Below are 72,089 nucleotides of genomic sequence, written 5' to 3'. Positions count from 1 at the left end.
GAGGGGAAAACACCTCAGTCAGTCTGGTCAAACTTAAAGACCCTTCCAAGGATCAGAGAGGCTCTCAGGTTATCTTTGTTCTCTCCAGATAATAATTTGTTGTTTGCTCTGATTTTTATTTTCCTGCTGTCTCAGAGAAATAATCAGATACTTTCACTGGAGACAAATGTTAGCTAACTACTTGTTTAATATTCACAACATTTGTTGCTGTTCTCTCTTCCTCTGTTGCACTGTTCTACGTGGAGGGAAGGAACAAAAAGAGAGTTAAACCTACAGTTCTCAGTCTGGAGGACGGGGACATACCCAAATGCCCTCTCAAGAAAATAGTCTGAGAACAAGTAATCCTAGAAAATAAAGACACTGTCATCCAACTTCCACGCAATTCCCAGAGAGGTCCCCAGATTCCTACTGGAGTGATGAGGCCAGATACAAGGTACAAGCTTAGTTCTACCATTAAACTGGTATAGTCATATGTCTTATTCACACATAGTCAGAATGGACCTCTGACGAATGCAGGAGTAACTTTTTAAATAAAAATATCAGACAGAAACTGAGCTCCCAGTAATTACAGTTAAAGCAATATTGAATACTATATAATATTTAGTATTTAAAACATTTGTCCAGGGAGCTGAAGACATGGATTACATTCCCTCCCCAGCTTCAGAAATTCAGATGCACACCTCTTCATCATGAAAAACTGAAATGCACTTCACAGAGAATGACCTGTTTTAGTTTAGTGTCGTATGCTCAAGTTTCATCATACGGAATGTTAAATTACAGAAAGGAATTAAATTGTTCTTGCTACAGAGAAAAGTGCAGAGACCTGTATGTTCTGTGGGTAAGATGACTTTTTCATGTGCCTCCATTTTTAAATGTTACTTCGTTAATGCCTTTGTCTCCAAGACAGACGTTCATGTTGTTTACTTTTAGCCTTCTAAAAATTGCCTGTGCTCCGTAGGCAGAGGGGCTGGAATTTCCAGAGAATAATTAATCTGCCTAATGATTCTGTAGGTGCCTATTTCTTCCTTTTGACTACATAGTTTCTACACCTTGCTTAGGCTGGCCATGCAAGGATGAGATTCACTGGCTTAAACAAAAGTGTGTACTGCCACCTCTGACTCCAGAAGTTTTGCAGAAATTTGCACACAGCTGAAAGATATTACACAGGTTGCAAGAGAAATTGCAGAGAGAGCTTGAGCCTGATATTCCACTTGATTCTAGATGTCCAGCTGGGTGACTTAGACCAATATCTAGTTTCTAGACAGCTAAAGACAGATGAGTCAAATCCCACTCGAAAGATCTAAATCAGTTTCCCAACATCATTCCAATAGTAAGCTAATTTTACCCAGCTGCAAACAGAATCATCAAGGCAAGAGGTCTAAAGAAAAACTGTCTTGTCTTCCAAGAACAGTGTTTAATGAAGATTTACTTCAAAGTGCTAAGTTCAAAGACATCATACTGTTCCAGCTTACCACATTGGTTTTGTAGCCTGACTTGCCCTTCAATGCTTGTCATTCATAGAGGAAACAGACAGGACTATACTCTTAACTTACCATGTGGTATGTGCTGGACCAATCTAAAATTACAAGCATTGCAAACAGCTGTGCAGAAATGCAGGTTAGTTAGACACATTGACTTTCTGGTTTTGACTTATATAATGGTGTTTATAACATTTCCAGATGTATGCTTCATATGAGGAGTAGTGTTCATTTTGTGGCGACACTGTTTAGTTATCTAAAACAATAATCAATTGATTTCCTAGGAATAACTGTGGCACTAAAAGAGCTTCTGTTACGTAAGATCTGCTACCAAACCTCAACTGGAAATGCAGAGATAACTAAAACCAGCCAGAATTAATTCTACAAGTTTCGAATGTAATACTGAATATGAAACTGCTTTCTTTCAATGTGATCGCTTCAGCCTCTTATCCATGCTGACTATTCATACTCTGACCTTTAGCCATGTGCTTTACTTTTCCTTTTAATAAGAAATTGATGAATCCATCTACTTGTTGTTGGATTTGTTGCCCATCAATTCTGAGCAGTAAATTTCATTGCCTAGCCACAAAAAATTCAAATAATAAGATGTGTCACATATTTCTTTAAAACTAAGGCATATTTATTCCAGGTATCCTTTAAAAGCCCAGTCGATAAAATTGCAGTACATAGCATATCTATAGTTTGTAACGTAGAAGGAAAACAACCTCCCACAGATACATAACATTATAAAAGTACAAAGCAATAAACATTAAAAATTATTTAAAAAAATAGTGAAATATTAGTGTGCTGCTAAGTAACAGCTAATAATAAGTAAAATAAAAGATGACTGCATTAATAGAAATCACATTTTTAAATGTCAGAGTTTTCTATTAAATTAATGCATAGCTATATCCTTCAGTCTTTCCTCATCTAAGGACTCACGAACTCTGAGTGGGAGTGCACCTTAATTAAGACTAAACAATACTGCCCTAATATTTGAGAATTATCGCAGACAAATCACATAGACATAATTGGTCTTCATGAGGCAAGAGGATGGGGCATTCAAAGTCCTTATCAGAACTGTTTTTCTGCAGTTCTCTGAATTCAGATATTAAAAAGACCAGGTTTTGCCAATTAACTGGAAATACAGTGATTTCCAATATTCTGATATGAATCTACTGTTAGGCAAGAGTTTTTCTAAGGGAGACTCAAGAGTCTGTACACATTCATTTTCCAATAGATAGTGGGTTTGCACAAGAGCTGTGGCAACATAAAGATATATTCAGTCTTATATAAAACTGGAAACTGGGAGTGTGTCACAGTCTTTTGTCATGTATGCATTTCAGACATCCTCATCACATTTATATGAGCTAGAAATGAGATACTGAAGAGAAAATTTTCTTTAACTTTTTTTTTCTTTTATCCTAAGCTTCTTTAGTTTAAGTTGCCTCTTAAAGACAGTGAATTTTGAGTATATCGTTAAGAAGGAAGCAAACAAAATGTGCAATTATGTACCCCAAATTGACTTGTGATGGCAAATTTAAAGAGCATGAGTCTTCTGGTGACAAATTTGTTTGAATATTTTATCTGGTATTCCAGCATTCAGTTTCACTGGTAGAGATCACCAGTGAGACATTAAAGATTATTATGTAGACTACCTTGACATGAGATGCTCCTGCAATAAAGCATATTTAAGAGGAATAAGGCTGGTTTAGAATCCAATTGAGGTACTTTAGAAATGTGCCCTCTGGCAAGCATCATCAGGCCTCAGGTAACTCAGGCCCCCAAATGTATCAGGATCTCCTTTGTAAACACATTGTTAGCATGTTCATCATACTTGTGAATTTACAACGAATTGAGTAAAGCTGTAGAGCCTGTGCTTGTTCTCAGCAGTAGACTTAACAATCAATGAAATACATTAGAAAAAGAATAACACCCCTTTCCACTGGCTAGTGAAGCTGCAGCAGGATACTGGGCAGTAGCCTGGCTGAAGGATCACAAAGCAGAGCCATGCACAGAAATGCATTTACCAAAATGTTCCCTTTGTCTTGAGTATGGAGTTAAATGCTTTGCAGAAGGGAGTAGGGAGAGCATTTAACTGGCCAAAACCTCACCTTTTCATACCGACATGCCTATGTTAGGTGACTGAATTAGTTGCCCATAGCTTCAAATCTTTCCCTATACTTCAGATATTTGTGTCATCTTTGATCTGTCTTGCAAGTACTTATGGTAATAATTGTAAAATCTCACACAAAAAGAAATAACTTCTTTACATTTCCACCCCTTATTCTTCTTCATTCACATCTGTCATCCTCAGTCTCTTAGCCTTTAGGATATCACTATCTATCTCTGCACTTCTTAGGACACTTTTTGGCTGATGCATTAAGCTCCCTGACCAGAGGGGTAAAGTTTAATTTTGCTGCTTAAAACAAAGATTGTCTTCATGAGATGTAGTTTGTCTCAGAGACAGAAAGAAACCATGGTTCATTTTCACAGAGGGGGGACCATGACAATGGCAATGTCTTTAGGGAAGGTGAAAGTGTCTGGCTTTTGGCTCTTCCAGTTCATGCCACTAGTTATTACTGCTGGCTTGATTAAACAGGTCATAAAACACATCCTTGTCTGTGACAGGCAGGCAAGATAAAAGTCTTACAGACAGGTTCATTCACTTACATTTGTTATGAACTTCTGTTTTTCGATCTTTGGCAATTACACAAAGGTTTAGTTAATTAAACAAAAAGAGAAAACTACAGGTTAACACTTTTCATTTCTTTTTCATTTGTCTCAAAAATCCCCACAATAGTTTTTACATTCAAATCAAGTTTCTTAACAGACATATGGTCATAACTGAGAAATAATTCTAGTCAGTGAAGCCCTAAGCTAAGCCCAAAATAATGTGATCATTTATAAATCATTGTCACTTGAATGTTTTCTCAATATGGCTTAATTATAATTCAACACAATGTTAAGCTTCTGCAAAAAGACCTCTATTAAAAGGTACTTCCTGGGAAAAGTGGGAAATTGAGAGCTATCAGCTAGCATTGCACTTTATTATTCATGTATAATTCTTCTGCACCACTGAACATCTGCTAATAAATTTGATTCAAGTTTCCATGATAGCTTTTACCCTCATCATTCAATCTCTGCGTGAGCTTTGTATCTGATGAGAATTGATGTTATTTACTTATCACTGAGAATTCTTATCATATTAACAATTTAGCCCATAAAGTCATCAGATAGATTAAAGAAGTTTATAAAGAACTCCTGTCCCCAATCTAAGAATAAAATTACGATCTTGATTTAGAAGTGAATTTCTGTAGATTCCCTGAAAGCTAACTGACAGATGGTCACCTTGGCAGTACACTGCAGTAGTGCAACCGAACATTTATTAAGAGTTTTTGATGCAGAAGGTGATCAAGAGCATCAGAAGCTATTACTTCTAACTCTAAGTTTTGTCAGTCTTCTTTTCCTTTGTGCCTCTACATTTATAGATAAGCTTAAATCCAGATCAAATATAAAAGTTCATTTGAACAACTACAGATCTGTCATACTGATTTGGTATATGATTTTATTCCATGTGATATAGTTATTTTCCATGTGCTTAGACCACAGAATTGAGGGTTCAGGTTTCCTAAGTCCATTCTGAGATCTCCCACTAAATCACTGTCTGGCCTTTACAACATCACTAAGATCAAGCTTAAAAGAAACACTTAACAATGTTTCTATTTAGGTCAAACATTTGTTTGTGCCAAGCTTGAAACACCCATAGTAGGTGAATGCTCTTAATACGCCTGGCCTTAATTTCCATTTACATCTCTTCCACTACCTTTATAAATGCAATAAAACTACCTTATTTTGTACAGTTATGGGACATAACACTTTTGAATCTCTCAGAAATACTTAGTAGGAAGGTATGATTATAAAATCAGATTTCCAGGATTACTGACAATAAAAGGGACTATCACTAAACCAGAAATAGTGAACTGACAGCACATGCTAAGTTTGTCACCAAATATTCGTGATACAGAACATCAGCATACATAGGAAAGGACAGGCAGTGGCAACTGAGTTCTGCTTGCCCAAAAGTGCATCAGGAACAGTTAGGCAGGGGTGTTACAGGCTTAGCTGAAGTGATATTATACCAGCCAGTGACTCACCCAGAAGGGAAATCCCCAACCAAGAAGAAATCCCCTTTGCAGCTTCTCTTTCCTTTCCCAAGGAAAACAAAATTGCACAGAAATGCAAACAGACCTTTCCCTTCCTGCTGATCAATTTATTTTGTGGATTCTGTAGCTTTCATTGTGAGATGCCATCCAATAACCTTCAATAAAATGATCATGTAACATTGCTATGGCTACAGTCTTTACTGTGTCATGAAGCAGGGAAGGTTAATTATTGGCCTGTACCATTGTCACAGATTTTCTTATCTGAAGTAGCGTTGGAAAGCTAATGCATGAATTGCAGTATGATTTAGCATATTTCAGAGTTTAAGTTTCTCTTTATTAATTTTCAGCTGCTCAGGCTTTTTTTTGCAAACCTCTTTTATTCTATTTTTAGATTATTTTGCAAAACTGGTCATTTTGAAACACACACACACACAAATGTCCATTGCATTGGTGATGATTCTATCCCCATTGTTTCTGAGGCAGGGCATTTAGTCATCATCATGTCCAGTATACATGTCTACATATGTTGTTCTTTTTTTTCTTAAGAGCATGTTGCAATAGTTATTTTCTCATATCCCTCCTTGAGATTACATTGCTACAGCAATATTATTAAGTTCATTTGATTGGATGACTTGACCTTTAAACTGTTCTACTCTTCCAAAATTACTACAAGGAGAAAAGTTCTGCAATCATTTGAGATTTTATTCACTTCTGCTGATTTTCTATTTAATTCTATATTTGAGATCAAAGTACATTCTACTTAATAATAACTAACCAGAGCAGAAATTAGGATTAGAGAGTCTACCCATTTACTTCTGAATCTATTTGTACTTCACAGTGTCCACAGCAACCCCACTGATCCTAGAATCAGATTTTACATACAGATTGTAGGCACCATATGACATTTTCTGTAATGTGAATATTGTTGTTGATATGGCATAAGAGGTCTGGATATGGTCTTTTTATGAACTTTCTCCATCTGTCATTCAAACGAACTGTTTTAATTTTTAGTACCATACTGTGCCTTTTTGGTGCATAAATACTTCACACTGGTTTGATAACCCGTAAATTAAGAATTAATCAATCAGCCTACATTCAATGTTGGCTCCATTAGTTTTTATAATTAGAGGATGTCTACAGTGTTTACTCACCCAAAATATTTTTTTTTCAAGATCTGGGGCAATTTGTAAGATTTCATATTGGACTTCATCAAATGAAAATGCATCTAGAACGGAAGAACTCTAGTGGGCTTGGTTTCCTATTGCTTTACTCCTGTAGGCAATTACATTTATGCAAAGCACAAAAATTACTAAATCAGAATGTTGTATTCTATATCCAGGTTGGACTCGGGTACATTTTTATCTATGCAAAGTAATGAGCATTCAGATTTTTTCTTCTTTTCTTGGTAAACTTAAAAGAACAAAGTGAGAAGACTGGTTTTCTTAACAGTAACTTTGTAACATCTTTAAACCGAGCAATGAATTCAGTTTATTGCAAAATGAAATTCTACTGCATCATGTCAAAACAGAGGAAAGGCTGAGAGTCAACACTTACATCCCTATGAAAGATTTTCACATAGTTTCAATCAGAAGGTTTTTATCCAAGATTTCCATGATGATATTCACAGCCAGTTTCTGGCCATTTTGCACAATTTCAGGGGCAGAGAGCATTGAAATGCTGGAAACTGTTATATAATTTGTCCTGGTTAGTGCAAGGAATTAAACATTTTCTAGAACAAACTTTTTTTTTTTTTTTTTTCTCAAATACAGACAGTGTTTTATTTAAATTTGTCAAAATTGACAATTAAAGACTTATGAGGAAACAGTCCCTTTTATTTACACATCTGGCACTGTGGAAATCACTTACTTGTAACTACAAGCAATTATGAATAAAATGCAATTTAGGAAATTTCGTAGCAGTAATGATAATGAAACAGTGAAATAGATTGTTTGGGGACATTGTAGATCATCCACCGCTGGAGGTCTTTAAGAATAGGTTATACAAACATCTGTCTGGAATATCATAGCACAGACACATCTTTTGCAGGGAAGTAAAATCACAACACAGTGCCTTTGCTTAAGGTCACAGCCTGCTGCAACACAATGATCATAAGCAAAAATAGAAGTTGCAGTTCTGCTCTACAAAATGGGATCAGCTGTATAGAATCTTTACCAATCTCTGACAATATAACCATAAGCAAAAATTTTTCTCTGACATGCACAGTGGTTAAGCAGTAACAGTGGCTCCATGGGTACCCACTAAATGTAGAGTGAAGTTTTTTTTGCAACATGCTGAAATTCTTGATCTGCACAGGGTTATGGGGAGGCACAGTACTGCTGCTCTCAGGTAACAAAAGAAGACAGTTTTGCTTTTACTTCTCTGCCCCCTCTTTGAAGAGCAGCCTAACTTGCTGCTCTGACAGGCAAACTGAATACTGCTTCCAGGTTTTAGTCCTTAAAGTCTAAAATATGCAAGAGCACATTATCACAGCAGCATTCCAGCAAAGTATTCCTATGAATAATTAAAATGAAGCCACAGTTGTCAGAAACACAAGCAAAGTAGGTGTTAACTAATACCTATGCCTTTTCTGTTCACCTACTGTAGTATTCTCCAGTTTGACAAATGACCATGGGTTCCTGATTCTCCACTCCCAGGCTCACTCCAGAAGATCCAGCTGGGGCAGAGCAATGCACTAGGGACAGAAGGATTGTCCCACAGCAGCATCATGTGCAGAAGTAACACTCACCCTTTAGGCAAGACATTCTAACCCTGACAGCACTACTCAGTAGCAAATAGAGGCCATGAGTGCTTTCTGAAAAGCTGAGCACAGTGCTAGTGTGCAGTAAGGGACACGTCCTTTGGCAGGTGCAGACCACATCCATTGGTTTCCTTTTGAGGTCAAGCCAAATCTTCTGGGTATTTTTCCTGCTCAGTGCAAGCTTAAAGAAGGCAACTCAGGGTGAGTAAATTAGTTTCTGGGCAAGGAGGTGTCCCTCTGTACTGCCAGCAGAAGGTGCCTAAGAGGAGCTCATTCTCATTAAGCCAGAAGTGCTGTGTGATTTTGGATTCTATAATCGTCACTGCTTCACAGTTCTGCTTCTGTACCTCCGTGCCTTTCCTCAGCCATCTTGTATTCATGTAGGCACACGGAGCACCGCATTAATAGGATAATGCAAGTTAAAATTCACTTTTCATTTAAAGTTGGGCAGTTGTAACTGATCATTATTGCCCACCAAAGACCATAACAAATATTCGCACCACCGCAAGTGGGAATGCCTGTTACATAGCCACAGGCAGCAAGGGGAGAAGGAACAAAAATGTTTTCCTTCTTGAATCCATTCCAAAACTTCCAGTTATCATCCCTTATGCCACATATATCTGCTTTTTGTATGCTTTTTAGTCACTAATGAAATTGCCTCAGTCACATGCCTGTAATTCAGACTCATATCAGACCAAGAAGCTTAATTCTTCTCATGAACCAGTGAATCTGAGTTCCACTGAAATTTCACTGGTCATCACAGCAGTGAAAATGATGGGAAAGCAGAAGCTCTGTCCTAAACTGCTAATTTATTTACTGTGAACAGACTTTAAGGCTTGTATTATTTATAGATACATACATGCAAAATATCCTCTTCCTGTTTATTTTGGGGAAAATTGAGTTCATGTTGATATTTGCTTTTTCAAATATAATCTGCCACTGCATTCAACAAATAATAGAAGGGATATAATTCAGGACTTTTTTTTTCTTATTTAACATGAAGAAGATAATTCTCTTTGACTGCTGCTTTGCAAGCATTTTCCCTAATCCTGCTTGATACACTTGATTTAATTGAGAAAAGTCACTCTAAAAGAATGTAAATTTTATTGCATGCTTTTGTTTTTTAAAAAAAAAAAGTAATGTAATTAAGACTAATCAAAGCAAAGGAAAAACAAACAAAAGCAACAACAACAACAAAACAAACAAACACAAAAGCAAAACAAGCAAAAAGCTCTTGAATGCCCAGGCAGAACAAAGGCATGTGCATGTCTACAATAAATATTACTGCAGTCAACATACAAGTAGGTGACCTGTAGACGATCTAATTTTATAAAATTGCATTATGCTGGTTTGAGTGGGGTAGCATTTAGAGAAAGAGGGAAGGAAGGGAGGAAGGAATGTAACAGCTTGGATGGATGATGGCAGAGAGGAGGATGTGGTCTACCTTGACTTCAGTAAAGCCTTTGACACAGTCTCCCACAGCATCCTCACAGCTAAGTTGAGGAGGTGTGGTCTAGACAACAGAGTAGTGAGGTGGGTTGCAAACTGGCTTAAGGAGAGAAGCCAGAGAGTGGTAGTCAATGGTGAGGAGTCTAGTTGGAGGCCAGTATCTAGTGGAGTGCCTCAGGGGTCAGTACTGGGGCCAATATTATTCAATATATTCATTAATGATTTGGACGAGGGAATAGAGTGTACTATCAGCAAGTTTGCTGATGACACCAAGCTGGGAGGAGTGGCTGACATGCCAGAAGGCTGTGCTGCCATCCAGCGGGACCTGGACAGGCTGGAGAGTTGGGCGGGGAATAACCCAATGAAATTTAACAAGGGAAAGTGTAGAGTCCTGCATCTGGGCAGGAACAACCCCAGGTTCCAGTATAGGTTGGGAAATTACATATTAGAGAGCAGTGTAGGGGAAAGGGACCTGGGGGTCCTGGTGGACAACAGGATGACCATGAGCCAGCACTGTGCCCTTGTGGTCAGGAAGGCCAATGGCATCCTTGGGTGTATTAGAAGGGGGGTGGTTAGTAGATCGAGAGAGGTCCTCCTTCCCCTCTACTCTGCCCTGGTGAGACCCCATCTGGAATATTGTGTCCAGTTCTGGGCCCCTCAGTTCAAGAAGGACAGGGAACTGCTGGAGAGGGTCCAGCAAAGGGCAACGAAGATGATTAAGGGAGTGGAGCACCTCCCTTATAAAGAAAGGCTGAGGGAGCTGGGTCTCTTTAGTTTGGAGAAGAGGAGACTAAGGGGGGACCTTATTAATGTTTATAAATATATAAAGGGTGAGTGCCATGAGGATGGAGCCAGGCTCTTCTCGGTGGCAAACAATGATAGGACAAGGGGTAATGGGATCAAGCTGGAACACAAGAGGTTCCACTTAAATTTGAGAAAGAACTTCTTCTCAGTGAGGGTGACAGAGCACTGAAACAGGCTGCCCAGGGAGGTTGTGGAGTCTCCTTCTCTGGAGACATTCAAAACCTGCCTGGACATGTTCCTGTGTGACCTCACTTAGGTGCTCCTGCTCCAGCAGGGGGATTGGACTAAATGATCTTTTGAGGTCCCTTCCAATCCCAAACATACTGTGATACTGTGAAGGAAGGGAGGAAGGAAGGGAGGAAGGGAGGGGGGAAAGGAGGGAGGAAGGAAGGGAGGAAGGAAGGGAGGAAGGGAGGGATGAAGGGAGGAAGGGAGGGAGGAAGGGAGGAAGGGAGGAAGGGAGGGAGCAAGGAAGGAAGGAAGCAAGGAAGGAAGGAAGGAGGTGTTCTAACTACCAAAGGATTATAGTGTGAACTGTGGGGTTGTCATATGCAGGGGCATGACTTGGACTCGAGGATCCTTGTGAGTCCCTTCCAACTCAGGACATTCTATGATTCTTTCAATATTCATAACAAAATAATTTTACACCAGTTTAATCTTGATCATTTTTCAAGATTTCTAGCTAAAATGGGTCATGGGCTTCGTGGAACATCACTGAAGCGAATGTAAAAAATCTGCTGAAATCTATTTCTGTATCATCAATGCTACAAATAAAAAAAAAAAATCAGCTTTATTTTTAAATGTTCACTGAAATTATAGTACAAACAGGAAAAAATCTCAGAGGAATCAACGGGGGTCATTCTGTTGCCTGTGCTGTCCACTGGCAATGGATCAAGCCTCTAAACTCGAAGCACTGGCAGCTCTCTCTTTGACTTTACTCATCAACAAAGTTACGTCTTTCGAATCCTCAGAGGTAATGCCAACAGTGATTGCTGCTGTGCTGTCACCCGTAGAGGCCAGTAGCTCTTCTTGGACAGAGAAGAAAGAACTCCTGCTTAGATTAGATTAAAGTTACGATGTAAAGGAATTGGTATGAACAGCTTCAAGATACACAAACCTTTATGTGCCTTTGTAAACTACAGGACATTTGAATGGCATTAGATAGTTGAATAGTGAGCCAGAACACAGACCGATTTTCTTTTTGTGAAAACACCTAAGAAAAGGCTTTTCCCATCAAAACAGAGCCATAAGAAACGATGCAGAGTCCTTTTTATGTCATCTGTATACAAGGTATTTCCTCCCATCTTCAATCTGATATGAAAAGGAAATGTGACCATTCTGTGAGCACAAAGTAAAGATGCTAACATGATTTCTCTCAGTTAGAAAACATCCTTTCATTAACTAAGGCCAAGAGTCTAGGCAGCAAAACCTCTCTGAAATCCAAGGTACAGTTGTCTTCAAGGGACTGCAGGAAAATAATAGCATGAAACAAATTTTCTGACCTGAAGTAGGCCTAATGACAGAAAACAAGGAAGCTCCTTTAACCATCTGATGGTGTTTTCTCTTGTAATTAGTCTCTAAAGCCATGTCAGGTTATTGCTATAAATGGTAATTATGCACAAGGGTAGGTGGAAGGAATATTTTAACTATGTTTGAAAGAAGAATCAGTGAGCTTTTCAAATTCAAAACTCTTTTTTTATTTAAATACCATTTCTAAGAATACAATGTTATATTAAAAAATCAATTATTTTTAATAGCAAGACTCCAACAGTAAACATGCTTTGCTGATCCAGGTAGAGCAAGACTTGAGGTCCCAGAGCATGAAAATCTTTCCTACCTTTTTATTTTTTGTTACCATTACATCTTTATTAAGGACAAGTTCTTAGTCCTTGCTACACCTAAGCAGGCCATGAAAGGGTTAAGAAAATGGCAGTGTTTCTATAATATGCACATATTACAGTCCATGTCAGGTTTGACACCTTTTCATGCCTTAGGACGTATTATACAGCAGGTATCCAACAAAAGGGAAAATATATATCCCCAGAGAGAAATATGCCCCTGGTCATTTTGCTAAGTTGGTTGTTGACAGCAGCAACAGAGACCAAGATCACATCAAATGATCATTTTCAGTAACATTTCAGTGTGCATGATGACTGGTTCTCTGCCTGGACTCTGCCTGATTGCATATACAGGGTCAGGTAGTCACCATATGTTCTGCTAACAAAGACTGTGCCATCACTCAGGCAAATTACGAAAGCAAAGAGAAACTGGAGCTTTCAGAGAAGAATCATCATCAACACATTCTCCTAAAGAAAAAGGAAAACATTTCCTCATTTTCCTGCATTTATTTACTTCTCTCCTGCTTTTAGTCAAGATTTCTGTCCCTTGAAGGAAATTATTTCTTAAATTGTTCTTTTTTTTTTTTTTCAAATGCTAGTAGAATGTGGGGACTTTTTAACAATTAAAAGCTATTATTTCACTTAGCCACATTCTATTTGCTGTATTCTAATTAGAGTGGCAGTTTTGAGAAGTCTTGACAGGCAAGACAGAGAGACAGCTTCCCCATCTATAAACTGCATTTAATTATTTGTCTTTACAAAATATCATAAGCTTCAGTAAAACATCACATTTTGCGCTTTCCTAGATTGCTGAGTGATTCAGCTGTGCTGTCATGTGGTCCAAAGTGTGGTGGCTATGAAGCAGCATTAATAACAGGATGAGTGCCACCATTTTTATTATTTCTCCCCTTTGTCATGCCAGAAAGACTTGCCTGATGCAATGCAATGTAAAGTTTGCTTCCAGTCATCTTGTTCTTATTACTGGTGAATAGCTTCTTACTATATAAGTGGCCCATTGAAATTACTTGCTTACTTACATACAGTGTGAATTAAGAAGGCATAAATAGATATTTCTTAGTCTTGATAACACAATACAATGCCCTTTGTTTGTATTTACGTGGTAAGGATTGAATTTTCAGAATCGAACTTACATCACTTAACTTGAAACTTCCACAACACAAACTCCTGCACATGAAATACTGACCCTGGACTCCTTGCATAAAGGGAAATATGTGTTCCAGGGCACAATATATGTGAAATATTGTAGACCGCTCATTTAGGATTAAATGAACTGCCCCTCAGGAACACCACCTTCTCTTAATTGGCTGGAAGAGAAGTCTAAGGAGGCTAACTCAGGTCTCACCCTCTGCTGTCAGGACGGGATCATGTAGATCCCACCACTGCTTTCTAAAAAGATAGGTGTATAGTATCTTAACCCATCATTCACCTGTTTTATATCAGTTTGTGTTGGTTTGCTTTCTGGAGATGCTAGGCTTATTTTTTTTATTTTCAGCTTACATAACTTCAGCCTTCTAAACAAAACCTTCCTGAGTATACACAGCTTTCTAAGCCACTTTATAGATATGGAAAGGAATAGGGATTCCCAAAAGTGATCACACCCTAAACATCTCAGTAGTTCAGAAAGACAAGGTAATTTAACTTCTAGAGGTGTCACTCTTTCTTCATGGACCTTAGATGAGTAGCCAAAATGAGTAGAGTAAAACTAGATGCCAAATTTTAGATGACTGAAGTTATATTAGTGACCTAGGTGAACAGGTTCCACAAAAGCAAAACTCCTTCTAATTTACTTAAGTTATTTAAGTTGTTCCATAAAAACTTTGAGGAGGAAGTTACCATCTAGACCACCCCTTTTGTGGCCCATTACTCAAGCTGACTATTTACCATTTCTGTGAATTGTATTCCCATTTTATACTACCTTCAAATTTGATCAAGGCTCTTATTATTTCCTTGGCCTTAGAGAAGAAATCAGAAGATTGCAACACTTTTAAATTTGCAACTGCTGTAGAATAAGAATGTGCATGTATGTACACACACATGCATATCAATTTAAGCACTGCAAGTCCTTCCTTCCTGCCAGGACTCACACAGACATGCAATTTGGCATGTTCTCAGAGCAACGATTAGTCCACTCAAGGGCATTATTAGGAACATGAAAACAGAGTCATCCATCATGCCAAGTGGTGTGTATTTACCACTCACACTAAATAGATGTGCCTGGCAGTGGAAGTTAGATATTTTCGCCTTTTGACTTCTGTTATCATCCTGTCATGCTGTTCCTTCTAATCAGATAGTGCATAGTAAATTTCTATTATCAGTTTACTCTTTGTAATTTCAAGCTTTAATTTCCTAGTCCATCTGTATTTCTTCAAAAATTTCATGTAGGCTGCTTTGAAAGCATCTTTTCACAGAAAGGCAGCTCTTTCCTTGTCTGTTCTTTCTGCATCTATTATTAGTAACTCTGTATTCTATATATGTAGTCCATCATTGATCAACTCGATTTCCCATACTGCATTGTGTAAGCATGTTATACAGATATGGCTTGCTTATGAGTGTAACATTCTATTTTTGCTTAATTTACCTGTTTGGGGTTTTAGATGTGTATTCAAGACTGGCCTGAAACACAGCTGCTGCTTGTATCATTACATTTCAGGACACTTAGACCAAAAAATGCCCTTGTGCAGGTGCATGTTAGGCAGTGTCTGCATTAGCAAATGGCCCATGTCCTGGTTTCAGCTGAGACAGAGTTAATTTTCTTCCTAGTAACCGGCATAGTGCTGTGTTTTGGATTTAGTATGAGAAGAATGTTGACAATGCACTGATGTTTTGGTTGTTGCTAAGCAGTTAAGGCCCTTTCTGCTTCTCAAACTGCCGGCCAGCAAGTAGGCTGAAGGTGCACAAAAAGTTGGGTGGACACACAGCTGGGACAGCTGACCCCAAGTGACCAAATGGGTATTCCATACCATATGAAGACATCATGCTCAGTATATAAGCTAGGGGAAGATGAAGGAAGGTGGGGACATGGTGGCATTTGTCTCCCCGGGTAACTGTTTTGTGTGATGGAGCCCTGCTTTCCTGGGGATGGCAGAAAACCTCTGTGCTGATGGGAAGCTGTGAATTAATTTTTTCTTTTGATTTGTTTGCATGTTCAGCTTTTGCTTTACCTATTAAACTGCCTTTATTTCAATGCATGAGTTTTCTCACTTTTATCCTTTCGATTCTCTCCCCCATCCCACTGTTGGGGAGTGAGCACATGGCTGTGTGGTGCTTAGTTGTCCTCTGGGGTTAAACCATGACAGACAGTATGTTACATGCCTATCTGTGGAATGAGATGGTTGGTGACAAACACATCCATACCACACATATTCCATGGCAGGGGGATTACTTCAGATTAGCTCTCATATGGCTAGTATGGGGTGAATGTCCATTTGTGATTGGAGTGTGTTAAATAGATCCATACCTTCATCAAATCTTCCAGTTTAGCTTCAGATGAAAGGAAACCAGTTCATGCACTCTGAGATCACCCCACAATAAATGAAACTGACTGGTAAACATCCTAAACTAAAATGCCAGCAGTGAACATGTGCCTAGAGTGTCATAAGGTATTTCTTATTTTAACATTTTTGTTCATTTTAATAGTGGAAGTGAAAGCTATTTTAAGGCTACTTCATGTGCTACTTCAGAACAACCACAGAAATGTCTGCAAAGGCACTGCCAAGATGTTTCAAAATAATTTTTAGTGCTGTGTGGTCAGGCAAATTTTTTCAAAAACCACAGTTTCCTGTAACAGCCAATTAAGGATTTTTTCAAAATTCAGCCTGTAGCAAAATCAGCCTTCAAGACATTTGAATCTTATTACATCTCATGTGTCTAAGTATGTGAAAGGGGACACTAAAAATCAGGACAATATCAGATTAGTATTAAAAATCAGCAGTGGTCTGAATGGTCAAGAAGAGTATAATCAGAGATGTGAGCAATGACTACCTTTATTTTTTCAAAGTTCGTACCTGCATGAATTAACCTATAGAGTTCTGAGCATATTTTATAAAATTTCAGGCCCTTGTTCAGCAACAATTTACATATGTATTCCACTCTGCACTTCTGAATATTCCTGTAAGGCTGCTTTAGATGATTCATATAATAAATATTAAATATATCAGAATAAATTTTTCCTGCTTTGTTTTCTAGCATGATTTGTTCAAGTTAACTCTATAGACTGTTTCTCGGACAACATAGCATAAGCAAAACAAAAGAAAGCCTTCTAATTGAAGCTGAATAAAGGGTTCCTAATATAGCTAACATCCAGCATTCATCACAAAGCAAATAAGTAACTGCACTAAAAAGTATACTGCAACTGTAAGCTGTATGTACAAAGTCAGGGGACTTAAAGAAGTGTAAATAAATCAAATAAGATTTAATTCCTGATAACCTTCTCCACTGCTTACAGAACCTCCACCACCGACAGAATAGTAATTAAATAGGATAAGTCTGGTAGAAGCTAAAATAAAAACCAGTGCGATATTTTAAATTTCACAATCAAAACAAGATAAATGGCTTGAGAATGTACCAGGGAAGGTTTAGGCTAGATATTGGGAAAATGTTCTTCACCCAGAGAGTGGTGGAGCACTGGAACAGGCTCCCCAGGGAGGTGTCACAGCCCCAAGACTGACAGTGTTCAAGAAGAGACTGGACAATGTCCTCAGACACATGGTGTGAACTGTGGGGTTGTCATGTGCAGGGACATGAGTTGGACTCAATGATCCTTGTGGGTCCCTTACAAGTGAGGACATTCTATGATTTCCGAAATGTAAATAATGAAATGGGTGTAATTTCCAGAAAGTGTTTCAGAGAGTTTCTGTTTTAATTTCAGGGACTGCAACATCAGAGTGAATACTGAGAACCCTTTACTGAATAAAAATTCAAACATCAAACCCACACCATTTATTTCTATTTGTCTTCCCAGTGCATCTGGGTTATAAACCATGCTGTTGTAAAAGCAGATAATTCACAATAGTTCTGTGACAAGTTCCATCAGAACAATCATCAGTAATCATGTGTTGTGAATAATAAAGCCACAGATTGATTTGGTGCAAATCCACATGTGCACTTCCACATGCTTGATCAAAAAGAGTCAACGCTTTGATGCTCTGTACTATAGAGTGTCTTGATTTTCTACAAACTAACCCTATTCAGGACAATAGTATTCAGTGCACTCACTCCCCCATCAACAGCATCAACACATTTTACATCAGTAGAAGACTCAAAAAATCCTCTTATGCCAAAAAGCTATGTCATTTGCAGTCTTAAAAGGAATATCCATTTATTACAGCAGCTGAGAGAGAGCTTGTCGCACTGTTTTAATCAGGTCAGAGCATGGTAGTTTATGTAAAAAAGGATGTGTATATGTGTGTGCGTGAATGTATATGTGTATGTGCATATGTATTTTATGTATGCATATAGTTACATTTCAATTTGAGTGAAATTACTACTGCACAACCGTTACTGAGAACAGGGCAAAGCAACGTGTAATGGGTAAGAAACAAGTGTTTGAAATATTTTCATACATGGAATTGCTGGATTTCCCTGAGCCTCTTTCATGATATACTGACAAGACAAAATCCTTGAGGTTAAATGTACCAAGAAGGCAGGTAAACCATGAATACTAGAGCTCAGCTACAAAGAAACTCTCTAGGAGGAGAGTCATTCTCCTTAAATGTCTGAACAATGGGTTTAACTGGTCAGCTAAGGCCAAATGGTTCCAATGCTTGAAAATATAATATATAAAAAAACCCCAAATTACACTGTCCTTTAGTGTTACAAAACAGTTATTCACTTGAAAACATAGCATTTTTGGGATGTCTTGGATAAGAGTGACATCCATAAGCCCATGACATTGGTCTTTGACCTCTGTAATAACTAACAAGTATTTTCCAGATTCACACACAATGGAAGAAACGAGCTGCGCCTCTGTCACAAATGTTTAGCTAGCAATGGTTCACAGTATCACAGTATGTTAGGGATTGGAAGGGACCTCAAAAGATCATCTAGTCCAATCCCCCTGCTGGAGCAGGAACGCCTAGGTGAGGTTGCACAGGAACATGTCCAGGCGGGTTTTGAATGTCTCCAGAATGTCTCCAGACATTCATTGCTGACTAATAGACATGCCCTTAGGCATGTGTGCCCTTAGGTACCTTCACTTCAATGAACAGATATTTAAAGAATCAAATTAACATTTTACTGCATGTACTAAGTAATTTTGCAGTCTATCAGGATTTACAGAGAAAGCTGCATATATTTGGCCAAAGTACCCCGTTTGATAGTGATACAGCTCACCTCCCAACAAACTGAAAGGAGTAATAGATGTCTAAAAGTTCAATGCTGCAATTCCGAATACTGTAACACATAAGCTCTCTCACAGCATCTCTTGTAGAAGATCTACCTGGATGTCTTTACTTTACATATCTTTGAGAAGAACTGGCAGGTTCCAGAAAAAAAATAAAAAATAAAAAAAAATCTATTCAGTTGTCCTTTTTACTATGACAGCAATGGTCTTTGTAGTCTGCAAGGAAAAAAATATTTCTAGGGATAGCAGGGATCAATCCTAAGGTCAAAGCTAAGATGAGGATTTTGGCTAACAAGGCTTAACAGACTAGGTAAATTCCAAGCTCTAAGAATCTGAACTAGAGTTAGAGATAGCACAGAGAAAGACAGATAATTCAAAATATATTAGGTGAATAGCTAGGGATTTGAGGACAGAGGCTAAACATATCAAGGGCTGACAACATGTTACTGTTTTTTTATTGTTTTGAATCCTGTTAGGCTAGGCTTGGCAGAGTCAATCCTACCAAGTTCAGGCAGGGTTTAGAGTTCACCTAGAGTTTAAAGTTCAGGCCAGGAAAAGCCTCTAAACTAGTACTAGTACTTAAGTGCCTGGTTTTCAAAGTTTGCTAAATAAAAAAGACATTAGCTGGAAGGACTTCCAAGAATTAGATTTCATGTCGCCATACTAGGAAAACAATTTAGAGGACTTACTGGGGTTACCGGCTAAGTTTAAAACCAGGTTTTTTGTTAAAGCTTTGTCTGGTGGAGTCCTGTGCTTATAGCTTAGGGCTCAATCTAGAAGAGGACACTAGTTTATCATTAAGTTTGTCTTCAGCTAGTTTAGGGGGAAAAAAATATAGCTGGTAGATACTGATGAGATAGGTCTATTGGCACTGTTCAGTTAAATTCGTTATACTAGCCCAGGTTTTGAGCTCAGCTTCTCAGAGGCTTGGGATGACATTTTGTTCCAAAAGTGGGCTAACAAGCTAACAAGCTAACAGCTAACAAGCTGCCCATAAGCCCAGGTCAAATAAGAAGCGATGAGCCAGGGCTAGCGGGACCAAGAGCAACAGCCTCTGTTTTGAGAACTGGGGCTAGCAAGAGTTTCTGTATTGTGTTTAAAGCCAGCTAGGATGTGATATGACCAAGACTGTCATATTTTTAATACTGTGGGGAATTTATACCAAAGTATCTTAATCTGTTAAGGATCAAATTTAATAATTGCCAGTCATATAGACAGGTTTCTATCAGTATTAGTCATAGTTTACATAAGAGCTTGAAGATTTCACAAGTTAGAACTCGAATACTAAAAACACATGAAATCAAATCTTTCCTGTTCTTGTCATAGGGATTATTAAAGAGATGAGGTTTAAATCTAACTTTTATTTTCTTATAATTGTCTGTTTTTCTGTATAGTTTCTCATTTTGGCTAGGCGTGGACCAAAGATTTATCAAGATCTATTATTTCCCTCCCACATGCAAAAAAATAATAAAGAAATAAAAAACAAAACCCTTAAACCATCACATTCTGAAAGAAAAGAGAACTAGGAGGTCGGAAAGCAAATCCTTTGCAGAGTTGTGAACAGAATTCATTTTCAAGGCTCCCAGTTCAGTGTCATGGCTTTACTGAGTGCTGGTCTTTTAACAGTTCTAGAGGCAAAGGAAGAAAAATAACATAAAGCACCACAGCTACTTTTTAACACCATTGGATATCAGAATAATTTAATTTTTAAATTTTAATTATGTCTTATTTTTCCACATTTCTGTTCATCATTCTTGATTAAAAAAGCCTTGATTAGTTTTAGTACAACACAATTTCCATGATTTTTCAAAAACTTTTTTCACTGTATATAAGAGATCCTTTCATTATCAGATGCATATTTCATCTGATTATGTCTGTTACTGTCTACAAGGTATTAGTATATTTTGTAAAATTAATCCCAAAGGCTCAATTCAAAAAATAAGGAGACTTGTTTATATGGTACAAAATCTGATAAGAAAACTATGACAATCATTGTTGGTTGTTTTTTGACATATTAACATTTAACGAAACATATCTGGGTAATATTTGTCCAACGTAGTATCTGGGTTTCAGCTTCTTATAGTCTTGCCAAACTTAAAGAAATTCTGCTGAAATTTCCTGTGACAGGTCTTCGGTTCATGACAAACAATAAATTTCACCAAATGTGAGCAACTGAAGAATGACAACCAACTCCCCTATCACTACTCTAATTTCCTCCATCATCTTATATGTGATTAATTAATATTTTATTTTTAATTTTTCAATGTATGCATTACTTTCTATTTAAAACATATATAATACTATTGCTTGGTCTTGCAAGAACATGTGAAAGTGGATTGCAGCTGTCTGGGCAGTCCTAAAATAGCATACAGATTATTACCTTACAAAAAAGTCCACATCTTTCCACAGAGAGGATCTGAGAAAAGGCCACTGACTAATGCATGATACTCTGAACATCAAATAAGGACGAAGTCCCTTGGAGAAAAGTAGTATGTGATCACTTTAATTATGGTCCCAGGTAATAAACAGATCTCACTTAAGAAGCAACCAGTTTTATTCGATGTTGAAGAGTTTGCCTTTGCAAACTTAATAGTATTCTTTTGGCATAAGCTTTTCAGAGTATCTATTCCAGGACAATATATTGTTCCTCAAATATTTTACACATAAAATTCGCCGTTTGAAAAAACGTAGCTCTGAGCATCAGTTCATAAATACTTTTTGTGCTATCTCAGCTAAAAAGAGTCTCCGTTTGATTGATTAGTATTCTGTTCTTACGTTCTCATCTAGCTTCTGTAATAAAGCATAATGAAACTGGATGTTCCATGAATTTAAGATCTGTTATCCATGTGTATACCAGGTCAGTGTATCGCAACTGAGGGAGTGTAAGAAAAGCAAAAAGTGTAAAAGTTATTGACTTAATATCACTCAAGTTATTTGATCTGGCTTTCCTCTCATGTTCAGAGTGCTCCAGGGACTCTGAATGAAATAATATATGGTCCCCACTTACTTTTCGTCTTTCTTCCCAGAGTGGCTTCTAATGACAATAACAAGAGGAATGAATCATAATCAGAAAGCTGCAAATTTAAAAAACATCCCTCAGGTGGAAGCTTGCCTCTTCAGCTTTAGCAGTATTCAGATAAACTCTAAGTGTATTCGAAACCCTGGCTAGTTTCCTGTCTTCTAACTAAATCCCATTCCCGCAGAAAACAGGGAAGAGGGAGAGAGACAGAACAAGCAGAATGAAAAGACAGCAGTCTACATACAAATGCTTCTCTGGAAGGATACAAGTGTTCATTCTGGCCTCCTTCTCAGCAGTGCATCTCAGTGAAAAATGAGGAGCTACTGTTTCAATAGAACAATCTTGAGCAGCATCCAAAAGTTCAGTCACTCTTCTCTAAATGATGTTCATCTATTTAGTTCAAAAAGTTTATTGGCTAAGTGATACTATGGTTAATACATATCCAAGCTAACTCATCTGATACAACTTTGCTCTTCCAGAGCAGCTGCATCAGTCATAACTGATTTTTCCATTGATATACTGAGGGGTTCTAGGGGCATACCTCAGAAATGCAGCCTTAATACCTGTTTTGTCTACAAAAATGAGCTGAGAAATTCCCCTTTAAACTAGTGGGATATTACTAGTGAATGTGGTGTAGAATTAAATCATTTGGGAGATGTTTAAACATACGTGTCTAGTCTCATTTGAGACATCCTACAATTTCCAAAAGATGTACATGCACCTAGTGGATTTCCACAGGAATTAGGGTGTGTCTGTGCCCTTCAAATGCAGCAGCAGCAGCAAAAGAGGTGACACAATCTATGTTGGGATGTGTGAGAAACTGAATCGTGAGCAAGGGCTTCTATGTGAGTCATTATATTTGTATGGGATATAGAAAGATGCCTTTGGAATACACCTACAAATAAAATGACAATTCATTACTATAACAAGCATCAAGGATATAAATGATGTAAAAATAGAAGGGTTTTTTTTCATTATTTTAAGGAAATCCATCCTGTGAGAGTTCTTAGTCCATTTGTTAAGGTACTGACATAAATAATGACAAGTGGACATTCTGTCTTTTCTGTTTTAGAATAAAATATTTTCCACTAAATTGCTCCAAATAAGATACACTACGATCTGAAGATGTGCTTCTGGTGTCTTAGTTGACCTTGTCTTTGCCTTCCCCTGAAAATGCCATGGATCCAGCTACCCCTTCATAAAATATTTCTGCTTTGGTAAAACATCCCATTTTGACAAATAAATGACTTGACTTTTGTGCTTTTAATATGCCAATACTTTCCAGATCTGGTCAAAAGAATGTTTAAGAAGTTAATCATGTTTCTCAAAGGTCTGAGAGTTAAAGAAGCTATTTCTTCCAAATGTATGCCATTTTGGCTATATTTAATAATTAAAAATAAAGAAGACTTAAATTGTAACAGTTACAATGCACTCAGAAGACTTTTATTATCATTCCTCAATCTTCCATGATTCTTTCCACCTCTACCATTGTACTTTGTCTTGTTTAGTTTTAAACTGAATACAAATAACAACATGCTTTCAACCTGAATTTAGAGTTGCTTACCTTTAGCTAATTTGTGTCACAAATTTAACTTTATTTAATTTTTTAAATTACTGTTATAAATTTGAATATTGAAACTATATTCAATAAACATTTTACTGTAAGGTTAAATAATAAATGCTTAAAGCAACTGTTTTTTAAACAGATTTGTTTCTCGATGTGAATGGAGGGAAACATTTACTGTTTAAAGGGGCTTTTGTGAGAAAGATTACAGATCTTCACATTGTGTCCAAACAGAAAGAATTTGAATATATCTATTTATTTCCTTTACACACAGTTAGAAGCTTTAGTTTGTTCATATCTGTCAAAGTATAATTATATTAAGCACCTAGATTAATAAGTCAAATTAATTTAATTTTGCAGTTTAAGCTCTGATTTGCCAGATCGGTTCAAATCAAAAGAAAATTTCTGAGGAAAACAGATTTCTGACAGCCATCACAGAATCACAGAATGTTAGGGATGGGAAGGGACCTCAAAAGATCATCTAGGCCAATCCCCCTGCTGGAGCAGGAACACTTAGATGAGGTTACACAGGAATGTATCCAGGTGGGTTTTGAATGTCTCCAGAGAAGGAGACTCCACAACCCCCCTGGGCAGCCTGTTCCAGTGTTCTGGCACCCTCACTGAGAAGAAGTTTCTTCTCACATTTATGTGGAACCTCTTGTGTTCCAGTTTGAACCCATTACCCCTTGTCCTATCATTGCTTGTCACCAAGAAGAGCCTGGCTCCATCCTTGTGACACTCACCCTTTACATATTTATAAACATTAATAAGGTCACCTCTCAGTCTCCTCCAAGCTAAAGAGACCCAGCTCCCTCAGCCTTTCCTCATAAGGGAGATGCTACACTCCCTTAATCATCTTTGTTGCCCTGCGCTGGACCCTCTCCAGCAGTTCCCTGTCCTTCTGGAACTGAGGGGCCCAGAACTGGACACAATATTCCAGATGTGGTCTCACCAGGGCAGAGTGTCATAAGAAAGGAGCTGATGAGAAAACATGAGAGAAGTACAAAAATTCTGCTCTCTTCCAGCTAAAAGGAAAATTGAGGGGTACAAAGAAGAGCTAGGCCCCTTCTCTAACAGCACAGGTCTCTCTAGAAATACAGTTGTCTCAAGATGCAAAAGTACCTGCAAAAATATATAAGGGCTGTAAATGGATGAAGAACTCCAAGAGGTGGAGAGGAAACTAGTTGCTGTAAGTAATATTTTCTCTGCTCTTTTCTCTTGAGCTGCAGTGAGTTATCATTACAAAGTGGTGTTTTCCTCTTGCACTGTGGGAAAAAAAAGGTGCAGAGGTGCCTGACAGGGTGCTAAGACATTCCCTGCTGAGTTCTTCTGTCAGGTTGACATTACTTCCTGTCATACTTCACTAGAAAGGCTTCTTAAAAGGACTGTGGACAACACCTCAGTGAAGTGCTGAGGGGTCATGAATCAATTCAGATAATATCTCCAAAATGGCATTTTAATAGACATAAATAAGGAATGGTTAAAGCTGAATTTCAGTCTGAGGTCTCCGCATGCTCCTCAGTGTCAGATTCGGCAGAAGAAAAATGAGATTATGCTAAATCATAATCACAGTGTAGAAGCTCAGGACCTCCCGGACATCAGATAATTCTGTCAAAGAGCTTTCATAACTAATCCAAGCTCACTCCACCAACTGCCAGCTACAATCTTCTTGCATATCATCCCATCACTAAAAGCTCAACCTAACTATTGCTTGTAACTGTCCCCTACAGCCTGGCACCCTGTGGTATAATCCCACTCCTACTACCCACAGAAAAGAGGACGCCATCATTTGCCTGCTTGTGAGTGTGTGCTTTGATAAAACTTTGCTGTTGTGAAGGGTTAAAGATGTCAAATGGAGCTGACAGGCTTGAGAGTGAGATATCAGAGTCCAACTGGAAGCAAGTAATTTATTCAGAGTCTTCAGATATAAAATTATGCCCACATAGCAATTGCTTTGAGCTGAGTAAAAGGATACACGAAAAAAAAAAGTTAGATTTTTGATGAGGAGACTGTTAAGAACTGAAGTGCAATCTAGAAAAGTGATCAAAAGCAAAGAGATTGAAGAAAAAACAAGTAATGAAAAATGATACTGTAGTATTAAACAAAACTAAAAAGGAAGCAAAAATATATGAAAAGAGCATGGTTTTTAGAAGGTCAACTACTCTCAAAGTAAAAAATTTTATCATAATGACAGGAATACTGCCTCTGGCTAACACAGTGTGTTTGAGGGCACTCTGGATCATAAAGTAAGAAAGGGATAACAATTAGACCATAATTTCAAGAAATTCTGAATATGCTTTTAATTAGATTAAAATGGGAGTAGAACTGTTTGGTTTTCATTTGATAGCAATTTACAAAACTCTTGCCTTTCTCCAGTAGGTATTTACCACATGGTCATCTATCTTGTCAGAATTGTTTCTCATTCCTGGTAGACTGAACAAACATTTTAAACATCAGAAGTTAAATCTGTAAACATATAAAATAATATTAGTACTAATGTATAAATGGAAATAAAGTTATTTCAGAATTAAGAAGACACTATCCATGGTCATGGCAGATAAAGTATCTCCTGTGGATACACAAATGCAGTTAAACCTGTTTTAGGGAAAGCATGTTATCAGAAAAAAAATAGGACAGATGTAAAGAAAACAAGGTGGCTGTGTAAAGACATATCCCTGCACTGCTGTGTTTTAGCCAACAAGTAAGATATATGTAACAAATGAGAGCACTTTGATCTGTTCAGGTTATTGTTCCTCTTACCAGAGACAGTTTCTATCATGAGGAACATCTTTAGAGGGTTCTGATGTGATTTTTACCTCCATATAGAGATTTCTTTTTCCCATCTGTAAAGAAACACATTAAAAAATAAAATAAAACACATCAGTTCTGCAGCTGCACACTAAATAACAGGCTAAATGGCTTTAATTTAGGTGACAAATTGATATAATAATGTAATGTCACCCTCAGAGACTGCCTCAATGAACAACTGACCTCTTGAAAAAGGAGAAGTTATAATCACTTTTTTCTTTGGAGATCTCTCAAAACTTGCCTTGAACTTTGCTCATTTTTCTTCTTTTCTGTAGCATCTCAGTAGAGTGGCAATAAGACCAACGTCATATCTCTGACTGCTAAGACAGCTTTAATATTGTTTACATCAGTGAAAAAAAAAAGGCTCAATGTGTAAATCTGTGGATGTTTCGAATCTCACATGTTTTGTAATATGGAGATGTCAATGAGAAGCAAATGGCTCCTGGAGCCCCTCATTCCAACAATTGTTACCTGAATTTTTACCTCTGATATGTGTTTTAATTGCAAATATTATTTTTGTTTTAATCCATGAATGAGATATACATGAATTTTAAAGAAGTGCAATGGATTATCAGATTAGCCTGGCTTAACACAAAACTCCTTCTGAAGAGGACTGGGACAACCACCTCTTTTGTGGCATCATTAACAGGCTGATCTTGGCTGCCATGGCCAAGGCACTATAAGGATAAAGAATATCCTACAAAAATGGAAGCAAGATTCCAATTGAATTACAAGCTACTATGTTAAATGCTAATATTAGGGGCTACTACTTTTCTTTTAGAGGAGGGAAATTTAGGCATTAGCTGTGAATAAACGCATGCATATTACTTTCTAAATTGGATATGATTTGATTATATTCTATCCCATTTTCAATTTTCTATCATTAGTTTTAGGTAAAAGGCTTTGAATTTCTGTTTTTACATGGCAGCTTTCTGCCACCTAAATGGTCTTGATTTCGAGTAAGTATGGATGAGCACAAAAAGTGGAAAAGCTAAAAATAACTTGCCCAGGACCTCAGTACCCTCTGGCACACCTATGAAGAAATTATTTTTGGAGAGGAACAGTGATGATATCAGTATTCGTTTCAAAAGAAATTCTGATGTAACATTGATGTTACTTAATGCTTTGTCATGTCATTCCCTTCTAGACAGTGTCTTTATGTTCTTGTTATGAAAAGAGTCAGCCCATGAGGGAGAAATTCCACCACCAAAGTTGACGGAGTAGCGAGGAAACCTTCAATCCCAGCTTGGGTGCCTCTGTCAGTCCCACTAATCCACAGAGGCTCTGTGATACTTTATGGTCCCCCATTTGTTCAGAAATTGTTCTCAGGCAGGGAATTTATGTACATCTGCCCCATGTGTATGTATACCTCTTGCAAAAACTGTGTGCCATACTATTCTGATTAACTTCGGGCACTAGACTGCCTTTTTTTTTTAACTTTTTCCATAGGAGGATGTGATCTGGCCCATGAAATTTAACAGAGCTTACAACAATAGACCCCAACAAACCCTCTTCTGTTATAAAATCTACTCACATAAACCAGTAGAGGCTGGTCCTCCACATTTTTTTTCCTTACTGGCTGTATTAATCAAGAGTTCATCCCAGGTTGGTAAGGGAGAAATGGTGTTGTCTCAGCTAGTTTTGCAAAAGGCAATTTTTTAGGAGGTAAATACATGTCTCTTGCAGACTTTCTGAAGCCTTATTTGAGCACAAAGTATATTACTGGCTTGGTCTTGTTGGGTTTTGTTTTGGTTGTGGTTTTTTTTGTTTTGTTTGTTTGGTTTTCACTTATGGCTTTAAACTAAGAAAGAAAAATCTTCTAAGTAAATAAGAAAAAATGCATAAGACAACTATTAATATTGACAAATGTATTTTTCCTTAAATCTTCATTAGGTATCCTCCTTGTGAATAGTGTGTGCATGTCTGCTTTCATAATATGGTGTCTTCACTATCACTAAATTACTTTTCAAAAAAAAAAAAAAAAAGGATTAGTTTACCTTTAAAGTCAGCACTGGGAAAAAAAAAAAATAGGTGGTGGATAGAGATTACTACATTTAATTTGTTTTCCCTTCGGTGTCAATTATTTCAGATCCAGTTTTCAGTTATTTCTGTAAAAGTGAGGTAGTCCTTTAGACCATGAATAGTCTTAAAGAGATCAAAGACTACTAGAAGATTGGTACATGCTGCAAAAATACATTCTTTTGCTTTCACTTATTCTTCACAGACTTTTAAAGCAAAAGTCAGCAAAGCCTCTCCCAGAATAAAAAGTGAATGCTTTTGCCTCTTAAGTCTTTGGACATTAGATTAGAGCAAAACCACTGTAACATAAGATAAATTACCTGCAGGTAAGAAACCTGAGAACATAGGTATCAATGTTATTTTTAGACAAGAAAAGTAAACCTAAGAGTATACTGAAATGATATTTGGATGCCCAGTGCGATAAAAGGTTGTTTACACTGTGGGCTTTACTGATATCTGAGGCTTGGTTCTGAGTTTGCCAGAAAATCTAAGTTCTTGGAGATTCATCTGTTTATGACAAATACACCTCATGTCAGTGTAGAATAAGTGCAAGAATGGTCAGAACTCCAGCAAGTTATCACTGTGATCAACATTAGCTCCAGTAGTTTTCAGGCTGATACTTTTTAACAGTGATGCTCAGCGTCCTCTGCTTCTCAACTCTATTAATTATGTGTTAATGTGAATGCTTAAAATTTAGTAGTTACTTTTAAAGACCTGGTTGCATTTTGCATGTATCATGCTGACTGCATGCAGCTAGCATGGAGCTGATGCTGCATATAAGTAAAAGTTGTCTCTTTATGGAGGACTTTACAACCCAACACATAAATAAAACCTCTTAGGTACATAATATGCCAAATGATGATATATCTATAGTCTACTGAAGTGTTTCTGACAGAGAAGGAGAAGATAAAGCTGACATGGCCGAAGTGTGCTCCTACAGGATTAAATAGCTGAGAAAAGGTCAATTGATAGAGGAGGAAAGAGAACAAAACCAGTAAGCCTCAAGATTTACTGCACAGGGAAAAGAAGCCAATAAGTTCTGCAAAAATAAGAATGAGTAGATCTTAGGAGAACTTTGAATCCTTCTAAAACCTGTTTTCTGAGGAAATGTTAAATACAGGTTATGAACAGCAAAAATTACTGGCAAAATATTTCATTTTATAGCTAAAAAATATATTTTATAGATCAGGGGTAGACATAAGGTTTTCTTTTTGTTTTAATCTGCCACTGCAGTTGGCAAATGGAACACCTGATGCTTAACTTTACCCTGAAACTGAGTATTGCTTCTGAAGGCGATAATGCATTATATTCCACTTCCTTCTTTCACAAATATCTTTGATACATGTAATTTTTACTGAAGTTACTGCAGTATTCCAGAATCTGTATAGTGAGAACATCCTTCCCTTTTGACCTACTGTATTGCTGCATCCAGTCTTGCAAAATCCTCTTAACACAGCACTTCTAGCAGCTTGCTCATCTACAGAATTGCTGTTCCACAAGTAATCCCAGCATTTCAAAACATTATTATCTGATTTAGGAGAGGAAATTTAACTGCAAAATTTCCCAAGATCTTCAGTTATTCAAGGAAAAAGGAGAAATAGCCTTCTCGTACTCCTTAGTCAGTAATGTGATAACACAGGCAGGCTCTGAGGTGACCTTTCTAAAGGACCATCCTTAAGATGATAGTTCTGTTGCAGAATCAGCATTTGTTTTTGAAAAGCACTCATGTAAGTGTTTCAAGGTAAAGAATAAATGTGTCAGCAGGTTTGTTCTCAGTCTGAGACCTGATTTTGTTTCTTGGTACAGAAAAACAAGTATGCATCTGCATGTGGCTGGCTGGGAAACTTAGCTAAGCTAACAGAGGATCAGTTTCAAACCCTTATTTAATCAGTCTGGGCCAGCACAGCAGCAAGCAAAATCTTAATAATCTACATCACTAACCAGTACTCAGTCCCCAGGGTATCTCACTCTGCCAAATGATACATCTTTATGTACTGCTTTGGACCTGACATAATTTGAATTTGTCTTTTGACAAGCTTTGTCTAATCTCACTTGGACTTCTTTAAAAAACTCATTTAGAAGGTTTAGTTGTTTATCAGGAAAAGTAGGGGGAAAAAATAAATAAAAGAAGCAGCTTTTTGCTGCACACAGCTCGCAAATTCAGAATAAGTAATATTATAAGAAGAGCACATAAGAAATTCCTACCCTCTGAGCTTGCCTCTATCTAAGAACCATGGCTTCCTACAGTATCTGTCATCTCAAGGACAAAAAGATGAAAATAATGTGAGAAAGATCTCCTTCAAACCATATTAGAACATGTTAGATACTGGATTAGTTTTGCCCAGCTTCATTCATCTGGAAAAAGATGCCTAAATAAAGGCACTATCTAGCCTCTCTGTATAATTAAGAGATAAAGAATATTCCAGAGAGTGTTTCACCCTGTGTCTCACAAACACTGTGATTTGGAAATTTTTGAGTTTTGTAAGATGTGTGCCTTCTTGTACTAAGACTGTGCTTTCTGCATGAAACAAAAATCTTTACGGAAGACTGTGACTACTGAGGCATAATTGTCTCTTCACTCTTCTGAAAGTAATGAAGCTCAGCACCACTCCTGAGAAGAATACCAGCTAATACTATCAGTTTATCTGTATACACCATCCAAACCCCAAGATGTGATTCTGTGGTGGTACACATAGATCTTCTAAGGGACATGCATTTGTAAACACATCTGACTTCTCTTTTTAAATTACTTCCTGGGTTGTCCAGGTACATAATTAACCGTAAAAGTATATTCTGGGGCAAATAAATTATTCAGCTGAACATAAACATATTTATGTAATAGACAGTTACTGCTGACTCCAATAGACATCTAGGAATCTTATGAAAGCTAAGGAGAACTATTTACTGTTTCTACCTCGAGCCATGATACATGAAGGAGAGAGAAAATTCAGCTATTCAGATGGCTGGGCGAAGTGACTTTCTGAAGAAGCACATCAGTCTGTTTCACATCAGTCTGTTTTTTGCCACTTAATATGTCATTGGGCACAATATATTTCATAATCATGCTGAACATCTTTATGTCACAACCATTAAGACTCCTCCCCTCTCTAGAAAATGGAGGCAAGTGCTTCTACGTTACTTTTGCAATGTTTTTTAGAACCCTGTTATATTAGAGAAGAGGATATTCAATACCCATGAGGAGACAGCATGCCCTGAAGCACTGATTCATTAAGTAATCTTTATGTATAAATGTCATGAGATTCCATCTCTTCCAGATGTTCCCCTTAGCCAACAGAACAAGCACAGTTATCAGTTTCCTAACATCATTCAGAAACATTCATTCATCCTCTTTATCCACTCTGTACATATAATTACAATGCACATATAGTTCTATGATGGTTGAATTCAAAGGACTAGACTTCATGTAGGAGTTCTAAATAGGTGTTTCAAATAATTACACAGCTTGTCGCAGGAGTAAAAAATATGCAACAAATTGGCTTACTATTATCTCTGTCTTCAGCACTTCCTGTGACCAGCTAAACTAGTTTCAAATAAGCACTTTGCTGTCTAGTAAACTCCTGTTAAAATTTTATTTAAAAAAAAAACCTAGTCAAATACCGAAACTGTAAGGTGTATTTACTATTTGCCCACTTGGTTTCACAGAGATTAGCAAGAGAGATGAGTTCATTTCTTTTTGTCATGTCCTTTCCAGCTCCAGATTAAATGGGCCACAGACTGAGTCCTTCCATAGATAATAAGCTGACAAAATGCTTTCTGTTGCTATGTTTTTAGCACACGTCTACTTGCAAGTCTCAGTCCCTGTTGCCATGTTGTCATAGTTATCCTGTTTCAAATGGTTCATCATCTTTTCCATTATCAGGGTCAATGGTGTATCTCCGTCTTTGAGTTACATGTAGAGGGTTGGGCTCAAATGGAGTTAATATTCTTCATAGCAACCTGTAGGGTGCTAAGTTTTGGATTTGTGGCTAAAACAGTGTTGATCATACACCAATGTTTTGACTATTGTGGAACAGTGCTTTCACAGCATTAAAGCTTTTTCCACTCTGCTGAACCAGCAAATAAGAAAGAAGTTAGTAGAAGATACAGCTAGGACAGCTGTCCTCAATTGGCCAAAGGGATATACCTATCAAATAACATTCTCATTGATAAAAATTGGAAATGGGAGTAGTTCCTTGAATGCTGGGTGGGCACCAGTCTTCTTGTGGAAGCTAGCAATTGCCTTTGCATATTTTCATGTTGTGTTTGCCTTTTTTTTCCCTTTCACTTATTAAACTGTCTTTATCTTTACCCACAATTTTTCTTGCTTTTGCTTTTTCTGTTCTCTCCCTCATTCCCATGCAAGAAGAGAGACTGAGCAAGGAGCTGTGTGGGTGCTTAGCTGCTGGCCAGTGTCAACCAACCACAAAAAGTCACTCAAACATGGTACAGCTGTTGACAAGTCTAGTTAACTGATCTTTCCATGATCTACAGAAAAAGCATGTTGTGTGTGGGTTGCTATACAACAACAAAGTGCCAAAGTCTACATTTGATCTGACCTGATTCTGGTGCCTTCCTGGCTGTGACAAAATTCTTCCAAGCTGAAAGCTGATGTCCAACAGGAATTAAAATAAACTTGACTCCCAGTGCCTGAGATTTATTTATAGGTAATTCACGGGAGTATTTTCCCCAAAGTAAATTTTATACAGCCACTTGCTCTTTTAAAACCTGCAAAGCAAGTGCTAAGCACCTTCCTCATCCAAATCAATGTGAAACATCTGAAAGTTTGCTTCTGTAGCACTGCAGTTGTTCAGATCCTGCTTCTATTCTTATCTGGAAGCTTTCTCCTGTCATCTTGTGACAAAGACTCCCAGTAGAGGGTCAGAGTCTGAGAGCTTTCCAGAGGCTGCAATAGGAACAAGATTATGTCACAGTTAACTTCTGTAGGATAAAGACTAAGACATGGATCTGTTTGTTCTATAAATCTAATACACTGCAACTCAGACTTATTGCCATCGACAGACCACTGATTCATCTGTTTCATACCCAGTTATCTAAAAGACTTCTGAATCACATGTTGCTATGGACATTCAAATACAATAATACAGGTAATAAAACTACAGGTGCAAGCAGCTACATTGTCATGTACCTATCAACTTCTGAGCACTGTGAGATAAGATATTTTATTAGTTACATATTTTGTCCTTGTATTGAATGTTCACAGGTATTTTCTTTATTCAAATGTGCACTTGAAAAATGAACTGAAAATTATCAGTTGGAAAGACTACCACCATAGCCTGTTATTCCTTAGGCAAATGTACAGGCTCAGGTAAATTACTTGCCTCCTTGGATTTGTCAGTGTGCCCGACAGCTTGCTCATATATCCAGTTATGATTATGCATTGATTTTAATGATGAATAAACTATATAAATGCTAAGACAAGCATTGAAAACCTCCTGTTTCAACATTCTTCCTCATAATACATTACATATACGTATGATATTTGCTGGAGGTTAATTTTTAATGATTAGGGTAGGTTAATAATGCAAAACACAAGTCTAAACATTTATTTTTCTTGGTTCTGAAGAAGATGAAATCCTGAAAAGCATCACACAACAGAAGGCAGACAAAGTATTTGTACAAATCTTTGTTGTTAGAGCTTATGTAGCCTTCCCTGTTTCCTAAAATGAGCATGTCCATTTCTTTACATCTATAGCAAATGCTACTACTAAATCCACTCCTCAGTATGGCTGCTAGGACTAGCTTCTGACCACAAAAGAACACACGTAAAGAAAGGAAAATTATCAGTTTAGTGGAATACCTTAAATAAACCATATAGGTGTACTAGATATTGATTTTATCTTCTTTCCTTAAAATTACTGAATTTTACAGCCAGAATTTTTTGGTGTAATAGAATAAAGTTATGAAAATTCACATTTTCCTGACTTTGTATGTGTTCCTCGGTGCTGCCATGCAATTTCTGTCTTGTTACTATTCTCCAAGCAGAGGTTATCACTTACAAGTGAATTTGATCAAACTGAAGCTAATGAGCTTCTGACTCTCAAATAGTTGGGAAGTGTCACTTGAAACAGTGGCTTTGTTGCAGGCAACATGGAAAAGCAAAAAACAAACAAATAAAACCCCAAAAAACACACTATCTAATTGTTCTTCACTGCTGTGCTGACTTCTGACTTGCCTAATTGATTTAAAATACCTATATAATATTAGAAATAGACTGCTAGCCTGGAAGAACTTAATGTTATATAGATGACAGCTGTGTCCGCCACATTGCCAGTCTGGCAGCTTATGGTAGTGCATACCATTGCAGCGGGCAGGTATAATTATTTTATACATTATTCACACTTTCTGTGAATCAAGGCCATGAGCCTCAAGTCTCATTATCCAAAACACAAGGGAGTTCAAAAAAAGCTTGTTTAGCAAGTAATATTAGCACTTTCTGTCTGCCAGTCCCTGGAAGGGAACTTTGTCCAGTTACTTGTACCCACAAAGCAAATACTCAACAAATGTTAAGAGAACACTTTAGGTACCATATTCAGCCAGCCCTTGACATGTATAATAAGGCTGTCAACAAAGGTGCTATGGTTGTACTGTGCTTTTTTTTTCCTTTTAACAAGCTGAAATGAATCCAAGAGTTTATTTCATGTAGTCATCAAACCACTATGAGGTGCCAATAAAGCCTGCCTTCTGAGCAGGCAATATACCATCCCTGACAGAGGGATGAAAGTTTCCTATAGTGCCATTTCCAACCACAGGGACCACCTAATGCTTTTCTTGGCTCTAAAAAAAAAAATTAATCATCTCAGATTTACTCTTGCTGGAACTGAAGTAATAGGGACAACACTGAGAGAATGACCACCTTACACATCTTCAGTATCTATCTACTATTTTTCTTCCTCTAGATGTAGCAATGGTAAACCTAGCTTCCAAATCAGAAACCTATATAAACACAGCAGCCCTGAAAATTCTTTCTTGAGTCCCCAGGCTATACTATCTGATACCTAAAGCTGCTTGAAATTGTTTGCCAGAGATGAGAGCTGTGGTGGTGTTGATGATCCCTGCCTTCGAAAGCTTTTCAAGATAACCGTCAAGTTCAAATTTCTCTAAGTCTGCCTGTGAACTCCGGGTATAATCTCTTTAAAGCTCCAGCTAAGCTCACCAAGTTTTCCTGGGTTTTGCTTCCCACAACATTTTTTTTCTTACATTTGAAAAGATTCAACAACCTATCAAGGAGGCTGTGAAGAGCTTTTTTTCTTCAAATTCTCCTCTGACAGAAGAAAGAGCCAGAGAGCTCCACAAACTCTTTAAAAAAAAAAAAAAAAAAAAAAAAAAAAAAAAAAAAACACCAACCCAAACAAACTTGAAAAAATGCTTTGAACATTTTCCCACTGCAAGCTTCAGTTGTGACACCTTAGCAGATTTTGCTCAGTTTTGTCAGGCACAGGCCCTAATGCACTGACCTGTGTCATGAGAGCATTAGTATTCCACTTAAGTCAATTCAAACCTACATCAGTGTTTTGAATTTTTTCAGTCCAGTACTGTGGTTTTAACTCACCTTCACATTTTAAATAGTAAGCTGAGGTGAACAAAAGGTCTATATCTTTTCTGCACTGAATTGATTTTAAAGAATGTTTCTAGCCAGAAAAATAGTCTAGTGCTGCTATGTGGACAGTTGCCAATAACCTGGTCACATTAAGAACACTGGTGTCCTATGCCAGCCAGTCCTGCAGACCATGCTTCAGACCCAGCACAGATGCTTCAAGAGAGACAAAGATGTGAAGTCTAATTTGAATGTATTCCAATATCATCAATATTATTTCTCTTGTATTAACTAAGGATAAAAGTATCAATCCAATTTTTAAAAGTGATAATGTTCTTACTGACAACAGCAGAGGTTAGAGAAAAAGGTCTTACAACTGTGTAAGCAACTGACCAGGCAAATTATTTGCCTTTTCTTATTTTTTTCTTTTCTTTTGTCCAAGATATAATGTCAATAAAAGTCTGATTTGTTCCTAAGTTGAATTAATGAATGGAAACTGAAAGATGGATGATGTATAGATGACATGGGTGAATTCAAGATATGGCTTTCTGTGGAATAGAACAAACAGGTCAAGTGGGAAAGGTGAGCAGGGACAGGATATACCTTTGGTATAGAATGAAACTGAATTTTTGTATGTGCTTGCAATATGAGTACTTCAATGTGTTTTCAAATGTATTTTTCTCTTATATTTTTAAGAATCATTGACCAATAGATGAAAAATATATGAATCCATTTGGTCTTTCTCATCTACAGGCCAGGTTTTACTCCATTCAATAGAATTACCAGGAGTACATAGTAAATTCCACACGGAAAGTAGATTTTCAGATATGAAAACATGACTGAAATGTTTAAGGTGTTTCAGGCCTGAAACATCTTAAATGTTTACTCAGAAGAACATTACATTTGCTTTTAAAGAACTGACTAGAAAAAAATCTCAGTCCTCTTCTAAGTGCCATCCCTTTAGTTCCCCATAGTTTTATATTTTATGTCATGCTGATGAAACAGAAAACTATGAAGCCAAAGAAAACAAGAAGAAACACATCTTTGTAATCATAAAGAATTCTTGAGCAATCTACACTCCACACAGACATTGCTAGTAATGCCTAATGATGTAATAAACCATCCTTAATGCATTCAAATCTAGCCCATTTGAAACTCTTTAATAGAACTATTGCATGGCAGATAATACTCATTTCATTGGGTCCAAATTATATATGTGGAGGAATGTCACTTATCTTATCTGTGACACTTTATTATTTCTGTATATGTTACTAATTGCTTACAAATCTTATAAATATGTCCTCAGAGAATGTTCAAACATTTATAGCTTGTTTAATTCATAAAAAAGTAATGCTTTAAATATATATATTTTTTGTGCAGACTCTAGAACTAACATGGCTTAAACTCATAATTTCATTCCCAAGATATGCAAATGCCAGAAAAAATAATACTATTCTCTAAAAGGTGTATCCAATATTGCAATGTGTGCTTAACTCCCAAGGCTTCAGAAAAAGTGAACAAACAAAAAAGTCATTCAGAACTGAAAGTATCTATTGCAATTCTAATTGGACTCAGATTTTTTTCTCGACAACATTTTTCACCCATATCATAATGATGCACATTACTTACAGTTGTTTTTTTTCATATTAACTTTATGTACATTTCAAAATGTAGTGAGAGTTTATTATATGCACCAGTGTTGCAGAGGAAAAACAAATATATTTTTTTAAAAATTTTATATTACTTCAAAAATTATAACAAAATAAAACTACCCCTACTTTCCTAGGGACTTCAGAAAGATCAGAGCTGAGGTTTATAAATGGAAAAGTTTATTTTTCCTAAACCATATTTTTTCAAGGTAATGTCAAGAAAAAGTTTAAGATTCAGCATGGAATTTGAGGGATATACCCAGTGAAAATTTAAAAAGGAAAATATTTCTGAGGATTTTAACCCCCGGTGGACTAACATTTTGGCTTTTCTTCCATTTTTCTTTTCAGTTATTAACTGTTCATTAAGGCCAAGGCCTGAAACAGATTGAGGCAAAATGCTAGCTCATTGCTGCATTGAGAGATAGTGCCCTAATTTATGGATATCAGCTGTGAAATTTGACTTTTGAACATAAGAAGACAGCACATATCTATTTTCTTCTGGGGACCTGCATGCAATCAAAAGGAATCGTAATTATAGTCATGCCAATAGAATTATAGTAAAAAACGTCTATGCCAGCGACATAGCTCACCTTGGAAACATAGTTCTTTTGTGGACTGAGCTAACATCAACTTTGTAAAAAATAAAAATTCACTTTTATTTTGTTGGATTAATTTCATATATCTTAAAATATTGGTTTAGCCATAAGAAATGCAAACATGATAAATATTTCCATAACAAAAGAAGCTCTTTTCTCTTTTTTTTTCTTGTTGTTGTTGTTGGTTTTATATATATATATATATGTTTTAGTAAGATCTCTATAAATGCTAGTGAATTCTGTTTTACAACAGTATTTTTCTTTCTTTTTCTTAAGGTAGCATATTAATTTCCTTATGAGGCTGGTTTTTGTTTGCTATTGTTTTAAAAGCCAACAAGAATGAACAGATTAGAAATAAAGAAAAGGGAAGGGAAAGTGCAGTTTTTTAATCTCAAAAAAATCTAAAATAGTTATATTTTAAATTATAAATATGTGATATTATATTATATGATATGATATGATATGATTATATGATTGATATGATATGATATGATATGATATGATATGATATGATATGATATGATATGATATGATATGATATGATATGAAAAAGATTTTACAATCCCAGAAAGGAATGTTTCAGACTCCTTTGTTGATGCAGGAAGCCTGAAATACAAAAAAATTTGACTGAAACATACATTTGTACATACATGTGTGCATATGAAAATATTGTTTTCCTTTCCTAAAATTCTATTTCACAAGACTTCCAAGTATGAGATATTATATGAAAACTAAAGAGGAACACTGCATTAATAAAGTGGAAATTCAAACGTGATTAAGAGAATTATCTTCTTGTATGACACTTGTAGATTTTGAAAAAACTTGCTACAAGATCAGTGATCCAGCAAAATTCAGAAATAATTTTAATCTTATGTAAACAATAAGACTATCTGCTTCTAATACATAATGCTAACAGAAATCTGAGAAAAGAAAAGCCTGCATCAGTAATATAACTTAATCTGTCTCCCATCTCTAAACTTAAACTGAGACAAAATCATTGTACTGTAAGGGTTCTTCCCTACTCCATCCAAAATTGTATTAGCAAGAGTAGGAAAACATTTAAAGATAAAGCATTCATGGAAATGTAGCAGGTACCCTCTCCCTCACCTTGAAAACACCAGAGACTTCTATATCAGTGGACCGCTATGGTCAGGTACATGCCGCTTAGTCAACAGACAGGACCTTTAGACAGTTAAATGCCTCAGTCGAGAGGAGTTTCTAGACCACTGACCGTAAATGACCAAAGATCAGATTTGACTAGAGTATAAACGGGGCCCTGCAGGAGACCCCATTTTGAGTTGGTCCTCCTCAGAGCAATAAGTCTGCAGTCAAGGACTCTCCCCTTGGGTTGAGATACTGCCCAAGGCAACTTCCTCGAGGATTGAGTACCCTTGCCTTACTGGTGAGTGACTGTACATTCTGGGTTACCCTTGAGAGTCCTTGTCTTATGAGTGAGTGTGCATTTTGAATCACCATTCCAAATTTCAGGGATCCCCTAAACCTGTGTTGACCATGCAGTGATTGAACCCCAACCAGTATCGTGAACCTGTGATTTAAAATGTTGTGAAAGTGTTGAATGATTTTGGATAAACTCTGTTTCTATTTGGTTTTCTGCTGAATAATTTTGGTTAGAATAAACTTGCCTTGAGTTCATTACCTGTCTGACCTGATTTTTTGAATGCCTTCATGACACTCCATGATAGGAAGAGAAGAAAATCATACAAGATTCAGCTATACAGCATGCCTGAAACACACCATGAAGTTCAGTCAGATTACGGTTAAGAGTTGAGAAGTGTTAGGTCACTGAGGCAGTAATGTGGTTATTGATGAAAATGACTTCGATGTGAAAGGAGCTCTAAAAATGCAGCATAAATGTTCACATTCTCAAGTCTGTCCATGTTCTCCTCTGAAACATTATTTCCAAGCTCACAGTAGTGTTTGAATGTATTCCTATTCCAAACTTTAAGTTTTCCTATAGGGGTAAAAGCATATTCAGTCTATCCAGTAGCAGCTAAAATTATACTGCTGGCAGAAAACACTTCAATTAAAAAAAAAATGAACTGTATGCCAAAATAGATTTTTATGCTGTGGAAACTGGAAGAAAAGCTAAAAGTTCTGACTGGGCCACATCTAGAAGTGTCTAACCACAAAATCAACACAGAAGCAGTGAGACTGAATATATGGAAAAAAATAAATATCTCACTTTGTTCCAGGGTGCATGACTGAAACACAATGGCAAGCTAACTCAAATAATGACCAATTACATGACCAGAAAAAAAAAAAAAAAAAGAATGTTAGCTTTGTCTCTGGTAAATGTCATAAAACAGGCTCAACAAATTCATTTTCAGTGCTGGAGGAAGGGCTAATCTGTAATTAAAGCTTTAAGAAAATTAGGACTGCCTATACAGAAGAATGTGGAGCCTGAAAGCCTTGACAAAATAATGCAAGGTCAAAGTAAGAGAGACTAGTGGTTCTATTAACACAACAAAAGAGCAAATATCAAAGCAATCTCTGGAACAATTGCAGCAACTAAGTTGCTAAATGTCAAAAATGAACAGCCACACAAAGCAGAGAAAAAGGGACAAAGTTTATGCAGAGGAAAAAAAACCTAAAATTTCCCTATCACACTGCTGATCAGCAGTGTAGCTGATACATGCTCAGCAACTGAATGGAACTCATTCCTGAAAAGAAATTTCCTATTAGTGCTGAATACATGATGTAGAGGAATAGAATTTTAAAAATAAATAAATAAATAAAGAACATCAAAGGCAAATGCCATTCCACGGATCAAATCCATATCTGCCTGTGTATGATACTGATGAATGCTAAATGGAAATGGGGTGATTTGATATGCCACTGCTGGGATTAGTTCTGCTGGCAACACTGTGCTGTCCTGTAACATTAACTGTGTTGCAGCATGATCCAGCTTCCATGCTGTCTGCAGGGGTCTTTCCTTTCACTGAAATGTGAAATGAATTGCCTTCTTAATAAGAAAGGAAAGGTGGGGGGAAATGACAAACTAAATACTGAAGGGCATTCATTACTGCTGCTTTCAACCTACAGAGCAGTTGTGTTGCCCCAGTATCAACCTGAGATGGAAATTGTGACTTAGGGGGTCACTGACTATCTCTTCATCGCCCAGCTTCTCCAAAGAAGCCTCAATCTGCACCCAAACCACTGCATCCCCCCTGCCATACTTCATGTCAGAAAGTATACTAAAGGTATATAGACTTTGAATATTCCCCACTCCTGGACTCCCTGGTCACCCGAGTGAGGAAATACATCTCTGTGGAGCCTCCTTTCTGCTAAATACAGTTGGTTGTGGCATTCCAGGCCGAAAGCGTATCAGTACACTTCCCTGTGGGCTGAATAAGCCATGACCTGACCCTGAGTCTTACCTTTTTCTCTGTATACATGTGATAGAGAAATAGCTCTTAAGAAAAATGACAGAAACAAATTAATATTAATAAAGGCAGTGGCCACCTTCTTAACACATGGCCCAGGTTCTTTTAAGAAAATAATGTCTCACAGTAGCTATAGCTTTCATTCTTTTGTGCGATTTTCCTGCTGGTTTCCCCAAACATTTTATTTGCCTAGTGAAAAAGAGAGGCTGCTGACCTTCCCAGTTCCAAAAACCATTGAGAGGGATTCATCTCACCTAAACTTGGTCCCATACAGAATCTCCCTCAGAATCTCTCCTAGCTCAACATAATCCTGTGGGCACCCTTCTCAGAGAATGTTGCCTATATTAGACACTCATTTCAAGGTGTGTTAAATCATCTTATTGAAGACAAAATAATGATATGCTGTTGGCATAAATAATTCTCATTATGTTTTTGTGTCCTTCATGAAAATCCTACTTACAAAGATGCTGTCTTTAAATATATATTTTATTTATTTATTTTTCAAAGGCTTAGCATGTTTTGATTGTAATGAAATCCATGTTAATTGACCACCCAAAGACTGGGTCTGTGCTTCAGTCATAAACTTTCATGTCTCAGCTATTTTTAAAAAAGCTGGTTTGGTATAATAGTGGTTTAATCAAGCTAGTGTGGAGCTTAATGCAGGCTAAGCATTTCTCCTCTGTGCAGACAGTACTGTTGTTATTCTCACAGAAAAATAACATTGAGAAGCTGTCCTTTAAGGTAGGTTATTGTAATTGGAACTCAGAACTTTGTAAGGACGCAAAAGAAGAAGGACACAAAACTATAATAAAAGTGTAAAAAGAAAAATACTTGTAAATCAGGTGTAAGCTTTAGATGTCACTAAACCTCATAAAATAAAAACAGCAAGACACCTTTCTTGAAAAGCTGTTGGGAATTCCTGTTTACATCTAATATTTTGTACTGTCAATCTTAATGATAGTACTGGAGATAGGGACAAAAAAGGTGTCCAGAGGTTTTCTAGTTGATTACACCAATTTTAGCACTTAGCAGTATTTTAGAATGACAATATTGAAGTCCTCAAGGAGCTTCCTCGTGGTCTTCTTTCTTTACCAAAGGCAATGATGTTCCACACAGGATCTGTTTTCTGTAGTCTAGAAGAAAAGGAATAATAACAACTGTTAGACTCCATAAAAGCTGTCTTTTTAAAAACATCTGTCCAGTGTAAACACATGTGAAATAACTTATGAATGCCTTTAAAATACCTGAGACACAAATTCTTCAACACATTGCAGTTTTATAAAATGACGAAAATACTAATTCGGATTAAAATCAGTCTGTTAGCATCCAGAAGGTCAAGCCTGACCTGGCTTCACTGAGCCAAGCCATTGATCTATCTTTGCGTTTATTAAATAAAAATAAAGCTTAAACATTCACTGTATTTTACTGGGGTCTGATGTATTCATTTACTTAAAGCTATCTCCGTGACTATGTAAGATGGAGAGCTCAAAAGTATTTATTAATTAGTACTGGAATTGAAAGCATTTTAATCAACTTTCTGAAGACAGGTGTTACTGTCCCTGTATCTGTTCTAAAAATATAGTGCTGGAGATCTGATTTTGCTCTGAAGAGATGTTCTTTTAAAGCAAATGGTCATTTTACAGAATCTTCAGACACTTTCTTCATCATAATTATTTTTTTCCCTTAATTTGAATAAAGTTTATTAAAAAAAAGATTGGAATGAATGATCACACTTTCCATGGCCATTCATTTGCCTGTAGCACCACTTTTTAGAATATTCATAATGCAGAAAATGTGATTAGAATAATTTACTGTTCTCCATGCATAATAAATTATAGAATAATTTCTTATTCACACATCTCTTACAGAGTGAGCTTGTTTGGACACATTGCTTGTCATGTTATTATGAAGTTATTTTAACTTTCATGTGTTAGAAGTAAGGATTTCTTAAGTTTGCTTCAGTACTTTGGGTCACATTTAGTATTACACAAGTCTAGTTTAGTATGTGTCTATGTTTAGTGCATGTTTAATTTAGTGCATGTATAGTTTGCTTGGATCTGGAATCTAGTGGATTCCTGGCAGTAGTTCCATTGTCTTCTTGGATAATCTGGTATATGTTTTGTCTAAACTCCCTTAGGTTTTATGTGAATTTTCTTCTTCATTTGCTAACATTTAATCTTGTGCAAAATGCATTATAGCAAAGGATATTTTCTTCTCTTCCTGCACTTAACCTCAAGTCCAAATTGAAGCATCGAAGCTCTTGAAATCTATTAAGAAGCCAGTTGTTGTCCAAATTGCATCTTCCACCAGAAAACCATTCTCTGATGATCATGACTGAACACACCTTGTGAGATTATTTACCATTCTGCTCCAGCAGGAGAGCCCCTTCCCCCTCTTCCTCTATATGGTTTTACCAGTCCTGTGTTATTTTCTGTTCCACTCCAACAGCCAAAAAAGCATGTTGTGTCAAGCTCCCTCCTAATGTCTATCCCTCATTATTGGCACAGCAATTACTGAAGTAAAATGCATTTCCTCTAGCAGTGAAGTGAAAGAACTGATACTGAATAAGATTCAGAACCACATGTCTTCTCTCTCATGGTTTCTTTTAGTGGAAGACTGATAGCCTTTAAGGTGCTTTTCTAGGAACCTATTAAGGGTAGGACAATGGACTTGTTAAAGACTCTTAACTGCAAAAGTCTCATTTGTTCTACTGTGTTGAGTGGTTCCAAGTTCTTCCCATTATAGTCTATTCATTTTATTTTATAATTATCTCTTTATTGCGGCTGTTTGGCAGCAGGCAAAAGGACAGAAGAAGTTTCTGTGAAACTTATATATATTATACATAGCGGTAACCAACATCTATGTTAGTATTGAATGCAATACAACTCAGTGGATCCCTACAGCTAATGAGTTGGTGCTGAAGAGCCAGCATCCATACTGTTCCCATTCTATCTAGTTTGGAGGCAACAATACTTACTGTGTTCAGTAACTCCTGAGACATTTTAGTCAGTAGCAAGAGGCAAGGGGAGGATTTCCATAAGTGCATAATGGAGATCTATAAGGACTACCTGAGCACCTGCATGCTGTTTCCAGGCTTCATGCTCCTCCCTACCTTGAAGGAGGCAGCTCAGCCTAGTCAGGTAGCCAGCAAGATTATGATAAGAAGGTTTAACCAAATATTTATTTATTGTTATCCAGATCATGACAATTTGAGAGCAAAACACATTATGGTTTTGCGCTGTACTGTAATAACAGTCTGTCTGGCACTTTTGTCTTTGCTGGCAAAAAGTGCTGCCTAATAGAAATCTCCAGTGATTACCTGGAAAAAGGGGAATTTCTTTCTAGTTTGTTTTCCTAAGTGCCTTTCTTTAGTCCAGACATCTTGCTATGTCTTGTGTTAAGAGATAAAAGTTTATTCTTGCAGTACTTTTTTTCTTTTAAGCTTCAGATAGAACAGAATTTGCATGATTCAAATGATTTAGCTGAGCAGGACAATTGAGTCAAACAAGATTCTTCAGAAGAGGAAAGATATCCAAAGAAAGGTTCCCTTTTTTTTTCTACATCTGCTGGCCAGAGTAATTATAGTAATTTTTTTTCACTGGAAATTGCCAATTAATATGGGAAAAATATATCTTGTAATGATTTATAAAAAATTGCATAATAATTCCATAAGACTATTTTTTTTTTACTGACACATTTTGCAAACTTGCAAAATTCTCCATAGTCAAGTGTGTACTCTGCTGAAAAATAGCTACACAAGTCTTCAAAAAGTGATTCTTCTAGACTGGAAGAAGAAAAAGAATTGGGGAAATAATATGTCCTGGACACAATGACAGAGTAAAAAGAATCCAATGATGAAAATATCAGCATATCACATTCCAGCAGATAATTTCAAAATGTAAATATTTCCATACAAGGGCTAAGATTATTAAACATAAATATAGAGCTCTGAAGATCTCATTCACCATTAGACGTACAATCTGTGGCCACGGACCTTTGTTAGTATGAAAGAGTTCTATGATTATATCCCCATGTATTAAATGAAGCAATCTACTGTTCTCCATGCCATAATATCTGGTGGTTTTATTGTATTTATGATCATTAGACCTATCTTTACCTAAAACCACAAAATGTTCTCTCTGCATAGTTTACGGTATGGATGTAGTAATTATAGTATTTATTTTAGATGAAGGTACAGATGCAGAACAGGTCAGGAGTGTTCATGACAAATATTACATTCAGATACATTCAAATATTTGCAGGGTTGAAGGAAATGAGATTGCTGAATTATCTCCCTTAAATCATATTGTTCTTTTGTATGAACATATTTTACATCTTTTGCCATGATAAAACACCCCCCACTCCCCCAAAAACAAAACAAAACAAAACAAAAAACAAACTTGTAACATTTTAAAATATCACTTCCAGTACAACTACATTGTGGCACCACATATGATTCTCAGGACTGTTTAGCCATCACCACCACAGCAGCTACCAGAGCTTGTCTTGTGTGACAGGCAGGATACTGCATGAGTCCAGGCAGCCCCTCTGCCACCACATCTGGGAGCTCACCTGCTCAGTGACAGACAGCTGTGCAGGCATCAGAAAGGGATTGGATGTCTAACAATCACGTCCTGGAAAGATGAGGCTTCTCCTAGATACAAAATTGTCTAACAAAATAAACAGAGAGAAAAAAAAAATCTAACATAAAATCCAAGTTATACTTTGGGTGATCTAAAGAGCAGCAGTCCATGACTGAAGAAAAACCTGCAGATCATGGAACTAATAGGCAGACCATGGGCAGATTTGATGTATTTTCATTATACTTCTCATCCAGGATAAAACAGAGAACTTAGTTAACAATAATAATTTGTTCTTTAACTCTTTTCTTTGTTCCTTTGGAAGCTAGTTACTGAGGTGTTAATGTGCCACAGCTTTAAACTTGTAAGAATATTTGAGATTAAATGGTCACAAGCAGAATACCAAAATAGTTGTATTTACCCACAGAGGCACTCACTCATACATGCCCTGCTTCCATTTCCCCTGTCCCTTATCAGCAGAGATAAATGAGCTTCATTTCTCTTGGAAGAAAACAGACTTTCCCTTTCTTTGCCACATTTTCCATTTCAGGGTTTTCTTTCTTATTTCATATTGCTGTTCTCTAACTTAGCAGGACAATTGCCCCTCAGTGCAATATCTACATTATATTCGTTTGTTAAGCAGCTTGGGTTGAAGAATAGCTTGAGGAAAACCTCACATGACTAGGAAATTTATTATCTGATATTATATCTTTATTATTTCTCAGATGTTATTTGCAGATTAATTTAACTTTTTTAGTGAAAATGACATATGCTACTCAAAAATGTGTTTTTTCTGATAACAATTTTAAATGTGATGATACATTTTCCTACTGTTTCAGATGTTGGACTCTTATTCAGTTAATTTTATTAGACTTGAGGGTTTTTTTTTGTTTTCTTCCCTTTTTAATATCTTTATTAAATTTTCATTGTCAACTAGATTTTATTTTGGTGATCAATCTTGATGACTTATTCAAAATTCCACTTTCAAAATGTTTTCACAAATATTGCAAACCAGCTGGCTCCAGCCAAGTGTTGTTCAGTTAGCATCAGGGTCAACCTTTCCTTCATTCCAACACTTGATCAGGCAGCTGATAGAAAAACACATAGAAAATGGGGAAGGAGGGAAAGGAGGGGGTGTCTGGCTTACAGTGAGGAATTCTGATTGTACAGCACTTTGACCTCTTTATTTAACTCGAAAGGAGTTACTGATTTCAGTGCCTATTGGTCTAGACTTTAATAAAGAGATTTTTTGTGGGATTTCTTTTAACTCCACATTATATTATTCAGAAGGGAAATCAATCTACCAAGAGCAGTAACTTTTAGAACAAATACAGTAGTGAGCTCTGGAAATGCACATATTTAACCTTTGAAAGCTCTCTGAAAAACATTGTGCTTTTCTACCCAATATCACCATCAAAGGCCTCACTGTAATATGAGTGCTCTCTGTTTCTTTTGATTTCAGTGGGAATGGGAGAAATCAGTGCCATTAAAAGGAAGCTTGAGTTTTGATACTAAAGGAACTATGGGACCTCTAACCATCTGACAAGAGGTTAAACATAAAATGCATTCAAGCCTGAGATTAGCACTAGACAATCATTTCCACATACAACACGGGAATCCTTCAAATAGTTTTATCTAGTCTTCTATATGCTTGCAATGAGTTCACATAAGAAAAAAATTGTTTCTCCCTGTATTCATGAATAATGAAATCAAAGGGACTCAGCCACTAATTCTGTTGTTTAAAAAAAATAAATAAAAATGAAGCCTATACTAAGTATACAGCGTAATAGCTTGTCTGACCTAACTGTATATAATCTGATTATTACCTGCAGTGTGTATAGAACTATGCATATCCAGCATGTACATGATACATATTTGTACATGTTTATCCACGCACATACATATGTAATTTGTCTATGCAGTAGTGGTATACACATCTGTTTCCAGATGTTTCCAGATGTTTCCAGAGATTCAGAGATTCAACACCCAGTCATCTGAAAGGACAAAGCACAACTGCGACATCTACTATAAATCCAGCTGCCCCATAAAGATCAGCCATTGGACTGCGCTGCTCAGAGTAGCTGTGGAGTCTCATCTTCACACAGGGAATATGGTGATGATCCTGGTCCTGGAAGGATTTTTCGTTTTCCCTTCAAGTACTGATACACTTCAGGGTTTAACCAAAACAAAACTTGTACACAAACGAGGTTACACAGCTTCTGTGAAACACTGTGATCTATTGTTACTGTGCGTATCATTTTATTCTACCACTACATAATGGGAGAGTTCAGGAAAGAGAAAGGATGAGAAGCAATGGGCACTTGATATATGGAAAAGAAATTACAATGAGAGTGGTCAAACACTTGACCAGAGAGAGGTCTAGATTTTTCATTATAAGGTGAGGCAGTTGAAAAAGAAGTTCTGAAGTTCCTTACCATGGTGTGTAAGAAGTGGTGCAAAGCATAATTTGGGAAGTATCTCTATAGATCCCTTATATTTTAAAAAATAATTAGGTCACCAAGGATCAAATCCCACCTTCCTTCTATTTCCAGTAGTTGTTTGCCAAATTCAAGATTGTGTGGCAAGACATAGCAAACAGCTTGAATTGCACAAGCATTGTGTCCCTTGCTCTTCAATGGAATAACAAGAGCATATCTCTGAGAAATGAGCCATTTCCTTTCATTCATTTGAACTGAAATACACTATTCCAAGCTGCACACTAAATCTTCTAGCATGCATGTGATACATTCTAATGAATGTATTAACCACACACATCTAGGTACATCTAGATGTAGGAGACAGAAAGAGTAGGATGGAAGTAGAGTTCACCTCAAAACCCATGGGTATCCTTCTTCTTTGTGACTTTCCATTAAGAGGATCCTCAGGGCTTAGTCCTGTGGAGTACTGAGTTACCTCACCTACCGCTAACTTCAAAGGGATTCAAGGGCACTTAGTGCCTCACAGAACAGAGCTTTAGCCCGTCGACATGTTTTAAACTCCAGACACTTATTTTTAATGAATAAAATACCTTTCCCTCCAATACTCTCCCCTTTCACTAGCACTTTTCTCTTTTCAGGCCTGATTTAGAAAAGTGCTAACTACAACGAACACTTACTCCTTTCCTTTTCCTGCACCAATTTTTCCTGACAGGCTCAGGGCCAAGTGGTTCAGAGGATTTCTTCATCACATGGGTGGTCTTTGGGCTACAGTACTGAATTATAGCACTAAATTCAGCACTGTTGAACATCAGACAGAGAAGCAATAGTAGAGGCCGAAGTCATTTTTTCGCATTTTTTTTAAAATCAGATTTAGAAGTCTGTTTCAGCCAAGGAACCCAATTCTTGTTTTATAAAATGTGACATCTGTCTCATTATCCTTCAATCAGGATAATAGCCTTAACAGGCTGCTAACAAGTTCTATTGTGGAATGACAGCAATACCACAACTGAATCACTCAACCCCACCACCACCAAGCACTTGGTTGAAATATCATAGCAACATTGAATCCAGCAGGAAAAGAAGTTGGTGAGATTTTCAGCTCAGGTCTCCTGACCAAGGAATAGTCTTCTATCCAAGGAGCACTACAGAGACTCTTCAAAAAACAGTATAGAGCCTTTCTTTCTGTTACCTTTTATTTTGCCTGAAAGGTTCTTGTATGACAAAACAGGACAGAATTGAACCCAACATACCACTTGTCACTCTGCAGTTAGCATGCCAAGTTGGATGAGTAAGTCAAAAGGAAGCACCTAAAATGAAGGCACTGAAAGTGGGCTTCATCTCACCTATTGTCAGATGACAATGTCAGCTATTTAAATTCCCTCTTAGACAGTAGAAAGAAATAGCTTTCAAGAGGTGTTTTAAGCTGTACTGTTTAAAATATTTCTTTTAGAATGAAATTAGTTCTTCATTGACTATGAAAGCGGATTTAACAAGTATCTTTAGTTTCAGAAATACAGTTCTACATGTAAGATATCTGATTTAGGACAAATTTCATCCATGTATTAGACCTCACTGGTATGATAAATGCTTAAGAGAACCAAAGCGCTGAGAATTATTTTAATGGTCTTAAATAAAGAACTCAATCAAAGGTTTCTCTGTCTTTTACTGAAGTTTTATCTAACTTGGGATGAAAACATTTCATTTTGTCTAACCATGAAGAAAGTATTCTTAACATATGAAAAAATTCAAGAAGAACTGTGGTCAAGCCTGGATCTCTCATGTCTTCCCATTTCACACTCAACACCTTGATACAAATTAGTGCCCTATTTCAAGAGGAAAGGAATGGAAAGCATAAATTTCACCTTCCGAACACAGCAAAATACTTTGCCGACTATAATTACAGATTATATACTCTGTAGGCAAGATAATATACCTTCCTCAGGCTTTGCTCCCATGCTCCTCTAGAAGAAATATTTATCCAGCTTTGTATCCCTGTGCCTTGATTAGAGTGAATTTTCTAAGTCCCCTACATTATGATATATCAGAGCCCTTTTTTTTCCCCAGTCATGTGAGCCTTGGTCAGTTCCTTCATCTGATCATATGGCCATTCCAATCCTTGCACTGACAAAAGGAAATAAAAAAGAACAAGCAGAGGGTAGGATTTCCTGTTTCATCATCAGAACAGCTTATGTTGACTTAAGTCATGCATCAAATTATGGCCTGAGATGAGTGGTGAGACTGTACATCGAATATAGGGTGGATAAAACAGCAGCTAAAGGGAAATGTGTATACAATTATTTGCATGGCTCAGGTTAATTATTTGACCTAGTCATTGAAGTTCAATCTTGCAAAGGACTTCAGTACTTAAAGTATCTCATTTCCTTTGACTCTTCTACTGAGTAGTGACAAAGGCACTCATTAGCACAGAAGATGATGTGGTGATGATACCCCTCAGGATCAGGAAGGGCACAACTAGAAAACAGAGCCACAAGTGAGAGCCTTCCAGTTCTCCAGTGTCACACTAAAGTTTGTCACCAGCTCTTTCCACTGCCTTCTCTCAGGAGAGGACTCTGAGCCTAACTAAAGCCATGAGTCAAGTCACAAGAGGTGACATGCAATCATTTGTGTTGTATAGATTTGTGCTTAGTGCTCAGTATTGACTAGCACTGGTTCTGTTCAGCATGCATCGATGTGGGTGTTTTGGTGTTTCAGATCTTGATATTTAAGATCTGATGTTTAACACCTTGAGGCATTTAACACTTCCTATGCTGTATATGCAGTGCAGAGAAACTCTACTGAATTTTTACTACCAGGTGGCACAAGCATAAATGTAGATACTGGAACAATTACTTTATGGGTCCAAGAATCCTTTGTTTGTTGCAGCTCTGTGACTTCTCTGCCTCTGCTAGTAAGCAGTGGACAGTACAGTGGACTCAAGAGCGCTCTCTGTTATCTGTGTTTCAGTCAGATAGTGAGATAATTTGGGCCAGGAATTGGCCTCTGTGGTGAGTCTGTGCAGAAAAAAGCACAGTGGATGACATATATGTATATTCTCTTATTAATAAATACAATGCTGGGCCTCTAGGGTGGCAAGAAACAGGAAAATGAAGCAGAAATTAATTTTCATTTCTGAAATGTTCTTTATATAAGGGAGATAAGTTTATTTCAATGTGGATGTCAGCTACTTTGATGGCATTACTTTTTAATAACAACATGTTGCAGGGTACAGCATTACGTTTAAAAAGCTATGGTCGTATTAGAATTGGATAATTGCAGGGGCTGAGTAGATGGAGAAAATACAGTGTTCTTTTATTGAGAGAGTTCCTCACCACATCACTTGTGCATTAGCAGCAGGGGCAGGGGCGGGGGAGCTCATTGCTTGCAAAAGGCTGGGAACAGTTACAACATTCCCACTGCCAGAATACTTTATTAGTATTCCTTGTCTTACAGCCTGGCAAGTGAAAAACTAGAGACCTGTCATCAATTAGAACGGTGATGATGAGCCAGCCTAAAATAGGCCAGTGAACAGGGTAAGTGCCCCTGTGGTTTGCCAATTACCTAAATTATTTGCAGTAGTTTTAGTGCACATCTGCAATGAATACAAATAGAAAGCACATGGTGTCTGGAATGCAACATGTTTAAGATCAGCTTTGGTGTTTCCAGAGGAAGGGAAACAACTGACATGTTTTAACAGAACTATTTCAGAAGAGGAGCTCTCATTCACATCTCTCTCTCCCCCCACCTTCACACACGTAAAATAGACTCCATTCTGTCTGGCAGCCTTCTGCTTTCTATAATATCTAGGGCAAACCTGGTGGAAGGAAGCACAGCTCTGCTGACCCTGCAGCCAGTGTCACAGTGTCACTGGCCAATTTCACTGGTCCTTGGCAATGACTCACCTGGAATGACCAAGGAAATGAGCCAGCAGGAATGGTAGTGGAGGTAGTAGCATCACTGGATCTCAGCTCACCAAGGCTTTTCTCTTCCAAGAAAATTCTGTTGCCGACAAGAAGTGACAATGAGCAGGAGAAAAGGAAAAAGTTAGGTAGCCCAGTAATCCTGGATTCAACCAAATTATAAAGAATAATTAAGAGAGATTGATCTTTTATTTTGTGTTTGTTCAAAGGCTTTTTAGAAGCTTCTGTGGTAAAATTCCCTGAGAAATCTTTTACAGTGACTCAGAAAAGGTTATACTCTTGTAACAATGAATTTTTATTCTTTGTTGTGATAGAAAAGCAGACTACTGCTGGCTTGGTAAATATGTAGACTGATCAATTTTTTTTCTTGGTCCTCCTTTTACACTTTTCCTTTCCTTTATATCCTTCCACACTTCTCCTCTGCTTTGTATCCTTCCATCTCACTTCTCCCCTTAACTGCTTCAGAAATTATTAAGTAATTGCAATGACTTAACATTCATAATTCTTGTGTCTAGCCACATTGACTTTTTTTTGTTATTTAAAACATTGTATGAGTAACTATTGGCATCGCTTCCAGTTGTCTGCTGTTCCTAGAACATATTTTGAAACATATATTTTTTGTGGCTTGATAAGCATCTGCATTTTAAGTAAAAAGTACTGGATACAATAAAGATTTGGAGTACTACAAAGGGACTTATAAGTCTCAGACCTTCTCCCTTCCTCTTGGCTTTCATATAACCCTAGAGGTTAAATCCACTAAAAACATCCATTCTTGGTTAAGAAATTAAATATGTAGATGCTTAGAATCATGTCACTTCACATGGCTGGCCTTGCCACTCTCTAAGCAGATAGACCGAGAAAGAAGAAATAGATAGTTTTCAACTTAATTTTCCTCCATGTGTTCATGGAATGCATAATATGCAGTAGTAGAACTGCCCTCCCTACAAAAAGCAGAAAATTTCAGAGAATCAACACAGAAGTTCAATATATTGAAAATTTATAGCAACTTCAGAGTGTACAAAAAATTCAAAAGGAGTCAATTTCATTGGAAACAACTCCCCAAAAATCTAAAAATCCTTTAATTCATGTATATAGAAATATGAAACAGAAATTTGGCTACTTTATTAGTTAATGCACATGCTGTTGTCATACTACTAACGTTAAACGGGCTGATTCACTTCACAGAATATCCAGTATTGTTACTAAATTCCACAGTGACTGTTTTATTATGCTAATTGATAATCTAGTGTGCTCCAAAGATTAAAGAAAAATGAAATTAAAGCTACAAAATCAAAGGGTAACAACTTTATAATGCCTCTTTAATTTAGTGAAATACAATTAAAGTCACATAGTGATAGAATTGACTATGAATACTAAAATGGATGTAATTGACAGAGTAAATGTTACATAGCAGGGCTGCATAAGAGCAAAAAGAAATGTCAATAAATTTCAGTGCCACTGAGCTGTGCAGCTGGGCAAGATGCATTGAACAACACAAGTCTTAAAGTCCTTGGGGACAGCCAACATCAAAGAAAGCTATGATGAATGTTTATGAAATCACAAGTAGATAGTATTGGAAGGGTCTGATTTTATAGGCATGAAAAAAGCACTAGAAATGCAATGTGGACTGTAATTACAGTAGAATCTTGACAGTGCATAAGAAAAATGCTCCATTGATTGGAATAATTTGAGCTGAACATACTGCAATTTGTAAAACCTTCAGTGTTGGCAACATGCATTTAAAAAATGGTTTTTTATAGGTTGTAATCTGTGGGGAAGTTAACTCGGCATTTACATTAAGTTTTCTGAAGTTGGTAGAGACGTTGTAGTATAACCTTCCAATTCATACTATTGTAGGCCAGTAATTCAATAGTTCTTCTTTGCTGGGCTAATTATTAAAATAACATCTTTTCATATACCAGATCCCCTGTCACCTCCTTACTGATTACATTCTGCCTGGGAGAACTGCATCAATCCTATTTATCCACATATCATATCTTTAAACTACTTTTGAGAACTGCTGGGATCAATAACGGTCTATCAGGCCTTTTCAGTGGAGATTGCCAATGCCAATCCAGTTCTGGTGTTAGGAATTTAAAGGTGTTACCTTCCACAAGCCTTGTGGCTGTCGCGATAAATGAGTCAGTCATGGTCTGTGTCCCATGTGATATTCATATTTACCATGAAAATCATTACCATAACTGGAATTTCATTTCTTTTGAATGTGTAGCATAAAAGTGCAGCTTTGTAGAAGCTATGCTTTAAAATTTCTATTTTATTATCCCTAGAAGTAGAGTGTATAGGTCCAGAAGAAAAATCCTTCTTAGCATATCTTCACTAGATGTATTCTGTGAAAAGAAAGTAGGAGCCGAATCCCTCTAGCTGTCAACACAACATATTTTTGAAATAATGAATTTGTAATAAAAGAACAACTTGTAAAGTTGCCTATATCTAGCAGGCTGGAGTTTACATGAGTGTGGCAAGGCTTTACACAGACAGGTTTTCACAACACGATTACTTTTAAGCTGCATAGTAAAAACTGAATAAACCTGCACTGGGGGATTCATCTTAGTTTTTTAGAAATCTACAGTGCAGATTTATACATATGAACTAACCATCTAAACAATCTCTATAACCGGAGTGAAAAATAGCAGCTTCTAGAAGCTGACTCGTTTCACCCAGGGAAGATGCCTAAAATAAGTTGAATCCTGGCCAGTATGTGTCTAAAAATCTCAGATGCAGCTATCTATGTTGTCAACTTCTGATATTAAATTAAAAAAAATACTTTTTTCCTGGTCAGGGGAGTGGAGGTTATAGTTATGGGTTCTCTAGAAAATAAGTTCTGTTTATGAACAAATGAATTAATCAATTTTATTTAATTCCTCCTCAGTATCATTTTTGTTTTTTTCATCAAAAATTCCAGAGGGAGGGAGAAGCTCTTTGAAAGAACTCAGTAACTGCATCCTGCCTTAAATATGGTAGATCTACATTCAAGTCCTGCTCTGAATAAGTATCTTTGAGTTACTGAAATAAGCCTTGCATCATGTGCTGGTATTTTCCTCATTAATTGCAGTTCCTGCAAATGTTTCAGTAATTGAGTTCATCTTACAAGAAAGTGACAGGCTCAGTGGTGATATATCCACCAGTAAATTAAGCATTCCCAGACTGGTTTTGGCACCGAGATTCATTAACACAGAATGGCCCACCTCCATACTACTAAATCTTCATATTCAGCAAATCGTAGGGCTTGCAAGCTATCTGCTGAGAATAGCACCTGTTTCAATTTAATTCCTTAACTGTGCCTGGTGACTCACTGCTGTTTGGTCTGGGTTCAAAATAATGCCAGGTGCTACACTAACAATTTGAAGTATACATTCAAGTTTGACAATTAAAACAATCAAGGCCAATGATGGCCTCAATGAGTTTGGATTTTCTAGTGGAAGCTGTCATGTTGTAAAATGCCTGATTTGTTTTAGCTTTTTATGTGTAAATAAAAAATGTTATTTTAGATAGGTAAATCAAAGTTAAAACACAGTGATCCTGCAAGATGAAGTTTACCGCGCTCCGCTGAAATATATCCAATTCCTCTGAAATTTTCAGAAGGTAGCTTGTCACAGATATATATGTATATACATATATATATATATATATATATATATATATATATATTTTTTTAATTTTGGGAAGTCTGTAGGCTCTACCAGTCAGCTAAAACAGGTCAATGGGGAGATGTGAATCTAGCTGTCCTGGATGTTTCCCCTCTCAGTTTTTTGTGTACCCCCAGCCCATTTACTAGTAGCCAGAGGGAGAAATGGAGAAAAACTTGATGCTGCAAAAGCCCTGTTCAGCAGTAGCCAAAACACTGTTGTGTTATCAGGACTGTTTTAGCCACAGATCAAAAACACGGCACCATAGAGTCTGCTATGAAGAAAGTTAAGTCCATAACTATACAAACAGTATTACCCAGAAAATTTTGACCAGTGAAAGAAACTCTTCCAACTTCCCAAAATCCCAGACTAGGGGAAAAACATTTAAATATGTGATATTTTTTATTAAAAGAAGATATTTAGAAAGGTGATATTCTTTGATGGGTTGCTGGTAAGAACTGCCAGAGTTCAGTTATAGATTTCTTGGTCAGAAGTGTGGTACATAGAAAATAAATAGTCACAGTGACTAAGAAATAATTTTGTCTAGCATATAAAGAATCCAACAGCATTTTGTGCTCATCAAAGATTCTTTAGCAGTTCAATAAGCCAGTAAAGCTCATTTGTGAGCCCTTTGCAAACTGATGACATCTTTACAAATGAGGGAAAAAACTAACATGGAGGTTTCTGTATTAATCTGTGGGTGATTAAAATGTCTTTCAAAATCTAATGCACTCAGGATGAAGGGAAAGCAAATGGAGTCTCTATCTAGAGAGAAATAAAGCACAGAGGAGCCAAGATTCAAGCCTGTATAATAAATATGGCTAGGGCCTGGATGAGTACTTCTAACTCAAGAATTGTCCAAGTGTGGGTTCCATTTCAGCAGTAGGAACGTTTCATCTGCAGCTGTCAGTGGAGGAGATGACAACACCCAGAGCTGGCATCAGCATGCTGGTCAAGGCAGTACATCCTTAGAAGATCATGGGAAAACCTAGAAAGGAGATCAGTTAGAAGCTGGCAAGTTGAAGTATCAGATATTGAAGTGTCAGATGCTTAAAGGTGGTGTGTCTCAAGAACAACTAAATGATGGAACCTTTTTCCTATGATAAGAAAGCAGATGGGATGTAATAAAGCACAGGAATGCAATAAAGATTAACATTTATTTCCCTGACTTAAGAGAAAAAGGGAGAAAGAGCTATTTGTCTTTCCACTACTTCTTTTGTTATGATATCTGAAACTAAGTTTTCACCTTTTCCTTTCTTCATTTGCAAAAATAAGCTGCAGAAAATCCCAAATCTTCACTGTTAATTCTATAGAGACAGAATCCTTCTGACACCAACTGGGATGCACATTTATCTGCCGTGGGCTTCATCACAGGATGATGATCAAACAGATATCTGGGTTTGCTACTCAGAGTTTTTATGGGGAAGACATGATTTGGAGAGGTGAGCTGTTTTCATGTACTGGAAATATGTTCTTGCCAAAACTTTTCCCTAAATATTATCAGGTTTTTATATGTTTCTTTTTACTATTTGGGAGACAGTGTAGGGAGAGAGGGGGTCTTTAAGCATTTTAATTGCACCAATTCAAGGCTTGACAATAATTACAAAAGTGCCTATGGAGGATAATTCTGCTGATGTAATGTAATCTGATCTAGCATAACCATTATGTATCAAAAAATATGTGAGTGTTGATATAACTTATTTTGATGTAATTTTAAAGGCAGAGAGGATTGTCTACCAAGATACTGACCTAAGTTTTTCTTTTTTTTTTTTTTTTTAGGAACTAAAATCTGAAAATTACAATTTACATATTTATATTACTCTGAATTGAGGTCCATTTCAGGACCCTTCAGAGAACTGAGCTAAATGACGGAGATCTAGATCCCAACTGAGCAGCCAGGGCTGATATGTGCTCAAATGTCTCAAGGCTCTCAGTGGTATAGAAAATATTGTTAACTTTTTGTACCAAGGATGAAGCCAAATAACTTTCCAGGATATGTGAATATTCTCCATGTTCTGCACTAAGAGTTCTTTAGTCTCCAGTGCACAAAGTTTTGTTGTTGATACTAGTCATGTTCTGGTCTGGTCCTGTAATATTTACATGTTGTAGATATACCACAGGGAACACAGCCTCTAAAATTAAAATTTGGTGTATACAGTATAGTCAGGCTGCCTTTCTACACTCAAAATTTGATTGGATTGTGAACATTTTAAAAAGTTTATCCCATTGTCACTCAGGATTGCAGTCTGGTGGATTTCAAGGACAGGTAAGAGGAGAGTTTATAAACATGCTAAGCTTTGGCACCACTTCATCCACTTTAGTTTGTTTGGTTTATTTTGTTTTTTTCCAGAATTATATCTAGATATATTCATCCACTGCATTATATTGATTGAATTAGTTAAGAGGTAAAGGAGAATCATTTCATCCAAGAGGAACATTTACAGTCAACATTTCTGAGAATTCATGACTGACACACTTATTTGAGGTTGTTAAGGAGGTTTTGCTCTGACTAATAAGTCCTTAGAGAGTCATAATTTAAGCTTGATGGATTGATTACAGTAGATAATTCCTTTTTTCCCAAGGATTTTTTTAAAAAGTCCTTGTAATCTTCCTACTCAGTTGTTTATAAAATATATTATCTTGTTTTCATCTTTTTAAAAATATTTAACTTAATATGCCTTCATATATTTGTGTTACATTTTCATGAAATATTGTCTAGAGTAAGTCTCCCATATCTACAATTTCCTTTACAGTAATTTTTTACAGAAGTATTGTACAAGTGCTGATTTAACCAGCCATAAACACATCTGGCTTATATGCTCTGTTCAGAGTGGCAAACATTTTTGATCGAAACAGCATTGGTTCATCTAGACCATCCCCCTGCCTGTGTTACTGCAGTTCATATTGTACCATTTAATCGAAAACTAAGCAGCCAAATGAATACTATTTTGCAGCATCCAGCATTTCTCCCAAAGGAACAGAGATAAAATATATTGCAAGAACTAGTACCAGCTGACAATAGACATTTAGTAAATCACGTTTCAAAGAAGAGGAAAAGAAAAAAGGATTTCAATCACGTTATAAAGTACAAAACACATGTTCTGATGCTCAGATCTCTTTCTTTCTCTCCATCTCTCTCCAACTCCATCGCTTCCTGTGTCATACGGCATTTATTTTCTAAAATTTTTAATGCCAATTGCAATATATTAGATTACAGGTGAGACAACTTCATTGCTACAACTGGCAGTGTGAACATCATTACATTTGTATCTAAGTCTTTTTACAACCCAAATTTTCAACTTAGTATATTTCAGATTTTTTAATTGCTGCAATTTACATAAAAAGAATGCAAATAATACCTCGTATATTTCTAAAAATGTATTCTCTGATCTGTTGTTCGCTTGAGCAGTATCAGAATATTGCCTTATCATGATAGATGCTTCTTAATAGTCTAAATATTAGGAAAGATGCAAATTACTAAAGAAATCAATTGTTCGACTTTATTTTAATATATTATTTCTTTATCATAAACTATTTTTGGACCACACTGCACATTCCTTTCTCCAGCAAGGCAGAGAAAACTTAGCTTAATTTTCAAGTCATGACTAGGACCTAAAAAAATTACACAGACAGTTTGATTATGTATTCATTTTCCCTTTTGATTTAAACACTTCACATCAAAGAGTATCTGTCTACATCTTTGCATAGCATTGACCTAAGCTTTAAAGCACAATAAAGCAAGGTTATGTAATCAATTCAAATAGCAGCAGCACCCTTTCTCCAACTGTGATCACATCTCAGGGAAATCAGGAACTGGCAGGCTCAACATGTATTATAATTCTACTCCACACTGTATTTTCCTCTAAATAACACTCCAACTCTCAAAAGACAAATTTTGCAATAGGCTCCATAATGAATTACTGGAGACCAGAGAAGCAAAAGAATGCTTTCCTGTGAAAAAGACTTCAAATTCACCCAGTCCCTTTCTCATAGCAAGTAAAAAGTACATGCAAGCATCACCTTTCGACCCCGCACCTTGGGGGCTGAGCATCACAACTCTGGCACAACAAAAAGTGCTAATACAGAAGAGCAAGCTAATATGATCCAAAATAAATCATTAGCCCATAAAACTCCTGCTTTTCTCAAAGACTTGCAAATAGCTTGATCCTAGAGTATTCACTTAATAATTTCACATCAGGAAAATATGTTGCTGATATATATGTACTAATATATTAGACTCAATATAAGGCCTACAAACTGAAAAGCAAGTTGGTGTTTGAAAGGAAGTGGCTCATGGTAACTCCACTGCAATAAAAACAGGCAATGTCCATTGGATATGGTTCCTAGTTTGAGAAAAGTTATGGATGGTAAAGTGAAAGAGTCACAATAAAACTGAATATGTCAAAGGTCTGTACCTCTAAATTAAGTTCCATGATGCAGGAATTCAATTATGATGGCTGAAAGCACAGTACAATAGCAATTTCAAGTCCACATCTGTCATTACTAATGTCTATTCTCAATATCTGATCACATCGGAGGGTCTATCTCTGAGTTACTCTTCCAGACTTAGAGGAACAGGCACGAAACTATGGCATACTATATTTATTACATACTCTATTAGATCTTAATATGACCATTAAGAATATAGCTGGTAAAATGTAGACAAAATCTGTGATGAAGAAGATGAGAAGAATACATTTAATTAAATGGGAAATGCATTGATGAAATGTAGAGTGTAACAAGCACCTTGCTATTTTTATTGTCCCATGTTTACCAGAAAAGGAATTTGTTCATTCTTGATTGAATCTAGAGTCCCTGTGTAACATCTTACACCAGTTCTGATTAACGTTACTTAGTCCCATTGATTTTCAGTTAAACAAGACAGAATATTTGAAGTCCGAGAACAAAAGCCCTACAAGACAATTGAAAACCCATTCCTAAGCTTTAAGTCCAGAAATAAAGTTTTCATTTAGGAACAGAATTCCTTGATTCCTTCAATTTGATTGCACACACAGCTCTCAAACAGTTGAAAAAGTAGAAAAGAAAAACCTCGATCATAAATATTCACATTGTCAGTTTTACAAATATCATGTCTAGTTACAAGCTGATTCATGACAGAAAAACAAATGAACATATTTAAAATACAGCAGAAGCATTAAAATATTTCTAAACTATTTGTAGTTCTATAGGCAGAAAAGGTCCCATAGAAATTTTCATAGTGTTTACGCACACACACACACACACACACACAAAATCAAGAAGATGCTGTTCCTTGAGTTCACGTAATCATTGTTTCCTTCCTACAGAAATACTAACATTTTAAAATCTTTTCTCTCAAGTTCCATGATGACAGTTGTTATTTGTCATTGTGTGCTAAAGTGGTCACCTGTAAAAACAGGTGTATAAACTGAAGCTTGCATGTGCAGTCCTGGACATTTGGTGAATATGATGGATATGAAATAACATGAGTTTAACAATCTACACATGCAACTTTGAGAAATAAAATTAATGCCATCAGTAACTACCCTGACACAGGGTTTAGAAAAATATTTTGTACTTCAAAACTAGCCATCTTCAAGAACCATGAAGAGGAATGTTTAGTCCTGCATTTATTCAAATAAACCTATAAAACAAGTACAATTTAACATGGTTTTAAGTGTTAGCATAAATTTTAAAGTACGTGAAACTCATTTCAAACTGCACAGTCTTTGTCTCTGCAAATGTTTCCGCTGTAGGTCTTCGTTGGGAAGGAATGTTGAAGATCACCTTCAGATATCCTGATGTCAGGGACAGACTCATCAGCTTATCATCTTCCTTTGTAACTCTTCTGTCTAATCCATCCTCTCTACTTCAGTTCACTTGGTCTTTGGACTTTGCTTTGTCTCTAATGTATCATGCAACTTTTTTCAAACTGCAGTATATGTTAAAAAAAAAAGGCAAGGAAGAAAGCAGAAGATGCTGTCTGGTACTCTATTCCCAAGCTGATGGATAATGGAGAGTTCTCTGCGATTTATTCTAACTACTGGATATAAAACTGGCTTCAACTTTTCTTCCCTAGTATTGAAGAGACAAGGCAGCCTGAGTACTGACTACTGAATGGGTCAGGAGGTCCAATTCAGCACTTGGGGAGAATGTAAGGTCTGGCAGTTGGCTACTGGTAAGGTCATAATTCTGGACCAGAAAGGCCCATTTGAATATGAGTGTCTGTACATGAAGCATCTGGGATACTAGGGGATCTGGTGGCCAACTACTGCCTAAACTGGGAGCTTAAGGCCAGCTACTTGTGCCATGTCTGTGCCTATATGTGTAGGTCTAAGTAACAACAGCTGAACTAGAGCCATGGGTCCTGGGGTTTCACGTATTCACATCCCAGCAGCTGGGGTAAGAGACCAGGGATCCAGCTCCAGCTGCTGTATAGATCTGGGTGTTAAAGTCAGCAGGTGGACACATACCGTATATGTGTATATATGTGTCTATTCCTCACTAACAGACCTTCATCTGGAACAGCCGGAAATGGGGACAGGATCAGGTCATTTGAATCTAGATCCTCAGTGGTTGCTGAAACAGTGCTTTTGTTCTTACATCTCAGTAGATGCTGTTCAGAGCTGAAACTCATGGTGTCCTTTCAGAAAAAGCCATTTTACTTCCTTAGGAATGGTAGACATACTTTCTGATGACCAGGTGAGTTTCTGTGTCATTGGAGGACTCTGCATGCATCATGCCCCTGATGTCTTCACAGCCATGGATATTTCCTAGCTTAACTTCCTTCCCATAGAAATACACTATCCTCCATCTCCTACAGGAAGCTTTCTTGCTGGAAGATTTCAGTTGAAAGATCAGCCTTTCTGAAAATGTGGGATAAGATTTTCAAAAATAGAAGCCTAAAGTTAGCCTCCTAAATCCATATTTAGGTCTCTACCTGATTAAAAGTGGAGTTCCTCTTCCTGTCTTTTAGATTGTTTCAGAATCAAAGACTGCATCAGCAGGAGAGCCAGAGACCACACAGCACTTCTGAAAGCCAAGTAGGTGTCTGAATAGTACCTATATTATCTATTCCTGAACTTTTATTTTTGAAGGGTTCAGCCCAGCATTCAAGATGTTTCTGCTCAGGGAAAGAAGTAGGGGGAGATTGCAATGAAAACAGAAGGTCTCTTCAGTTCTCAAAGTCTCTGACTACCCTTTCTGATGTGCATCTCACTGCTGGCTGGGAAGTGAATGAGCTTGCATAATGAGTAATAAACTCTGCCGAAGCTCAAATCTGTTATGCAAATAAACATATTAAATGAATGCATTTTCCATGCAGCATAGCTTCTGCCAGGAAATTTGTTGAAAACATTGTTTTGCCATTGACAAAGGCAATGTGCCAAATTCAAACCTGGTGTGAGTGGGCACAACTCGACTGGTTTTGATGGCATTTTGCCCATTCACACCAGGTCTGTAATTGGCCTATTGTACTTCAAAGGCTTTCATTATCCAAGATGTGCCAAAGTGCAGATAAACAAATTCTTCAACTACAGAAAAGCTTTTTAAGGGTCAACACTATTTTTTTTTCACTTAGCAGGCATAAACTCCGTCTGGCTGAGTTCATCTGTGACTTTACTGACTTTCTAACCTACAAAATGAAAATCCTTGAGTACTCTCAACTCCCTCTCATCTGCAGAACTGCTAAAATGAGCCAGCCTTAGAAGGCAGCAGCTTCAGAAATTGTATCTCAGTAAAGGATGGGAAACTGGACTGATTCAATAAAAATTGACCTGACCTTCCTGCTCTGACTTCAGCCCAGGCAAAATCTCTTCCAAGTTTCAGAAATGTTTTATTTACTATTTCTTTCCACAAGTTATGTCATATATCAAACCAAAAGGCTAAGCATACAAAAAAGTATAAGATGGACTGTTTCTGTGACATTTTTAATGTTTTATGGTTCCAAATTACATAAACATCTTCATTTTGTGTGTTGTGCATATAGATGAAGTCATACCCCATAATCTTTTGAAATATATCCATATGATTTCAGACAGATGTAATGTTTCTGAATTCAGCATTTCCTTTATCTCAGATACAACAAAGGACTATCCTGACAACTGTCATATAAAGACATGCTAACAAACATCAAATTTGTCAAATAGTTACTAATGTGAGCAGTACAATATTTGCCTTGAGATGGGTCTAATGACTCTGTAATATTCTATTACAGCAATGGGGGTGTCAAAATGGTTAAAATAATAGTGACTATGAGATTACGATCCTAAAGAGAGAGAATCAAAGATTAAAGTGAGACTTTGTGGGAACTAATAGAGTTGTATGCAGTACAAGAATAGTGGATCTGATATGATAAAATTTCTTATTCAAGCTGACTTCTTTAACTTTTTTGGAATGTAAACATGAAGCTGGCTGTATAAGATCAAGCCACTTATTGCCTGAGGAAAGCAACCCAAATTGTATTGTCTTGGTTTTGGGAGTTTTACATCCTAATTTGTCTTCATCCAGGCATAAGAAGTTCTGGAGCAATTTGTCTAACATACAAATTACTGACTTCCATAACATTTTCATCATAATTTGAGTCTGCTTTTCTATTTCACCTACTTTTTTGTTCACATTAGCAGCACAGCTGTTACATATATGAGCAGCCTGTATGGCATAAAGCTTAAAAAACACGCTCCTTGTTATAAAAGTATGGCATAGCAGCAAATAGTGCAATTAAATCAAAGCTGCAATAATCTGCAGTTCTACTGACAGATATCTGTGTATTACTTCAATGTGACTTATGTGCAAAGATAATGAATTCTATAATGCAAATTTACATATGGGGGTCAAATAAGGAACTTCTTTGTATTTGACAGTACATTGGATATTAGATATTTGTCACAAAATAAATAATTCATCTAGCATAGCCACTTGCTATGTAAATGATAGTCTGTGTATATTAAAGCATTTAGCACTTAGAATAAAAGGGACAGCTGGGGCCAAATGAATATCTCTCAGGACACATTACTATTACAGTTCCCCTGTGAGTTTTTAACTCTTTTCACTTCTGAGAGCTGTCATGAGGACATTAAATGAATAAGGCACAGAGTTCGTTCTAATGCAAGCAGAGACACACACAAAAAAAGAAAACAATGTAAAGTAGTACATTAAATTCAGATTCTACCTTCCCATATTTTTAATGTTTCTCAAATCCCTGGTGTAATTTGGATCTGATTCAATTTAGGAAAAAATAAAGGTTAAATATTTTCAAAATATCAAGCAGATGACAATCAAAACATAATTAAAAAATGTTTAACATAAAGTGGGATTTGGGCAGAATTTGGCGCCCAAATCTACCTCTAAATTCCACATGAATTTAGGACTCTCATTGAACATATGCTCTCTGATACATTCCTCTCCTATTCACTCAGACCCAAAGGGAACTTTAAACAGAGCATGAAGATTCACACACCAAAGCATGGCCGTGCAGGTGGACGGGTTAAGGGTACCACTCCAGACCCTATGGAAAGGGTAAATTGGAGTGCAAGCTCTCAGTCCTACCTAGCATTGCAGAAATTTCCTGCAAAGATGAAAGAGACAGAAGCTGTTTTTTCTTTCTGTGCCTTCCTCATGAAGTTATAAACACCATGAGACTCAAACTGTCTCTCACACTTGTAGCTGTGCATCCAAGGAAACTCAAACTTAGTAGAGTTGATTGAGACTTAAGCCCTGGTTTAAACCCAGCACCTTGTCTTCACTGGAACTGCACCGATACAAACACGACTTGTAGCATTCAGTGGTTACTCGGAGCATGGTATAAACCAGATTGTACCTGATTTACTGAACTAGCTGTTACATATATTCCAATTGTCTTTTCCTCTGTTTTTTTCAGGATGTTTACATGATACACCTGCCAACAACCTAGGCTCCTCTAGGGCCAATTTAACAGCCATAGTCTGGATTATATAGAAGTAAGATTTAATATACAGATAGGTCATTTAAAAAATAAAGCCTTAGCATTTGCAATCATCACTGTTGCATCACTGCAAAGTCTAAGCTATGATAAAATAAATTATGCATCTAAATAGCGAAGAAAGATAAATATTTTTATGGTTTAATAATTCACAAAATGTATCTGTTCTCAAATTAACATTCTAAGCCACAAGCCAGCATGAATGGCTATTTTTAATACTGCATACTAATATTTACTTCTACTTCAGTTTTTGTTATAGTGATATCATAAAGTAAGATCCCTGCTGAATTCAGCTTTGACTTAAGGCAATGAGATTGTAAGAGTCACACCTATATGTGTCCTGGTTTTTCAGTACCCTGGTTCAGGAGAAAAATTGTTAGCATAACCAGCATTTGAGCTCAACACATTCTCATCCAATTCTGTAAAACAAAATAAAGTGGAAGATAGTGTTAGATTAGCAAATATATCTAAATCTTTTTTTGTTTCTCTGGAAGTTCAGTGGTTGAGAAATTAGAGGTTCACCTATAAATGCAAAGAAAAATCTTTGTCCTAACTCCTGGACATTTGAGCTTTTAAGCATAGATCAAAGACACCTGAGGCAGCATTACTCTCATTGACAAATCCATCTGATACAGTGCAAAATTTGGCAAACTGGAGTTTGTACCTCAGGTAGCAACATTAGGATAATAATGGGCACCATTTGGCTCTGCCTAAGATTCTGGGCTTTGCTATTCATGTCAGGCAGAAACCAAGGGGGCTGTTTCTGCGGTGTTCTTTATTCTGCAGCTAACACAGGTGGTTGCAGTGCTCCACTGCACTGTCAATATACCCTTAGCTACCTGGCTGGTTTGTTTTATTCAGGGTTGTAAACAGTTTGCCACATTTGAAGTCAGAAGGAAAATCTGTCAGTGGCTATGAGGGTGGAGAGTAAAGAGGGAGTTCTCTTTGGGGCTGGTTAGGGTCATCTGAACATAATTTACTTGATCATTTCAATATTATAGCCTTCCTCACTGCTTTAAAAAGGTCCGTTTACAGTCTGATAATGCCTCCACAGTCAGCAGTGTAGAAAGAGGACTTTAGACCTTTCCTGCAATAACTCTGGTCCTGGTGGATTCTAACTCTCATTGGTTTTGCTCTCAAACTCACATTTGTAATATGGCGACAGCTGTCTCAGTGCTTTTTATATCATTAAAATCTAATGCCTTATAAGAGTAAATTTTGTGAAGCCAAGACAACATTTCAAACACAGAAAACAAAATGTGTACTAAAATCTCAGGTGGAGGGCTTTTCTCTGTGATACAGCTTTTCTTTCACAGCAGTAATTGAAGGATATTAATGGGTATGTTGCTGCCACGTGTAAGATAGTTTGGACCTCCAGCTGTGGAAGTTGGTAGAGAAGGCTGAGAATTTTTCAGTGTGACTAGTTGCACCTGAAGTTGATGGTTTGCGATCATGTAGATGAGCTCTCTCTTTCTGGGTCTCCTGGTGGCATGGGAAGATACGAGGAACAGATCAAAACTGTGAATTGTGACAGTTGTCAAGAGTGCACTTACTACTGGGTTAGAGGGAGGTGGGTCAAATTCTGATATTTCTCTCTCTCTGTCTCTTGTGCTTCTTCAGTAGCAGAATACATAACTTCTTTGCAGATGGGAAGCTACATCATCTGGCTTACAAACTGGTATCTCCCTTGCTTGTCTCCTTCTGAGACTGCCCTGTGTGCTCTCGCAATATTCTCAAGGTCAAAAAAACGTGGAAGAAACATAATATTTCTCCATTTTTTTTTTCCTAAAATTTTTATTCTCTGAAGATGCCGTTGTTAAAGACTGAACAATAATAGGACCAGTTACATGCAGAGGATGAGTATTTCATGCAGTATACTGAGTTTTCAAATCTGTTGATATTTCAACTTGGGGTGGAGATATTTCTTGATGAAAAGAATTCTGAAATGAATAACCAGAAATTTATTTTGATCAATCAAAACATTTCATTTTGATTAAATTAGTCTTGGAATACGATTTTGAATCATCTCAAAATACAGTGGAACAGTAATATATGTAATACTAGAGCAAAGGCTTAGTAATTTCAAAGCAGAAATTAAACCACCTTATCTAAGAATATCAAAAAGCAGGTTTTGATTTTGCAAAATAAAGTAACAGTGGATTTGCATACCCATACAAACCATTTTAATTTCGAAGGAGCTGCATTTGCAAGTGGAAAGTTCTTCCATCTTTTTTTTTTCCCTTGAACAATGCTAAACAGACAACGCTTTCACAGGAAAAGGGAAGAAAAACAACATGCACAAAAAGGAAAAAACATGGGTTCCATTTGTTCATTTGTGTGTACGTTTTGTCTCTTCTTTATCCAAAGACTGTTGAAGCTAATGAAGAGATTCCCTTGAACACTGACCATGCCTTTAATTTCTGAGTAAATGTTGAGACAAGCACAGAGCAACTTATATGCTTCCCCATATTGCACTGCTTCCATGAACCTGCTTGCTAATCCACAGGTTAGCAATTCTGAGGTCTCTCTTGATGAACAATTAGTGCAGCAAACTGTGAGGTGTTTATTGTCATGTGCAAAACTTTGGCAAAAATATTCCCTAACCTACTTTACCCATGAAAAGAATTTGAGTTGTTGATCCCAAGACACACAGCACTAATCTGCTTCTCATAATGCACTCTTGCCCTTCCTTTCTCACTTTGATTACTTCTGAAGTCTAGTTTGTTATTGTTCATTATTTTTATTGTTTCATTATTTGTTATTAATTTCTTAGTTTGCTCTTGTTATTTGACTTTCTTCTTTGCTATTGCTTTGTTTGCATTGTTTGTGCAATATTTTTCCTTTTGATATTACTTTTCTTCATTAGTTCCAGTGAAATATTATCTCTGCAAATCATATAGCTTGTTTTTATTTCATTATTTCCCATGTTTGTGTTATACAGCCACCATTGCTCAGCCTCACAAAGTCTTCTAAAGGCAACTCTTATTGATACAGCACCAGTGAACTCTACAGATAATGCTTTATTAAATGTTACACTGAAGTAGAAATCTTACACAGTAGGTAGCATAAAATCATTACCAGCTTGAATATTTTTGAGGATCAAGATAATAATGATAACGATAACAGCAATGTCCCGATGGGGTACTCACCACTTATTGCTTAATCCACAAGCCTCCTACAGGTGTGTTTTGGTGTCATTGAATGCCCACCCAAGGGTTATATGAAAGCCTGAAGCTAAGACACATAAATGGTTCTATAAAGGTCTTGTAACGCAGCCTAAGCTCTCTGTTTTTAGGGACTTTATGTTATTAATAAGAAGTTAATAGGAAGTAAAAATATTGTGTGGGAAATGTGTGAATAAAAACCCTACTTTCTTTGTGGCTGTCTCCTGTAAAACTGGTCAGGAAATATCGTCCCACACTGTCTTTTCTTTTTAAAAAGTATATGTAAGTGATCTCTCATCTCTTTTTTATCTGTGGAACATTTAGATATGTAATATAAAAAGGATTTGTAAATCAAATAGTGGTCCACACACTCTGAATTTCTCCAGTCAGAGTAAATGCAATGTTATTCATTTCATAATCTGGACTATATTTCAGATATGAAAGGCTAAAGTAAGTTAATATCTTCCTGAGCAAACCTACCAAGCAGAAAAACACTACAAAAATGTTATATGAGCTTTCCTTCTCATCATATTAGTGTAGATCTTTGATCCTCAGATCCACAGTTTTAGAATCTTAAAGGAATAAGAAGATCTACCATTTCTTTAATAATACGGGGCATATTCAGGAACAGTGTCATGTCCTCTACCCAGATGATCAGGAATTTCAGGCTTATTTGTGCCTTTCTTTTGAATTATTAATAACCTTTCTGAAGGTCTGTGCTCTGTTATGAGTCTGCATTTCCTCCTAAATCTCTTAGAAAAATCTGTTCAGGACTTATCTATTTGAACAGTTGTTGGTGTTTTTTTCCTGCTTTGGACCTTTGCATAAGCAGGTCAAGTCCAACACTCTCCAGTCAGATCAGTGCTACGGAAGCATGGACTTTGCGTGATTTATCTGCTGTTCAGGGGAAGGGATCCCTACAGTGAATCTAATTTGTATAAAACAGCAGGGCTCCTCACTGTCTATCACTTTTACCATGGACATGCAAATGTCAAAGCCCTCAAGTCAAGGCTATATTACATCACCTAAAGCAGGGTTTGAATCCTAGCCCTAACTGAATTCCCACATATCACAATTGGACCAGGCTTTTAGCCGTTGCCATATAGAAGGTGCTGCATACTGGGGACTGAAATTGCTCACAAGATGTACTTTTGACTGTGTTGCACCATTCTGTAAACTATATTTAACATAAAGAGCCCATTTCAGATGCTTCAGACACTTTGAATTAGTGTGTCTGATAAGATCAAATCTCTAAATTTGAGATATCTGCCCCCTCCAACACAAACAGGATACTTAGAGTCTGCTGCAAGAAGCTTCATTAAGTCAGGTGTTTAACAGAAGCTTCCCCCTGGTTAAGTTTGCCTAAATGATGTAAAACTTTTTTGTGATACCCACAGGCAAATACACTAAATACACATTATAAAAGAACAGCATTTAATTGATTTGACTGAGACTGAAGCCTAGAGAACTATACCGATACCTGACACAGTCTCACAAAGAGACTCAACCAGTTTCAGATTACACTTCTGTGACTATTTCTCTATGTAATTGTTTTTGTTTCTCATTCTCTTTAATGTTAAATTCTGCAGGTTTTGCAAGTGGACAAATATTACGCATCCACACCGATGTAAACCAAAGCAAAAAAAAGTTTCTATCACTTTCATCTAAATATATTTCCTTAAAATATATATACTCACATATAGCAGGTGCCTTAGAGTATTGAGAGGGGGAGTAGTAGATATACAAACCCTTCTCTTTCAAACCCTTCTCTTTCCTTCCAGTAGCATGAGGCAAATTGCACAATAAATCATTTTTTATGGATGCTGTTGACTTGCAACATTTGCTGCTTTTAAAAATTAATAGCTGAAATAATGAACATTCTCAAAAACTCTGAACAGCCAGCTTGATTAATTCTCTGAAATGAAAAGCATTTGACAGGTGCAATATTCTCAGCTGAAATTTTCTCTAGCCTGATCAAACTACAATCTGAGTTTATTCCAGCAACACAAGTTTGCTTGCTTTAGTTTTAATTTGTGTGATAATAAACAAACTTACGTCCCGTATTGTGCTTTGCTTAGACATGCATACACGCACATGTATACAACATTCTTTCCTGTAAAATTAAATGAAGTTTAATTATTGTGTAAATATTATTTTGAAGGCATAATAGCACTGCAGAGTGCAAGTGTCATCACTTCGTATTAATATTGCATTATTGTCAAACTGATAAGAAATTTCTGAGTGGAATGTGCACTGCATTTTGAGCATTTTGAGCATTTTCTACATAGTGGTCCACATCTCAAAGTGAGGCAACCAGGAACATGTCTGCTGAATGAAAAGCAGACACACAGCTCCACATCAGTATTTCCATTTACCTCCCCTTTCTGGGTCTCATTATTTACAATCCCTTAACATATGAGCAGGAATTAAATGTAAAAAAAAAAAAAAAGTAAAAAAGTGTTAAAATTGTTAACCATTTCCCTTTCTGACTTTCTTTCCTAGAGCTGGAATTAAATAATATTGTTGTCTCCAATGGGAAATATTTGTGCTATATTTCAGGTTAAGATAAAAACAAGAAATTAACAATGTTTTGGTTAAGAATTAGGGCATTTAATTTTTAAAAGTGTACATAAGATTAAAAATATCTGAAATTTAATGCCATTTTATGTTCCTTATTGCCCTGCTTTTAATTGCGGAGATATTTATCTGAAATAATCAAGACAGGTACCTGAAGTGATGATTAATGAGGCTGCCTGAGATATTCAGGTGATCCAAGTGACCCCATCCTGCATGACAAGTGGATAGACATAAAAGCCTCACTTTCAATAAACAAAGGTCATCAGTTGCTCAGCCATATAAATTCTCTGCTACCTACAGAACCTTTGACATCAGCATTTGTGAGGATATTCTGCATGAAAAATAAGCAAAAGCCATTTTC

General features: G+C 36.8%; 1 long non-coding RNA gene across 1 annotated transcript; it reads right to left on the bottom strand.

Annotated features, from left to right (window-relative positions):
* Positions 1–39,360: 39,360 nt before the first annotated feature.
* Positions 39,361–52,485, bottom strand: LOC135579234 (uncharacterized). The gene is made up of 3 exons (XR_010471947.1): positions 52,386–52,485; positions 46,041–46,138; positions 39,361–42,601 (listed from the first exon to the last, which is right to left on the bottom strand). It is a non-coding gene; the product is annotated as an uncharacterized LOC135579234 (long non-coding RNA).
* Between the last annotated feature and the right edge of the window lie 19,604 nt (positions 52,486–72,089).

Source organism: Columba livia, chromosome 3 (genome assembly GCF_036013475.1).
Source record: "Columba livia isolate bColLiv1 breed racing homer chromosome 3, bColLiv1.pat.W.v2, whole genome shotgun sequence".
Taxonomy (NCBI): domain Eukaryota; kingdom Metazoa; phylum Chordata; class Aves; order Columbiformes; family Columbidae; genus Columba; species Columba livia.
This window is presented reverse-complemented; position numbering and strand designations above follow the sequence as displayed.